This window comes from Muscardinus avellanarius (assembly GCF_963383645.1).
Source record: "Muscardinus avellanarius genome assembly, chromosome: 4".
In the NCBI taxonomy this organism is placed as follows: domain Eukaryota; kingdom Metazoa; phylum Chordata; class Mammalia; order Rodentia; family Gliridae; genus Muscardinus; species Muscardinus avellanarius.
In genome coordinates, this window is record NC_137789.1 from 125770504 (window position 1) to 125842592 (window position 72089).

The 72089-nt window shown below is 40.9% G+C and overlaps 1 protein-coding gene across 2 annotated transcripts; it reads left to right on the forward strand.

Moving 5' to 3' along the window:
• Positions 1-7792: 7792 nt before the first annotated feature.
• MARCHF5 (membrane associated ring-CH-type finger 5) lies at positions 7793-51741 on the forward strand (the record flags this gene model as incomplete). Of its 2 annotated transcripts, none has more annotated exons than XM_080694947.1 (6): positions 7793-7827; positions 25818-26020; positions 43948-44123; positions 50449-50632; positions 50780-50946; positions 51625-51741. In XM_080694947.1, 6 exons carry the CDS (start codon positions 7793-7795, stop codon positions 51739-51741), a joined length of 882 nt encoding a protein of 293 aa, XP_080551073.1. The 2 variants fall into 2 exon arrangements, with proteins under 2 accessions (XP_080551073.1, XP_080551074.1); XM_080694948.1 differs by having other exon boundaries at positions 43948-44078.
• Between the last annotated feature and the right edge of the window lie 20348 nt (positions 51742-72089).

Sequence of the window (72089 nt, forward strand, 5' to 3'; positions counted from 1 at the left end):
TTATTTGGAAACAGGGTCTAAGTTGCCGAGAGCCTCACTACATAGCTGAGGCTGGCTTCGAACCTGTGCGATCCTCCTGTCTTAGCCTCCCAAGCTCTGGGATTACAAATGTGCACCACCATGCCCGGCTCCCAAACTGTAAACTTTACAAAAGTAGACTATACTTGGTTTTGCTCATCGCTGTATCCCCAGTGCCTAAATATTTAATGAGTTAACAGATTCAAGGCTTTTTAAGTACTCGCTACCTAATTGACTATGTTTTCCACTTACAGTTGCAGAGGTTAGCTCTCTCTACATCTTTGCATCCTTACTCAGACCCATCTACCTCTTCACCCACGTGATTCCTTCTCTTATTACAAGGTAGAGCCCCGACTTGGTGTTTCTCGAAGTTCTTTTATCATTCTAGCACACCGCAGCCTCCTCTCACTTTACGTCACTTTGTGTTTCTCTGCCATTCATTTAACATTTTCTCACATGCTGTCATGGTTTCATATAATAGTTCATATGCAAGTACATGGATTTTTTAGGGTAGTTAGAGTTTAGCCTGCTACTAGAGTACCCAGGCCCACATAAATTCTTTGCTGAAGGAATGAAGACCTTTCTGTAGCCTACAGTTTATTACCCAATTTGGCAATTGACAGTTCTCCTTGGAGGGCATCTTAATGAGTTATACAATTCTCTATGGGATACCTTCAGGGCCTGTTTTGGTAGAAAGTTCAAAACAAGTACCTGAAAGAATATTAAAGTAACATGTTATTTTAAATTTTCTGACATATTTAGAACAGTTCATAATCTAGTATTTCTAAATCAATTACAGAATACTAAAATATTTCAAAACTTTTAGGATAAATCTATATTCTCAATATTCATTCCTATTCTCTGAAGCTGAAAAAATATTTAAATATTTTGAGTTCATTAATATATATTCAAAATATATCTCTGAGGATATTTTTTAACTATAGTTATGTTGGTTACTCTCTTGGCTGAATACCATTTTCCATAAACTTTTAACCCTATATAAACATAGGAGTGCATTTCTTTTCCTCCTCATTCCCTTAGATACTAAAGATTGAACCCAGGGGTACTCCACCTTTTTTATGTGTGTGTGTGTGTGTGTGTGCTAGAGATTGAACCCAGGGGCATTCTACCTCCAAGCTACACCCCAGCCTCAATATATATATATATATATATATATATATATATATATATATATATACATATATATATGTTTATATATATATGTTTATATATATATGTTTATATATTTATATATATATTTATATTTCCAGGAACCCCAGTACCATATATATATATATATATATATATATATATATTCTTTGGAAATTATATATATATATATAATATATATAGAGAGAGAGAGTGAGAGAGAGAGAGAGAGAGAGCGCTAGCCATATATATTCTTTGGAATATATATATATATATGGTACTGGGGTTCCTGGAAGCCCTTCTACCTCTGGGCTACACTCCCAGACCTATTTTATACTTTTTGGGGGGAAACAGGGTCTCCTAAGCCAGCGCGCGTGGCTGGCTTTGAACCTGCGCGATCCTCCTGTCTCCGCCTCCCAAGCACGGGGATTACAAGTGTGCACCACCACGCCCGACTTATTATTTATTTTGAAACAGGGTCTCACTAAGTTGTGGAGGGCCTCACTAAGTAAGAGCTGAGGCTGTCCAAGAACCCAGATCCTCCATTCTCAGCCTCCCAAATTCTGGGATTACAAAGCATGCGCCACCACACCCCTGCTTCCACCTTTTTATATTTTTTTATTTTTTATTTTATTATTATTATTATTATTATTATTATTATTATTATTATTATATCTTGAAAAGGGGTCTTGCTAAGTTACTCAAGGATGATACTCCTGCCTCAGCTTCCTAAGTAGCTGGGACCACAACATTAGACTCGTAGAAATACATTTCAACTTTTCCTTTTTGCTCAGACTAACAGAAGGGGTTTTTTTGTTTTGTTTTGTTTTTTGTTTTTTGTTTTTGAGGGGAGTACTGGATTGAACCCAGAGCCTTGGACATGAGTATTCTTCACTGAGTTACATTCCCAGCACTTTTTTTTTTTTTTTTTTCAGTGCTGAGGATGGATTCCAGGAGCATTCTAACTTCGAGCAGCCTCCACCATCCAGTCCTATTTTTCTTTATTTTTGAAACAGGGTCTCACTGAGTTGCAAAGGCCCTCATTAAGTAGCTAAGGCTGTCTTCAAACCACTATCCTCCTGTCTCAGCCCCCCAAATGCTGGATTACAAGTGTGTGTCACCATGACCAGCTTCCCAGCCCTTTTATTTTGAGATAGGATATCACTGTGTTGCCCAGGCTGGCCCCAAATTTGTGATCCTCCTGCCTCTACCTCATAAGTAGCTGGCATTACAGGCATGGCCCTTACACCTAGTTGCTCAAACAAAGTTTTAAGACTTTTCCTTCAAAATAAGAGAGTAAATTATAGTTCCAGTCATCCTCAGTTCTATAGGGAAATGCAAGAGCCATAGAAAACAAAGCTGACAAGCTGGGCGTGGTGGCATATGCTTGTAATCCCAGTACTTGGGAGGCTGAGACACACATGTTGGAAGCTAGCCTCAGCTACTTAGTGAGGCTCTTAGGAACTTAGGACCCTGTTTCAAAATAAAATATAAAATAGGTCGGGAGTGTAGCCCGCAAGTAAAAACCCCTTGATTCCTTGGACACAAACACACACACAAAGCTGACAAACAATATTGAAATTCAAGCTATATATGTAACCCATATCAAATGCAAATATTACTTTATTTCACAAATTTTATCAATTACTAATTTGTACATACTAATTTTAAAAAGTCTAGCCAGGTGAGGTGATTACAGGAATCCTCCTATAATCTCAGCAACTCAAAAGGATTGCAGGAAGATTACAAATTTGAGACCAGCCTCAGCAACTTTGCAAGACACTGTCTCAAAATAAAAAGGGCTAGGGTGTAGTTCAGTGATAGAGCAATGGTCTAGCATGCATGAAGGTTCAATCCCCAGCACTACAAAATCAAAATAAAACAAGACAAAAAAAAATCCCCAGGTTTAATCATAGAGAATTATCAGTTATTTTATTGATTTCTCTTTATTTGACCTCATAAACAGTTTATGTATAATTACTCTAACAGCTTTAATGAAATTAATTTGTGTACCATCACATTTAACCATTTTATTTTCATTTACTTAGAGGCTATGGTTGTCTAGGTGGACTTAAAATAGCCTTGAGCAATCCTCCTGCCTCACCTCCTGAGTAACTGGGAACTACAGGGGCTGACCACTGAGCCTCACTAACCCATTTTAAATGTATAACTCAATTGGGTTCCGTGTGTGTGTGTGTGTGTGTGTGTGTGTGTGTGTGTGTGTGGTACTAAGGGTGGAACTCAGGGGCATTCTACCTTTAAGCTACACCTCCAGGACCCCCCTTCTTTTTTTTTTTTTAAATAAGTCTTGTGTCAGTTACAGTAGCACACTTCCATGTGCTTGGAAGGCTGAGACAGGAGGATCACAGGTTTAAGGCTAGCCCCAGCAGCTGAGCGGGGCCCTCAGCACCTGAGCAAGACTCATCTCCAACCATGGATCCTCTTGTCTCAGCCTACCAAGTACTTGGATTACAGGAGTGTACCACCACGTCCAGCTGTTTTGGGGGGTTATATTTATAGAACCAAAGTCATCATAATCTAATTTTGTTTAATCTTTGTAATATAATGTACACATTTTGTAAATATCACCACTATTTATTCTTTGTGTGGGGAACAGGTATTGGGGATTGAACCCCAGGGTACTGTAGCACTGAGCTCCATTCCTGGCCCTTTTTATTATTTATTTTGAAACAGGGGGCTTACTAAATTGCCCAGGAAAGCCTCAAAGATGGGATCCTCCTTTCTCAGCCTCCCAAGCACAGGGATTACAGGTGTAGGCCATTGGGCCTGGCTAAATATCACCGCTATCTAATTCTAGAACCTTTCTAAAAAGAGAATTTCCTAAAAAGGAAACTTATATTCACCAGCAGTCACTGCTAATTTCCCCCAATCCCTCCTTCCAACTATGCAACCACTATGGTTTTGCCTATTCTTGCGATTTCGTGTAAATGGAGTCATACAATTTGTGTTCCCTGTGACTGGCTCCTTTGTCTTGACAGTGTTTTTAAGTTTTCTACGGTTATCACATATATCAGAACTTCATTCCTTGTTATCGCCTAAATAATATTTTATTGTATGGATATATCATATATAGCTCAACCACTTGTCAGTTGGTCGACATTTGGGTTGTTTCCACTATTGGGCTGTTATAAATAATTATGCTAAGAACAATCACAAATAAATCCATATGTAAGCATATGTTTTCATTTTTCTTAGGAAATACCTAGACATGAAATTACTGTGTCAGAAGCTGATCATTTTTCTTTTTTCCCTGTAGTACTGGGATCCCTAGGATCTTGTGCATGTTGGTAAAGTGCTCGACCACTACTTGGCTACATCTTGAGCTCTTTTTAAGACAGGGTCTTGCTAAGTTGCCCAGGCTGGCAACTAGCTTGGGATCCTCCTGCCTCAGCTGGGATTACAGGTATGCGCCACCATGTCTAGCAGTAGTTGATCATTCATAAGTGAATAACATTTGGGTTTTTTTTCTCACCATTCTGGGGTTCAAATCTGGGGCCTTGTGCACACTAGCCACAAACTACCACTAAGCTATACATATGCCCCTGATAATGTTTTTTTGTTTTTTGTTGGTACTGGGGGTAGAACCCAGAGGCTTTTTGCCTCCAGGCTATACTCTCAGACCTATTTTTTTACATTTTATTTGGAAACAGGGTCTCACTAAGTTGCTGAGAATCTCACTAAGTAGCTGAGGCTGGATTTGAACCTGTATGATCCTTCTGTCTCAGTCTCCCAAGCATGGGGATTACAAGCGTGTGCCACCACGCCTGGCAATAATGTAATTTTATTTTTACTTCAAAGAATTTTTGAAACAGCTGGAAAACTGAATTTTCATAAAAATGCAAATATAAAACATTTCTTGGTATAAAGTTAATCTGCACAAGGCTTTGCTATCAACAGAAATGTATCACATTTTCCAAGTCAAGGTCAAATAGAAATTCTAACATGAGATCAGAGATCCCTTTAGTGTAAAGCATAAAGCTAAATGGACTCTGCACTAGTCTAATTAATATACTATGAAAAAAATTGTTTTTAAAAAAGCAGGATGGCTATACCCAACTACTTCTGCTTAACCATTGCTTAAAAGAAAAATATTGGGCAGAGGAAGACTTAACAAAAGAGAAGAATTTAAAATATTAGGAGGACACACTGTGTAATCCCAGTCTTTTGGGGTTTTTTTGGTTGTTTGTTTTTTGTTGTTGTTTGTTTGTTTGTTTTGCCGTACTGAGGATTGAACCCAGAGGCATTCTTCCTGAGAGCTACACGCCCAGCCTGATTTTTTATTATTTTTGAAATGGTGTCTCACTAAGTTGCCGAAGGCCTAATTAGCTGAGGTTGGCCGAGAACCTGCCATCCTCCTGTCTCACCCTCCCAAATAATGGGGTTACAAATGTGTTCCACCATGCCCAGCTAATCCGTTATTCTGAGGCTGAGGCAGGAGAATTGAAAAATCCAGACCAGCCTGAGCAACACAGTGAGATCCTGTCTCAAAAAGGGGAGGGGGCTTGTAATCCCAGCATTTGGGAGACTGAGACAGGAGGATCGCAATTCGTGGACAGTCTCAGCTACTTAGTGAGGCCTTTTGCAACTCAGTGAGACCCTGTTTCAAAATAAAGAATTAAAAAATAGGGCTGAGGGTGTAGCTCAGAGGTAGAATGTCCCTAGGTTCCATCCCCATTACTGCAAAGAAAAAGTGAGGGAAGAGGTAGTGGGAGGGGGGAGGGGTTGTGGTACCCCACGCCTATAGGTCCAGTACTTGGGAGGCTGAGACTGGAGGATCATAGGTTAAAGAACAGCTTCAGTAATGCAGCAGGACTCTCATTAACCTAGCAAAGCCCTGTTTCCAAACAAAAAATAAAAAGGGCTGGGAGAGCCTGGCGTGGAGGCGCATGCTTGTAATCCCAGCATTCGGGCTAAGGAGGATTGCAGTTCGCGGACAGTCTCAGCTACTTAGTGAGGCCCTCCACAACTAAGAGACCCTGTTTCAAAATAAAGAATAAAAAATAGGGCAGGGGGTGTAGCTTGGAGGCCGAATGGCCCTGGGTTCCATCCCCAGACCCGCAAAAAAAAAAAAAAAAAAAAAAAAAAAAAGGGCTGGGGGTGTAGCTGGGTTCAGTCCTCAATAGTAAAAAAAAGGTGGGGAGCCTTCTGGGGATGTAGATCAGTGGTAGTGTCCCCCTGGATTCAATCCCCAGTAACACACACACACACACACACACACACACACACTTTAAAATATTAGATACATTAAAAAACATTCCCCTTATTAATTAGAATATCCCACAGCCTTTCATAAAAGCATGTTTCAGAAAGTAGGTCAAATAAACTTCTGGTCATATGCTTTTTATTTATTTATTTTTCCTGGCAAGGTACACTCGAGTTCAAGTATATTCAGAGAACAAACTTTGAACAGATGATTAAGAGCTGACTGTCAAACTGCACATTAAATAAGAACTTGAAAAACACATTTCTATTTCCAGAAAAAAAAAAAAAAAAAAACTCCTGCAGCAGCAATTAGGCATAATCAAGGGAAAGCGACCCAAACGCCCTGCCAATCACAGCACCAAAGAACGCCACAGGTCGTCCCCAATCCGGCAACCCTGCGAGCGAGCGCACAGCCTCCCCCTCCCCACAGCCCTTCCCGGAGGGTCCGCGAGCAGCCCGGGCGGCGAGCGGCGTCGGCCTCTCGGGTCCCCACCCCGTCCACCTGCTCGGAGGAGCCCAGAAATGGTCAACAGTTGACCCGCCTCAGAAGGAGCAACACACGTCCCTGACGACCCACAGCTGAGCGAGCCAGAGCTGTCTGCCCACGGCCGCGCTCGCTCCGGGGGCCGGCGAGCCCTGGGACGCCGCGGGCGGGCGGACCCTCCTCGCCCCCTCCCCGGCGCCCGCGAGCTCGGGGCAACGGTCGGGGGGCGGCGGCCCCCGCCCGCCCGCGGCCTCGGCGACCCCCTCCCGCGCCCGCTCCGGCCCTCCTCGGGGGGTCGTGTACCTTCCCCCAGAAACACGGGCTCGGGCGCGGGGCAGCCGGGCGCCCTGCCCGCCGGCCCCCGCCCTCGCCCGGCTGCGTCCCCACCTGCGGGCTGGCGCGGAGGAGAACGGACGCGGGCCGCGAGGGCGGACCTGGTGGCTACTGACAGCGGCGCGCCGCATGCTGGCGCCCGGCGGGGAGCGGCCCGCGGGACATGTCCGCCGAGGCGGAGACGCGGCGGCGGCGGTGGTCGGGCGGCGCGGCGCGGCGGCGTCCGGCGGGGGCGGCCCGGGGACTACATCTCCCAGGCTGCTCCGGGCGCCGCGTCGTGACCCCGGCGCGCACGGAGGCGGCGACTCTTACCTCACAGAGGTGGCGCCTCCGCCGGCGGCGACTCGGCGCCCGCGGTCCATGGACCGGAACCCCGGGCCGACGGGCAGGAACCCGGGCCGCGCTCGCCGCCTCCCCGCCCCCGGCTCCTCCTCCTCGCCGCCCGCCGCCGCCGCCGCCCGCCCGCCCGCGCCGCCGCCGCCGCCGCGCCCAGCCGCCCCGGGAGGCCGGGTGGCGGGGCCGCCGCGGGACTGAGGCCTACCCGCCGCCTCTGCGTGCCATTGTGCCCGGCCCGACCCGCCGACGATGCCGGACCAAGCCCTACAGCAGATGCTGGACAGGTACGGGCGCCTCGGGGAGCGCGGGGCCGCCGCCCGCGCCCGGCCTCGAGGCCCTCCGCCCCGAGTTCCACGGCCCGGGCCCGGCGGAGGGGCCCAAACTTTGGCGTCTGCGCTCGGGGTGGGGGGCAGGACCGAGCCAGGGGCCTGGGGGGGGAGGGGGGAGAGACTTAGAAACCTAGCGCAGGAGTGGCGTCTGGTTGTGTTGCTACGCTGTGGGGGAATGAAAGGTGCTCGTGGGCAGCCATAGAATTGGTTTCTTTTTCTCAGCCGTACCCTCCCCCCACCCAACCGTGTTGTAAAGTGTCAGCGATGTCACTGGGAGAAGAAGAGCTAGATGATCTTTGAGGGGGGGGGTGGAGACTTCTTTGCAATTTTTAGCCTCTTTTCAAAAACCAAGGATAAGCATTCTTTGGGAAACCTGATTAGGCTGGTTTCATTCTTCCTCTACCCCCCCCCCCATCTCCATCCCCACCCCCAAACTAAGGTCAGAGTATCCGCAAGGGAGGCTTAACGGTCATAGTAGAGTAGAGGTTATGGAAATCAGCCACAAGAGTCCAACACTGGGCGCTTAGCACACTTGACAATCGTTAAGTTCACTGAGAAAGTTTCAATTCATACTGGGGCCAGTAGCCCATTCCTGGGGGACTCCAGTCAGTAAAACTCTTCTGAAGTCGGCTGCACCGCCCCCTGCCGTCCAGATTCTAGTCAATGGGCTGTACCCTGAATTTTTGGAGACTTTATTTTACGTAATTTTTGGTGATGGAGCTCCACCCCAGGGACATCCTACCTCTGAGCGACACCTCCAGTCATATAGATAGATAGATAGATGGATGTAGATAGAGATCTACATCTAACTATATTTATTTTGAAACAGGGTCTCCTTAAGTTGCTGAGGCTGGCCTTGAACCTGTAATTCTCCTACCTTAGTCTCAAGTACTAGGATTTCAAAAGTACACCACCACACCCTGCTGTTGGAGACTTTAAATACACTCTCTCCCTTAGCCAAGTCTTAACTTCCTGTCGTAGCCAATTGTACGGGCTAATTCATAATGTTTGTGGCTGCTTACAATGCCCAGTATACTGCTCTTGCCACCCGTTCAGCAGGTGGTACCGCTTTTTGTTCTGAGTAAAGGTCCAACTGTAAGGTATTAAATGAAGGGCCTCCCTTCATTTGAGATTATACCCACTTACATGCCATTTTCTGCTACATCCAGAACATAAACCACCAAGAGTACCACACCACCCAAAGGGGGTCTTAGAATTTTGAGACATTTAAGATAGAAATTATGTCGTTGACTTTTTTTCATTTGGGATGACTCTTGATTCATCTAGTCCTTGTTTCAGGTCAATATTCTGACAGTTGTTTTGTGTAACCCTTTTAAAATATGTATATTTGTGGTTTTTAAGCTCTTAAAAAGTGAAAACTTACTCATTGTTTACCTTAAATCCTAGGACAGAGCTTGGTACTAAGCAGGTAATCAGGAAGTATTTGTTGTATGAACTTGTCAGCTTCTCCAGTTATCTGGGGATTTGATTGTTTACCAAGTTTCCCTTCATTATAATTTAGCATACTGGCAAATTGTGGCATACTAAAATATGCCCAGAGACCACCTTCTGTCACTACCAATTCCAATCAAATGAGACTCTGTTCTGGTGCAGGATATTTTATAAAAATTAATTTTAATTTTTTCCTTTGAGGGAAAAAATGGCTTTTACAAGGTGAATTTTAGAAAATTCTTATGTTTAAAAACTGTCCTGATTTTTCACACAGTCATTAAAGATTTCCATAAAAGTAAAAGCCAAGGGGTACTAATGAGACATTTTACTCTTCTTAACATTAATTTGGAAATTCTGGCTATCATTTACTGAAACAGGTAACTATAACACTAGCTTACTTGCACAATCGTACCTTTTTGACATACATAAAGGCAGTTTTTGTTTTACAAGCTGCTAGGGATTTAACCTAGGGACTAGTGCATGCTAGGCAAATGCTGTACTACAGAGCAGACAGTCATCAAGGTAGTTTTTAAAAAGCATGGCTTTCAAAAACCTTTATTGCTTAAGTCAGTAGTTTGTAACCTAATTCCATGTTAGAATCACTCAAGGAGCATTTTAAAATAGGATCGATGCTTGGACCCTGCCCAAAACTAATGACATCACAAGTTTCTAATTTTTCCACTTGGTAGCTGTGTGATATAGATTTTATTTATATTTTGAGTTTTTGTATTCTAATTTATGAGATGGGAATATCCTACCCCACAGGGTTGTATTAAATGAGAGCAGGCATCTTTATAAAACATTGCTCATACAAGTTAGGTAGGCAGAAAGTATTTAAGGCTAGTCTAGCTGCTTTTCCCCCATCTCCTTCATATTTATTAACATCTTAGTCCAGGCTGGCGCTACAGGCAAATTGAGCACAAAGATGCTTAACATGGTTCATTTCAGGAATACTGACAGGCCCAGGAGGTGAAAATATGTCAGCCTATTAGGGACCACAGTTCTTTTTATGAATTTAGCTTCTCCCCATTTTTTTTTGAGGAACAGAACTTAGTTCAGATAACTTTCCATGTGTTTATTTCTTCAATAAAGGTTTTATCCTTGCAAAGACTAAGGGAATGTATAGAACATTGTCTTATTACTTCTAGGTTTAAAATTACATGTTTTAGAGTCGGGCGTGGTGGCGCATGCTTGTAATCCCAGCATTCGGGAGGCTGAGACCTGGAGGATCGCGGTTTGCCGACAGCCTCAGCTACTTAGTGAGGCCCTCTGCAACTCAGTGAGACCCGGTTCCAAAATAAAGAATAAAAAATAGGGCAGGGGGTGTAGCTCAGAGGTCAAATGCCCCTGGGTTCCATCCCCAGACCCACAAAAAAAACCCACAAAATTATATGTTTTATAGTGAGTCGGTTATTAGACCTTTGTATAATACATGCAAAGCCCCAGTACTTGGGAGGCTGTGATAGCATTGCAGGTTCGAGGCCAGCCTCAGCAACTCATTGAAGTTCAAGACCAGCCTTGGCAACTTAGTGATACCCTGCTTCAAAATGAAAAGGCCTGGGCAATGGAGTACAATCCTCACTCAGTACTCTGGGTTCACTCCCTAGTATTACACACACACACACACACACACACACACACACACACTACTAAGTGCCTACATATGCCTAGCACAATTCTGGGATCTTAGTATATAATAAAAGCATAATGAAAATGTCCATGGAACTTAAAATTCAGTGATGTTTGTGTTCCAGAAACTGCCAGTGAAGGTAATTTTTATTGTAACATAAGTGGTATGTTCAGTTTATACCACTTACTCTTTGGGGGGCTTTTAAACTACTGTCAACCTATTTGTTTTCCCAATACTGGGTATGGAACCCAGGGGTATTCTACCTCCGAGCTATACCTCCAGTCCCATTTTTTTATTCTTTATTTTGAAACAGGGTCTCAGTAAGTAGCTGAGGCTGGCTTCAAACCTGAGATCCTGCTATCTCAGCCTCCCAAGCACTGGTTTTATAGCCTGTGCCACCATGCCCAGCTTTAATGTCAACAGATCAATTACTTTGTCCTTTGCAAACAACTAACTTTAATTCAGCTGTAATTTATCTTGATAATCTGATTATTGCAATATTTCAATATTTGTATATGGAAAGAGTATATATTCATGTGCATGTAGTGTGTGTGTGTGTGTGTGTGTGTGTGTGTGTGTGGTACTAGGGATGGAACCCAGGGACATTCTACCTTCAAGCTCCACCCCCAGCCCTATTTTTTATTCTTTATTTGGAAAAAGGGTCTCATTGAGACCCTTTTTTTTTTCCAAATAAAGAATAAAATTACTTACTGCGAACCTCAGTAAGTAGCCAAGGCTGGCTTTGAACCTATGCAATCCTCCTGTCTCAGCCTCCCAAGTACTGGGATTACAAGCATGAGCCACCACGCCCGCCTTGCCTTATTATTTTTAAAAGTAAGACAATCAAAATGCATGCACACGAGAGAGCTGGGCATGGTGGTGCATGCTTGTAATCCCAGCTGAGGAGGCTGAGACAGGAGGATTACACAGGTTTGAAGCCAGCCTCAGCTACTTAGTGAGGCTCTTAGCAACTTCGTGAAACCCTGTTTCCAAATAAATTGTAAAAATAGGTCTGGGAGTATATACCGGAGGTAGAAAAGCCCCTCGGTTCCATCCCCAGTACCACACACACACACACACACACACACACACACACAAATAGTAATAATAGTAAGTTACTGTTTTAGCTAAATTATTTTACATATATATATATATATATATATATATATATATATATATTTTTTTTTTTTTTTTTTTTTTTGGTGGTACTGGGGTTCCTGGAAGCCCTTCTACCTCCGGGCTACACTCCCAGACCTATTTTTACATTTTTATTTGGAAACAGGGTCTCCTAAGCCAGTGCACGCGGCTGGCTTCGAACCTGCGCGATCCTCCTGTCTCTGCCTTCCAAGCGCGGGGATTACAAGCGTGCGCCACCACGCCCGGCCATTTTACCTATATTTTAATGGAAGCATTTCCATTCATGTATATACAGTATTCTACAATATTATCAATTTATCTAGAAGTGAACTAACATTTTCCCAAAGGGGTGTGTGTGTGTGTGTGTGTGTGTGTGTGTGTGTGTGTGTACACGCACACATGGTACTGGGGATTGAACCCCGAGGCATTCGACCTGTGAGCTACACCCCCAACCCTATTTTTATTTTTATTTTGAAACAAGGTCTTGCTATGTTGATGAGAGTCCTGCTAGATTGTTGAGTCTGTCCTTAAACCTGCTTCCCAAGTACTGGGGTTGCAAGCATGAGCCACCACACCTGTCTCCCCAACTTTTACTTGACTTTTCAGTTTTTGATTTGGGAGGTTTTTGTTGTTGTTTTTGTTGTTTTGTTTTTGTTTTTACATATTGGGGATTGAACTTAGAGGCACTCTACCACTGAGCTATATCCCCAGCCTGTTTTCAGAAATTTTTATTATTTATTTATTTATGTATTTATTGCAGGTCTGGGGATGTAACCCAGGGGCATTTGACCTCCGAGCTACGGCCCTATAATAGGCCTCTGAGCCATATTTTTTATTCTTTATTTTGAAACCCGGTCTCACTGAGTTGCAGAGGGCCTCACTAAGTAGCTGAGGCTGTCCGCAAACCGTGATCCTCCTGTCTCAGCCTCCCAAATGCTGGGATTACAAGCGTGTGTCACCATGCCCGGCTAATCAGAAATATTTAGCCAGTCTTAACTAAGTTACCTGAGCTAGCATTGAACTTGAAAATTCTCCTGCCTCAGCCTCCTGAGTAATTTTTAATCTTTGATAGGCTATTCTTATAGTCCACCATCTGTAAAGTCCTGTTTTCTTTCTTTCCAGATTTCGCTTATCAATATTGTAAATTACTGTGAGTATACAACTGTGTGAGAGTGATGGGAAGGGAAATGATTTTTCTAGTGTCATGAGTGATTTGGGGTCACAAATATCATTGCCTTGAAATTTTAACCACTCATAAGCCAGGCTGGGTGGTGCACTCTTGTAATCCCAGTACTTGGGAGGCTGAGACAGGAGGATCCAGGTTCTTGGTCAGCCTCAGCTAGTTAGGCTCATTTTCAAAATAAAGAATAAAAAAAAAAAAAAATCAGGCTGGGGTTGTAGCTCGGAGGTAGAATGCCCTAGGATTTAATCCTCAGCACCACACACACAAAAAAAAGATTAACAATATAGAGATAAATACAAGGAATATTGTAACAAATCACAGGAATAGACATCAGATTTGAAGATTGTGTCTGGTAAGAGATACTTCTGGAAACGACTTTTGCTTCTCCCATCACACAGTAAACACTCAGGAATTTGTTGAGGTTCTTTTTAATCACTTGTATTTTAGTAAGTACGCAAGGACTATAGCCATAATGTCCCTAGAACAGTCAGATAGGAGAAAGAACAAGGAGAATGATCTGCTTCCTTTTCCCTCCCACATTGACAAAGCAAATTAGAATCCTCATTCTGTGAAGATTTTACCTTTCATAGATATATATGTCCCTGAGGAGACCAGGGAAGTTATACTGTGATAGAAAAATGCTATCTTTTTCTGCTTTATGTAACCATTGAAGCGATTTCTCTTTTATCAGTGGACATCTTTTTCTTAATCATATCACTTTCTCATTTTTGACAATTACAGACCAATACTTGGAATTGAAGACCACTAATAGTTATATTTGCTTCCATATAGTGTAAAAAGTGGAAATGTTACAGATAAAATCCCCACTGACCACTTCCTCAGTCCCATATGTTCCTTTCATCTCTGCTTCAATATCATGAAGTGGCCTTCTATTCTCAGCCTTCTTTGTTTGTTTTTATATATAAAAATGTATTTATATGCCACTTTTTTCCTTAAATCATTTCTTTATTCTTCCTTTTTATTATCCTTATTTGTGTGTGTGTGTGTGTGTGGTACTGGGAGTGGAACCCAGGGGCTCTCTACCTCCAGGATATACTCCCAGACCTATTTTATATTTTATTTGGAAACAGGGTCCCACTAAGTTGCTGAGAGCCTCACTAAGTAACTGAGGCTGGCTTCGAACCTGTGCAATCCTCCTGTCTCAGCCTCCCAAGTGCGGGGATTACAAGCGTGTGCCGCCACGCCCGGCTCCAATAATTTCTTAATCGGTAATGGTAATGATTTTTTTCTTAATCCTCATCTCCTTGACATATATATAATAGAGATGAGACTGATGATATCTCCACCCCTACTATTACTGCTGCTGTTTTTCTCCTCCTTTGTACTAGAAATCAAACTCCAGTTCTCTACCTCTGAGCTAATATCCAGCCCTTTTTATATTTAAAGGCAGAAGACTAGTTATATTGTGTTCAGAACTTATTGATTGCAAAAGAATAAATACAGATCAACTTCCCTGGTTTAAATTTAATTACTTGTTTTAAAACAGATTATTTTGTAAATTTGACCATCTATGTTAAATGCCTTGAAAATTCAAAGCAGAAAGTAAAATCACAGAAAACCAGAAGTTTTCTCAATACATCTGGACAGACCTTTTTTTTTTTTTTTTTTTTTTTTTTTGAGGGTCTAGGGATGGAACCCCCGGGGGCATTCGACCTCTGAGCTACATCCCCTGCCCTATTTTTTTTTATTCTTTATTTTGAAACAGGGTCTCACTAAGTTGCTGAGTACATCACTAAGTAGCTGAGGCTGTCCGCGAACCACAATCCTATGGTCTCCACCTCCCAAGTGCTAGGATTACAAGGAGGCGTCACCACACCCTGCTAGATAGGCATTTGCTTGTAGTTTTGGGATTCAAAATCTTTTTTCCAAGTCAGGTGTGATGGCACACGCTTGTAATTCCAGCATTCAGGAGGCTTGAGACAGCAGGATCACAGTTCGCAGACATCCTCAGCTACTTAGGCCCTTAGCAACATAATACAAAAATAGGACTAGGGGTGTTGTTTGGAGGTAGAATGCCAGCTACAGCACTGCAAAAAAAAAAAAAAATCTTTTTTCCATACATCACATAGATGCCCTCTTTGTAGGCACAGCCTTACAGTAATGAGAACCTGGTTGGTGCACATAACTTTTACAAATTCAAGTGGAAAACTTACTCTTTCTTTATGGATTAAATCTTGCTCTTTTTTTTCTTAAGTCAAAGCTTTATTTTCATTCAGCTTTTCTTCTACCGCTTTCGGAGGTATTCCTTCTTACACCATCTTTCCATGTATCTGGAGTGGTCACAGTACCAAGTTTCTTTTCATATTTTTCACACACCATCCCCAGAAACAGCAGCAGTTTGAAAACATCAATGCTACTGTCAGTAAAGGATTCCCCTTTGACTGCATCAGCCCTCTTCCAGCCTGAATGCCCTCGGTTTCCATCTACCACTTATTTTTTAATTTGAGAAACAGTTTTTTTTTGTTATTTATTTATTTATTTATTTATTTATTTATTTATTTATTTATTTATTTATTTTGGTGGTACTAGGGATGGAACCCTTATACATCCAGGCTACACTCTCAGACCTATTTTATATTTTTATTTGGAAACAGGGTCTCTTAAGCCAGCAAGGCTGGCTTCGAACCTGTGCAATCCTCCTATCTCTGCCTTCCAAGCACAGGGATTACAAGCTTGTGCCACCATGCCCAGCTATTTTTATTTTACTTATTTATTTTTTGGTAGTAGTACTGGGGGGGGGCAGGGGCTTTTCGACAACCAGGCTACACTCCCAGACCTATTTTATATTTTATTTGGAAACAGGGTCTCACTAAGTTGCTGAGAGTCTAAGTAGCTGAGGCTGGCTTCGAACCTGTGCAATCATCCTGTCTCAGCCTCCCAAGCATGGGGATTACAAGCATGAGCAACCACACCCGGTGAGAAACCGACCTCCAAGCTATACCCTCTGCCCTATTTTTTATTTTTTATTTTTTATTTTGAAACTGGGTCTCACTGAGTTGCAGAGGGCCTAAGTAGCTGAGGCTGTCCTTGAACTAGGGTCCTCCTCTCTCAGCCTCCCAAATGCTGGGTTTACACATGTGTATCACCACACCCTGCTTCTTTTATTTTTAATGCTGTCTCAGCCTCCCAAATGTTGGGATTACTAGCAGGTACCACCACACCCAGCTCCCTTTGTGTTTTATTTTGATACAGTCTCACTAAATTTCCCAGGCTGACCTCATACTTGAAACCTTCTCACCTCAGCCTCTAGAATCACTTGGATTACACCACCATGCCTAGCTCTTTTCATTCTTTATGACATTCAGTGCCTAGAATAATATTCTAAAAACACCACTTTTAGAGCAGGGCATAGTGGCGCACGCTTGTAATCCCAGCACTTGGGAGGCTGAGACAGGAGGATCGCACAGGTTCGAAGCCAGCCTCAGCTACTTAGTGAGGCTCTCAGCAACTTAGTGAGACCCTGTTTCCAAATAAAGTATAAAATGGGTCTGGAAGTATATCCCAGAGGTAGAAAAAAACCCTAGGTTCCACCCCCAGTACTACAAAAAAAACCCCACCATTAAAAAAAAAAATGACCTTATTACTCAAAACTTATATTGTGTTTGTTTGTGTGTGTGTGTTTTGCTAGGGATTGAACCCGGGCCTTCAACCTCTGATCTACACCCCCAGCCATATTTTGTTTTTCATTTGGAAACAGGGTCTCACTTAAGTTACTGAGAGTGGCTTTGAACCTGTAATCCTCCTATCTCAGCTTCTCCAGTACTGGGACTTACAGGCATGTGTCACCACATCCAGCTTCTTAGTAAATTTAAATTCTTTAGCCTGTCCTTTCTTTCTAATCTCATCATTATTCACATTTTCTGTTCTCTTTATTATGTTAAAGGTACTAAGTATATGACTGGCACTAACTACTTTTTATGAATAAGTATGCAAGACTTCTGTCCAGGGCAAACTGGTTTGCTCTCTTTCCTCCAAACACATGGTGTTCTTTTTGGCATCTAAATTCAAGGTCCTAACCATTCTTCAAGACCTAAAGGTTCTTTCTCATTTATGTAGTTTTTCTGACCATTTTAGCCAGAAATATTTTTCCCTTTTCTCCTGACTTATGTAGCAATTTCTCTCTAGTACCTCCTAACTCTTGAAATGCCACAGTTCATGTAGAAGGTGATAATATTTATATGGCACATTGGAGTAACTGGAAGGGATTTGGATCTCTGGAGGAGGCTCCATATGGCTGCTTAAAAGTTCCCTAACAAAAATAAAACACATGGTATTGTGTTCTGGTTGAAATAGTCTTTTAAAAAAGGAAAATGGTTGGCTGATCGTGGTGGTACGTGCTTGTAATCCAGCATTCAGGAGATGGAGACCAGAGGATTGTGGTTTGCGAACGGCCTCAGCTACTTAGCAGCGAGGCCCTTCGCAACTTTGTGAGACCCTGTTTCAAAAACTAAAACGACTAAAACTAGGACAGGGGTGTAGCTTAGAGGTACAATGCCCCTGGGTTCCGTCCCCAGTACTAAAAAAAAAAAAAAAAGAAAGAAAGAAAGAAAGCTGGTGTTGCATCCATGCCTCTTTGCTTACTGTGTGGCCTTAGACTGGTCACTTTACCTTTCTAGATTTTTGCTTCCTTGTTTAAGATATAACTAATTGTGCTTTCTGAGATCAGAGATAGGGGGAAAGAATATACACCCATAAATGGTTCCTTTCATTATGATATATTTCCCTTCTGCTTTACATTTTGGTAATGTGTCATGACTTTGGTTCTGTCTCTTTGTTGGATCCTGATTTTTTAACTTACATTCCAGATGGATGAACAACATACAGACTTTGTCTCCTGATCAAAGTTCCAGAATACATGGGATGTTGAACTTTGAATCTTGAGGCCAGTTGTCTAGACTGACCTTAAACTTGTCCTTCTGCCTTAACCTCCAACTAGCTGGGACTACAGATATATGCCACCGTACCTAGCGAAATAATGGCTTTAGATTTGTCTCTTTGGGTTCTCTTTTCTTGTCTTCACATAATAGTGATTTATTCTTCGCTATCTGAACCAATCATGATACTTCCCTGTATTGTGTAAACTACTGTGTCCCAACCTGGTGGATGGTATATATAGAAGTATATAGTTTATATTGTCAGCAAGCACGAGCACGAGGCTTTTTTTTTTTTTTTTTTTGGGTCGGGTCTGGGGATGCAACCAAGGGGCATTTGACCTCCAAGCTACACCCCTGCCCTATTTTTTATTCTTTATTTTGAAACAGGGTCTCACTAAGTTGAAGAGGGCCACACTAAGTAGCTAAGGCTGTCTGCAAACTGCCATCCTCCTGTCTCGGCCTCCTGAATGCTGGGATTATAAGTGTGCGCCACCATGCCCGGCTTAGCAGGAGGCATTTTAAAAGCTTTAGAAGGAAAAGAAGCTAGTGGAAGAAAGTGCATTGAGAGACTTTGGATGAATGTTGTAAGTATGGTATGGCTTGTTGAAAAATTGGGAAATGACTGGGAATCTAGAACCTTTCTTACCAAATGCCAAATTGCTAGGTAGAATTGCTTTATGTGCTAATGGTAAGAAAATTGCATCCATAAATTCTAGCTATAGATGTAAAGTTGACAACATCAGTATAATCATAATCAATGTTATTGCTAATGTATTTAGAGATTATATATGTGTCAGATAATTTTTTTGATACAGGGGTGGAACCCAGGGGCATTCTATCTCTGAGCTATACCCTCAACTCTATTTTTAATTCTTTATTTTGAAACAGGATCTCACTGAGTTGCAAAGGGCCTCAGTAAGTAGCTGAAGCTGTCCTCAAACTGTGATCCTCCTGTCTCAGCCTCCCAAATGCTGGGATTACAAGCATGTGCCACCATGCCTGGCTTCAGATAATTCTTAAGCAGTTTGTCGATCATATATTTAACCCTTTATAGTAGGGGACCTTAAAACCATTTATTTTGTTGTTGTTGTTGTTGTTTGATTTTTTTTTTTTTTGCATTCTACCTCCAAGCTATATATCAACCCCTATTTTTATTCTTTATTTATTTACTTATTTTTTTTTTTTTATTTTGGTACTGGGAATGGAACCCAGAGGCATTTCAGCTCTAAGCTACACCCCCAGCTCTATTTTTTATTCTTTATTTTGAAACAGGGTCTCAGCTGCAAAGGGTCTCACTAAGTAGCTGAGGCTGTCTGTGAACCACAATCCCCCTGTCTCAGCCTCCCAAATGCTGGGATTACAAGCATGTACCACCACACCTGGCTTTTATTCTTTATTTTGAAACAGGATGTCACTAAGTTGTGGAGGCCCTCACTAGCTGAGGCTAGCCGCAAACCTGTGATCCTCCTGTCTCAGCCACCCAAGTACTGGGATTACAAATGATGTGCCCCACCACACCTGGCTCTTAAAACTTTTTGTTGTTGTTGTTTGCGGTACTGGAATAGAACCCAGAAGCATTCTACCCTTGAGCTACACCCCCAGCCCTATTTTTTAGTCTTTATTTTGAAACAGGGTTTCACTGAGTTGCAAAGGGCCTCACTAAATAGTAGCTGAGGCTGCTGGCAAACCCCGATCCTTGTGTCTCAGCCTCCCAAATGCTGGGATTACAAGCATGTGCCACCACGTCTAGCTTCAAAATGTTTTTGAAATAATTTAACAATATACAGGATTAGAAATGAAGCTAATTGTAGGGAAATACAGCTATCAAAATATTTAAGATCTGATATAGTAATATAAACTGTGTATGTATGTGTGTGGTACTGGGAATTGAACCTAGGAGTATTTTACCTCTGAGCTATACCCCCAGCCCTTTTTAATTTTTATTTTGAAACAAAATCCCAGTAAGTTGTGGAGGTCTGTCCACCAACCTGCGATCCTCCTGTCTCGGCCTTCCCAAATACTGGGATTACAAGCATGTGCCACCACACCTGGCTTAAAATACAAGATTTATCAGTTGGTCTAATAACTAACTTCAAATTATAGAGATAGACCAAGTGTTATTTCAGGATCTATGTGTCTATAAAATATGAAAATTTATAGTTGCTACATGTACTAATTTATAATTAGCATACTGCTAATATTACTGCGGTTTGCTTGTATTTCTCATTGAAGAAAAAGCTCAATTTTAGCTAGACTCAGTGGCATACACGTATAATACTAGTTTCAAAATAAAAATTAAAAAGAGTTAGGGGTGTAACTCAGAGGTAAAATGCTCCTGGATTAAATCCTCAGTAACACACACACAAAAAAGCCAAGTTTTATTTAGAGTTTAGTGAAAATAAACAGTAATTTCTTTTTTTTTTTTTGGTAGTACTGGGGTTCCTGGAAGCCCTTCTTCCTCTGGGCTACACTCCCAGACCTATTTTATATTTTTGAAACAGGGTCTCTTACACCAGCGCGGCTGGCTTCGAACCTGCTCGATCCTCCTGTCTCCGCCTCCCAAGCGTGGGATTACAAGCGTGCGCCACCACGCCCGGCAACAGTAATTTCTTTACTACTGAATTTACCAGCCCCTTCTAAATTGTTCGTAGAACCCAGAATGGCCCTTTCTTGGGACTGGGAATGTAGCATAGTAGTAGAGCACTTTCCTAGCTTGCATCTGGCCCTGGGTTCAATTCCCAGCACTGCTAAAAACTAAAAGAATCTCTGCTTTACAACTTAAGATATGTTATCATTAAGCAGGGAGTGGTGGCACATGCAGCATTCTAATTCCAGCATTCAGGAGGCTGAGACCAGAGGAACACGGTTCGCGGACAGCCTCAGCTACTTAGTGAGGCCCTCTGCAACTTAGTGAGACCCTGTTTCAAAATAAAGAATAAAAAATAGAGCAGGGGGTATAGCTCGGAGGTAGAATACCCCTGGGTTCCATCCCCAGACCCTCAAAAAAGAAACAAACAAGATATGCTATCGTTAAACATGTACACGTGGTGAGCTAAAATTTGAATATGGATAATGTGACTCAAAATCCCAGGGGTTTTTGTTTTTGTTTTTTGTACTGGGGGCTAAACTCAGGGACATTCTACCTCTGAGCTATACCTCTAGCTTTGTTTTAGTTTTTATTCTGAAACAGGGTCTTACTAAGTTGTTAAGACTGGACTCAAACCTGCAATCCTCCTCTCTCAGCCTCCCAAGTACTAGGATTACAGATGTGCACCACTGTGCCTGACTAAAGCCCAGGTTCTTTAATCAGATAGAATATGCTTCAATAATCTTTTCCCAAAAATAATTTAGATTTTTTTCCTTAGGAATGTTTTAAGCATTTAATTAATTAATTTTGTGTTGCTGGAGATTTGTGGGCATTCTATTTACAAGTACACCCCTGCCCCTATTTAATTTTTTTATTTGGATATATGGTATTGCTAGGTGATTGAGAGGCTTGCTAAGTAGCTGAGACTTGTCTGCAACCACGATCCTTTGGTCTCAGCCTCCCAAGTACCAGAATTACAGATGTGCACCACTACACCCTGCTACTGTTAAATTTAAAAGCCAAATGGCTTAAGATTTTGTTCATAGTGAGTTTAGAGTGGAATTTTGTTCCTAAAATATGATGAATTAAGCAGACTTATATAAAGGGAAGAAATAAAGAGGAAAGGCTAGAGCAAGGGCTCGCAAACTTTATATATAAGAGTATACACGATTACCTGTGGGGCTATTAAAAGTTTTAGGCATGCCAGGCGTGGTGGCACACGCTTGTTATTTATCCCAGCATTTGGGAGGCTGAGACCGGAGGATCGCGGCTCACAGACAGCCTCAGCTACTTAGGCCCTCCACAACTTAGTGAGACCCTGTTTCAAATTAAAAAGAATAAAAAATAGGGCAGGAAGCTATTTTTTATTAGCTCGGAGGTCGAATGACCCTGGGTTCCATTCCCAAACCCTAAAATAAAATAAGAAGTTTCAGGCATCCACAGTTTCTGATTCTGTAGGTCTGAGATCAGGTTTGAGATTTTGCATTTCTGCCAAGTTCTAAGTGATGCTTATGAATCACTTTATTCTAAGAGAGATTGGAGAGAAGGGTGAAAATAGACTCTTAGAGTTTGCTCAGAATGATAATTTCTCTTTTTTCCCCCTTGGATTTGGGTAAACTTTGGAAAAATTGTTAGTTTTGTCTTAAAATGGTGCTGGGGATTACAGGGCCTTCCATAGCATATAATTCTCACCTTTGTAGAGTTTTTAAATTGCCATTCCATAAATTATAACCCCCCAAAAAGCGATAATTTGTGGGGCATAGTGGCACATACCTGTAATCCTACTACTTAGGAGACTGAGACAGGAGCATCGCAGGTTTGAGGCAATCTCAGCAATTTAGAGAAGCCCTTAGCAATTTAGTGAGACCCTGTTTCAAAATAAAACTAAAATAAGGTTGGCATGTGGCTTTAATGTATAATGCCTCTGGGTTTATTCCCCAGTACCAAAAGGAAAAAAATGTGATAACTTGAATCAAAGTAAAATTATAAGCTGGGAATGGTGGTACACACTAATAATCCTAGTACTTGGGAGGCTGAGACAGGAGGATCCAGGTTTGAGGCCAGCCTCAGCTATTTAGTGAGGCCCTCCGCAACTTAGACCCTATTTCAAAATAAAGAATAAAAAATCAGGCTGGGAGTATAGCTTGGAGGTAGAATGCCCCTGGGTTCAATCCCTGGTACCACACACACACACACACACACACACACACACACACACACAGAGTAAAATTGTATAATAGTTATGTTATATTATATTGACCCAGAAATGCAAATGTTGTGACACTATCAGTAAAAAGTCTGGATTTCAAAATATTTGAAGGAATAGCCAGGCATGGTGGTGCACACTTGTAATCCCTGCGCTTGGGAGGCTGAGACAGGAGGATTGGACAGTTTCGAAGCCAGCCTCAGCTACTTTAGTGAGGCCCTCAGTAACTTAGTGAGACCCTGTTTCCAAATAAAATAGAAAATAGGTCTGGGAGTATAGCCCAGAGGTAAAAAGCCTCTGGGTTCCACCCCCAGTACCACCAAAAATATATATATATATAATTTTTTTTGAAGGAATTACCTGATCTACTAGCAGAATGAAGAACATATTTTGCCCAGTAGTATGAGAAAGAGGGTCTTGCAAAATGTGAAGTTATTTGTATTGGGAATTCAGTTTTCTGCTCAAGTTATTTTATGATTGTGCTGAGGCCTTCTTTTAGTACCAGGCCCTCTGTATAGTGTTTTGATTGTATATGATGTGACCCAAATTGGTTAAGCCCGAAAAAAGAAGAAAGATATATTGGTCTCTGCAAGTGAACAGTACGAGAGTATATTTAGCTTTAGCCACAGCATGATCCTGGTTTCAGTGCTACCAGTTTCCATCATTCACCTTTGCTTCCTTTAGATTCTGCAGGCTCCACATGATGGCTCTGCTGGCTGCAGTTACCTCACGTTCTCTTACCTCCAAGCTCAGCAGAATGAGAAAATCTGTGTAGCAACTCTCCCAAGTTCTGAGGTTCACTGTGATAAGACTAGCTTTATGGACCCTGCCTCTCAATCACTGTAATCTGGGGCTAAGGTCCACTCTTCTCAGATCTGGGGATGAGGCTGATATAACTGCCTAAATCACAGTACATTCCTGATGTTGGAGGAACAGTGATTTTTCCATACACAGCATGGGATACTATTTGTTTCTGGGAAAAAGAAATTTCAGCCAGGTGTTGTGGTACACGTGGTAACTTCCCTGGACCCTGTTTCAAAATAAAAACAAGATAAAATAGTGCTGGGGGTATAGCTAAGAGTTAGAATGCTCTTGGGTTCAATTCCTAGTACCACCAAAAAAAAAAAAAAAAAAAGGAAAGAGGAGGAATTTGGTCATACATTAAACCACAGATTCCTACTCTCCTTCATTTCAAGGTCTTGAGAATTTGGGGGTGGGGGTGGAGGTTATTAGGAATTGAACACAGGGATGCTCTACTATTGAATTATATTCCAAGCCCTTTTTATTTTAATTTTGAGATAGGGTCTGGCTAAATTGCACAGGCTGTCCTTGATTTTATAATCCTCCTAGGTAGCTGGAATTACAGGACTGCACCAGCAAGAAATTTCTTTTTTAATTTTTTTGCATTCTCGCATATGCAGCCTAGTGCTTTATGTACGTTGGGCAAAGGCTCAACCATGGAGCTATATCTCCAGCCCTCTGGTAAGAAATTTTTTCTTTTTTAATTTTAATTTTTTTCTTTGAGGTTTTTTTCTTTTTCTTTTGTGGTACTGGGGATTGAACCCAGGGGCATTCTACCTCCAAGCTACACCTCCAGCCCTATTTTTTATTCTTATTTGGAAACAGGGTCTCACTAAGTTGCAGAGGGCCTCACTAAGTAGCTGAGGCTGTCCAAGAACCTGTGATCCTCCTATCTCAGCCTCCTGTGCGCCACTACACCTAGCTAGCAAGAAATTTTAAACCCATTATTTTCAAACATTTCTGCTTGTCTTTTAAAAAAAAGTGAGGATGGGAATTGGAAAGTAAATGGTTGAAATATAGATTATGCAGAGTTGAGGGTCCAAAGAAGTGAAGAGGGAAAGTATCATTATAAGACATTCCCAGGTGGTGTTTCTGTCTGGTTAGTCTATCAGAGGTTAGGAAAATAAGAGCCAGGCATGGCAGCACACACCTGTAATCCCAGTACTTGAGAGGCTAAGACATGAGCGTCACAGGTTTGAGGCCAGCATATGGTGATTTAACAAGACTTTGTTTCAAAGTTAAAAAGGTTGGGGGTGTAGTTCAGTGGTGCAATGCCCCTGTATTCAATCCCCAATTCTGGAAAAAAAAATCAAAAGATGTTGATATTGAAATAGCACATATTCTTGTGCTTACCACTCAAAAAATTATCAGGTCTTATAAAACAAAAGCAAGCTGAGTGTGCTGATGTATGCTTGTAATCCCAGTATTTGGGAGGCAGAGACAGGAGGATCAAAGGTCCACAGCCAGGCTTAGAAACTTAGTGAGGTTCTTCACAACTTAGATGCTATTTCAAAATAAAAAATAAAAGCCAGGTGTAATGGCATACATACACTTGTAATCTCAGTACTTGGGAGGCTGACCCAGGACGATGGCAGGTTCCAGAACAGCCTCAGCAAGTAGTGAGACTCTTGTCAACCTAGTGAGACTGTTTCAAAATAAAAATAAAATAGGGTAGGGGGTATAGCCCAAAGGTACAATTCCCCTGGGTTCAATCCCCAGAACCATAAATAAGTAAATAAATAAATAAATAAATAAATAAATAGGTAAATAATGAGCAGTTTGAGTATTACCTCTTTGAACTCTGGTTCTTAGTGTGAAGAATTAAAAAAGATGGAAAAAATATTTTTTTAAAGCTTAGAAAACACAAGATTCCATAGAGGAAGTTAAAAAAAAAAAAACCCTACTGGGAATATATTAGTAGTTCTGCATTCCTAGTCTTTTAGTAGCACAGAGATTCTATCATATAACATAGTAGGTTTATCCTATTAAATAAGAGCTTCCGTGTAGAGGAGGCTGGGATCCTAAAGATAAACATTTTTTCTCTTAATTTACAGAAGTTGCTGGGTTTGTTTTGCCACTGATGAAGATGATAGAACAGCTGAATGGGTGAGGCCATGCAGGTGCAGAGGATCTACCAAATGGGTTCATCAGGCTTGCCTACAGCGCTGGGTGGATGAAAAACAAAGAGGAAACAGTACAGCCAGAGTGGCATGTCCTCAGTGCAACGCTGAATACTTAATAGTTTTTCCAAAGTTGGGTAAGGATATCTTTAAAAACCACACGGATATATCTGGTGTTATTATACATAACTCTTTGATCCTCATTTATTTTACAATGACCCATGTCTGCTTTTTTTGTTGTTGTTTTCTAACAGTTTACAGTATTCTTAATATGGCCCCAACTCCATCCATTTGTCTCTGTATTAACTCTTTTCATGTGGTTGAGAGGAGAAGGAACTTGTATATCTAATTGTGTAGATATAATCAAATAACTAAACTAATAAAAAGCTGACTTAAAGAGCCTCATTCTCTGGAGACAGTTGGTATAGGAGAAACAAAGCAGATGTGTCTAATACTTCTCATTAATTCTTCTGTTAAGGAGTAACAGTAGGGAAATTAAAGATTTAATAAACAGTTGAATTAATGTTTGGCGTTCAATTCATATGGTTGTCTTTCTTGACAATTACTATCCCTTTTTTCTGGGAATTGGCAGGCAAAGAATAAGCCAAGATCTTTGAGAATGAGGCTAGTGTGGATTGATTAAAGGAAGCTGTAAGTAAGGATAGTATTTAGTGAGCCTGTTCCATTACAGCCATACATTTATGGGCTGGTATCATTCTCTGCTATTGGTATTTATGCCATGCTAGTTGTTAAACATTTTTAATATCACCTCTGGCTATAACCAACAGGTGTTAGAAGGCAGTTTGAATTTTGGGAAGGTCAAAAGGAAAGAATTACTTGTGGGGAAGAACAGGGTTTATGGAAAAAATAGAAATTATTAGATAATGTATTTTTTTGCAGGTGCTATGCATATTTAAATCAGACCCATGTTTTTTAAAAAAGAAGTGATATAAATGAAAATAATGAAGTGCTTTTCTAATATGAGATTATTAATAAAAGCAAGCAAAATTTCCATGATCTATATTTTTTAACATGACACATAAGAAAAAAAATGATAGCTTCGTATGAAAGGAAAGGAATGAAGTGGAGAAAGTAGTGTTCTCAAGACATTTGGAAGTTTTGGACTACATAATGGGTTTTCATGCACACCACTGATTTTAGATGAATACAAAAGAATGGCCAAAATGTTTTTTTCATTATAAGATCAAAACAATATTTTAAACACCAGGAAAGGCAATTATTTTGATTCTTTACCACATTGATATCTTGGCTCACAAAGTCAAAGTTAAGGTTTCATACTTAGATGAGTGTTTTTCCTTACTCCTTAATTTTATTAAATTAGATAAGCTCACACGTTAGTTATAGATTATTAGAAAAGCAATTCTTGTAGATGTTTTAGATATTCAAATAGGTAAATAAAAACTTATTACAAGAACTGGGAGCAGTAGCACAAACCTGTAATCCCAGTACTTGGAAGACTGAAAAAGAAGTCAAGGCTGATGCAGGTTCAAGGCCAAGTGCACAGTAACTTAGTCAGACCCTGCTTCAAAATGAAAATTAAAAAGGGTAGTGGTGGCCGGGCGTGGTGGCGCACGCTTGTAATCCCCGCGCTTGGGAGGCGGAGACAGGAGGATCGCGCAGGTTCAAAGCCAGCCGCGCTGGCGTAAGAGACCCTGTTTCAAAAATATAAAATAGGTCTGGGAGTGTAGCCCGGAGGTAGAAGGGCTTCCAGGAACCCCAGTACCACCAAAAAAAAAAAAAAAAAAAAAGGGTAGTGGTGTAGTAGCTCAGTGGTAGAATGCCCCTGGGTTCAATCTCTAGTAACACTACTACCTAAAAATATTACTTCAAGAATCCTTACTGAAAACTACATATAGTGTTGATCAGGCACTGAATTGACAGATATATGGCATTCAACAGGAAAGCTTAATATTTCAATTTGGAAGATGGCAGTAGGTAGGTAATCTGTTCTTTAGTTGAATTCAGTTCTAGGAGATATGTTTTCTGGTAGTAATTGAATGTGGTTTTCAGTATACCTAATAATTAGACATGGATTTCTTTTTTTTCTTTTTTTTTTTTTTTTTTTGGTACTGGGGTTCCTGGAAGCCCTTCTACCTCCGGGCTACACTCCCACGGGTTACACTCCCAGACCTATTTTTTAACATTTTTATGTGGAAACAGAGTCTCTTAAGCCAGCAAGGCTGGCTCCGAACCAGCGCGATCCTCCTGTCTCCGCCTCCCAAGCACGGGGATTACAAGCGTGTGCCACCACACCTGGCTAGACATGTATTTCTTTGATAATGAAACTTTAATCCATTTATGCCATGATTTGATCTTGGTTATTTTATCCTATTAATAATTTTATTATTTCATACTCAAGAGATTCAAGCTCTTCACTATAGTTTGTATCATGGAGATAAAGCACTTAATATAAGGCATTTAAAATCATAGAAATGTTTTATTGACATTGTTATAATGAAATTTTTATCTCTCACTTGAAGACAAAAGAAACAGAATCTGATTTCTTTCCTTTTTTTGACATAATATGCTAAAGATACCTACCTAAGGATTGCAGTATGAATTATATTTACATTCTCCCATGTGATTTTTACACAAACTCAAGAAGATGTATTGTCAAATACCATCTGTTGTCTGTAAATGAGGCCATGTGTAAATTTGTTTTTAGATAGTAGGCTCTTTCTTGCTGCGCATTCTTTGGCCATACTGATCCTGGTACACCTTTTTAAAGTCGATGTTTGAAAGTAGTTGTTGGTTCAAAGAAAATCTCTTCTCAGTCATGTCTTAATCAGAATTAAAAGTTGCCTATGGCCGGGCATGGTGACACACGCTTGTAATCCCCGTGCTTGGGAGGCAGAGACAGGAGGATTGCGCAGGTTTGAAGCCAGCAGCTGGCTTAGGAGACCCTGTTTCCAAATTTAAAAAATATAAAAAATAGGTCTGGGAGTGTAACCCGGAGGTAGAAGGGTTTCCAGGAACCCCAGTACCACCAAAAAAAAAAAAAAAGTTGCCTATAGCCAGGTATGATGGCACATGCTTTTAATCCCAGTACTTGGGAGGCTGAAACAGGAGGATCACAGGTTCACAACAAGCCTCAGCTACTTAGTAAGGTCTTCTGCAACTTAGACCGTGTTTCAAAATAAAGAATAAAAATAGAGCTGGGGGTATAGCTGGGAGGTAGAATTCCCCTGGGGTCAATCCCCAATACAAAAAAAAAAAAAAAATGCCTATAGACCAAGTGTGGTGGCACACAGTTGTAATCCAAGCACAGGGAAGGCTGAGACAGGGATCACAGGTTTGCCACCGGCCTTGACAATTTAATCCCTCTACAACTTAGTAAGACCCTATTACTAAATAAAAATAAGCTGGGCGTAGTGGCACACATCAGCAATCCCAGTACTTGAGAGGCTGAGACAGCAGGTTCAAGGACAGCCTCAGCAAGTAGTGGGACTCTCATTAATCTACCAAGACCAAATAAAAATAAAGCAAGGCTGGTGGTGTGGCTCAGAGGTAGAATGCCTCTAGGTTTAATCCCCAGTTTCTCCCTCCCCCAAAAAACAGTAAAATAGGGCTGGGAGCATAGCTCAGTAGTAGAATGCCCCTGTTCAATCTCCAATACCACACACAAAATGTCACCTGTATGCTTGGCACGGTAGCACATGCTTGTAATCCCAGTACTTGGGAGGCTAAAACAAAAGGATCATAGGTTTAAGGGCAGCCTCAGCAATTTAGCAGGGGCCTCTACATGGTGACAGGCATCCTGTTTTAAAATTAATAAAATAGGGCTGGGGGTATAGCTCAGAGGTAGAATTCTACTGGGTATAAACAAAAAAATTTGGCCAGGTGTGGTGGCGCACACTTGTAATCCCCGCACTTGGGAGGCTGAGACAGGAGGATCGCACGGGTTCGAAGCAGCCTCAGCTACTGAGTGAGACTTTCAGCAACTTAGTGAGACCCTGTTTCCAAATAAAATATATAAAAGGAAAGGTCTGGGACTATAGCCCGGAGGTAGAAAGCCTCTACGTTCCATCCCCAGTACCACCCCCAAAAAAAATTTGTCTCTATTTCTTAATTTACATTTTGCACATGGATATGCTAAGGGTTGATCATATTCTTTATACTAGTGATTTTGTACAACCATAAAACAAATGTATTTGTGGTAATTATTCTTTCTCAGTATATAACACATATTACATAATGTCCAGTTATCGTCCGAATTTTTGCCAGTAGGTTGTTTCTCTCTCAGCATTTTTTTTTTTTTTTTTTTTTTTTGTGGTGGTGCTGGGGAACCCAGGGGCTTTTCTACCTCTGGGCTATACTCCCAGGCCTATTTTATACTTTTATTTGGAAACAGGATCTCACTAAGTTGCTGAGAGTCTCACTAAGTAGCTGAGGCTGGCTTCGAACCTGTGCAGTCTCCCTGTCTCAGCCTCCCAAGCACAGGAATCACAAGTGTGCGCCACCACGCCCGGCTCTCTGAGCATATTTATAATTAATTTTGCAGCTGACAAGTAACACCTGTTTTGTAAAAAGAAGTTGAAGTACGTTTGACTGTAGTTGTGTGTTTTTAGTGACAAAATTCATAATAGAGACGTTGATATACTGACTAGAAAAATGATATGAATAGTTTTGTGTTCTCTTGTCCCTATGTATGTGTAATATAATTATTGTAACACAGTGGGAATAGTAGTGTGTCCTGGTATAGGCTATAATCACTCCTAATTCACTTGTCACAGTCCGTTCTAAGATCACACAATCATCTTTGTGTGTGTGTGTGTGTGTGTGTGTGTGTGTGTGTGTGTATCAGAAATGGAACCCAGGGGCATTCTACATCCAAGCTACATTCCCAGCCCTATTTTTTATCCTTTATTTTGATATAGGTTCTCTCTCACTAAGTTTTAGAGGGCCTCACTATGTAGCTGAGGCTAGCCATGAACCTGCAATCCTCTGTCTCAGCCTCCCAAGTACTGGGATTACAAGCATGCACCACCACACCTGGCTCAACCACACAATCTTCTGAGATCATACTGTTAATATTTAAGACGTGGTGAGTTAAATTTTCTTTCTTTCTTTCTTTCTTTCTTTCTTTCTTTCTTTCTTTCTTTCTTTCTTTCTTTCTTATACTTGGGATTGAACCCAGGGGCATTATACCTCTGAGCTACACCCCCCCAGCCCTGTTTTTTATTTTGAAACAAGATCTCACTAAGCTTCAGAGGGCCTCACTAAGTAACTGAGGCTGGCCAAAAACCTGTGGTCCTACAGGCTCCGCTTCCCAAGTACTGGGATTCCAAGCATACACCACCATGCCTGGCTCTTTCTTACTTTTTTTTTTTAATTAATTTATATTTTATTGGTGTACTGTATTCATACATCATAATGGGATAAAAAAAACTTGTGTAGACATACATGCACACATCTCCCACTTAGCCCCTACCCCACACCATTCCCTTCCCCTCCCTCCTTCCCATGCTTGGCTTAGTGGTTGACATCTAATATTATAGCAATTTATCCTAAATTAACAATGATAATCTCACATAACAGATTCATTTGTCTGATATCAAACTTTTGATCACTTAGAAATAACATTTCAATATTTCTTTTTGCTTTCTTTCTTACCAGAGGATACTTTTTTCTTTTTTTTTTTAAGGTGAAACTATCATACATTTTTTTTTCCAGAAAAAAATCTATCCTAACATGAAATATGAACTCTAAATACCCAAAACAATCTCAAAAAAGAACAAAGCTAGAAGATGTACATTTTCTGATTTCAAACCTTATAAAGCTACATTAATTGAAACAGTATAGTACTCCTATAAAGGCTGATATATAAACCAGTGGAGTAAAATAAAAAGCCTAGAAATAAATTCTTCCATATATGGTCAAGTTATTTTTGACAAGGTGTCCAAGAACATTTGGTGAAGGAAAATAATGATCCTTTCACTAAATATTGTTGAAAAATAATAATTACATGAAAAAGAATAAATTTGGACCCTTACCTAACACCATATACAAATATTAACTCAAAATAGATAAAAGACCTAAATGTAAATCTTAAGACTATAAACTTTTAGAAGAAAACCTGGGTCATAACACTTCACAGTATTGAAATTGGCAGTGATTTCTTGGATATGATTTCAAAGGCACAGGCAACAACAGAATAAACAAACAAACTTCCTAAAAAATAAAAAATACTATACATCCAAAGACAGTGTAAACAGAGTTAAAAGTTACTGATAGAATGGGATAAAATATTTCCAAATGCTATATCTGAAGGTATATTAATATTCCAAATAGAAATCCTAAAAATTAGCAACAATAAAAGCAAACAATACAATTTAGAAATAGGTAAAAGACTAAAATAAATAATGAATCTCCAAAGATTTTAACCAATAAACACATGAATAAATTCTTCTTTGCTTAGTTGTCTGCTGGATGGAAAATCTTGTTTCTCTGGTTTTGGTGTGTATTACCTATTTCTTCTTTGTAGTTAATCTCTTTGAGTATTTTCTCTAGCGCTGGTTTTGATGACATAAATTCCTTGTTTTTCTGTTTGTCGTGGAAGCTTCTTATTTCCCCATCTAATTTGATAGAAAATTTTGCTGGGTAGGAAATTTTGGCTGGAAGTTGTTTTCTTTCAGAGTTTGGAATATGTTACTCCCCACCCTTCTGGCTTTCATGACTTGGTTTGGGAAGTCTGGAGTGATTCTAATTCATTTGCCTCTGAATGTCACTTGTCCTTTTGTTTTTGTTTCCTTTAAGATTCTTTGCTTGGCTTCCACATTGGTCATTTTGACAATTATGTGGTGTGGGGAATCTCTTGCTCTATGTTTGGAAAATTTTCTGCTATTATTTCTTTGAAGATGTTATTGATCCCTTTGGTTTCACCTTTTCACTCCTCTATTCCAATTATTCTTAGGTTAGCTCTCTTAAAATGGGCCCATATTTCTTCAGTGTCAAATTCCTGCTGTCTGAGTTTTTTTTCTAAGTTAGAAATTATGCGTTCGTTTTTGGAGTGATCATCTCCTAGGAGCGAGATTCTGTTCTCCATGTCGTCTAATCGATTGTTTATACTTTGAATTGAGGCCTTTACTTTAATGATTGCATCCTTTATTTCTTTTAGACTCTCTAAATTCTTTTAGAAGGTCCTGTATTATTTCTACAGTTATATTCCTGATTTGATCTTCTGGAGATCTCTGAATTTCTGTGTTATCAGGTTCTGATAATAGGGAGTTGTGAGCATTCATTGCTCTATTGTTGTTCCTCTTTCCCATGATTTCAGAAGTTTGTGCCTTCCCTGAATCACTACGACTTCACTTAGGGTGCTCTGTATCTCGAGTCTGTGGTAATCTCAGCCACCACTACTCCTTTACTGGGTTGTATCTCAAAGTCTCAGACCGAGGAAGTTAATCAAGGCTGCGTGAGACTGGGGGAGGGGAGGTGCCGGGCTGGGCGTTTTCCCACGGGGAGCTGCGACTAAGGTGTGGTATCTCTGCCACCGCTACTCCTTCACTGGGTTGGACTGCAAAATCTCAGACCCAGGGAGATTATCAAAGTCCCTGGAAGTGCAGTACAGGGATTTCTCCTTTAGGGGCCTCAATTTCACTGACGGTTATTGTGTGTGTTGACCAGGAGCTGTTGAGGGCGTGGTGAACTTGCTGTCGCTGCTGGCAATATGGCGCTGCTGCCACGCCCTCGGCCGTGAGGCTGTCGCTGCTGGCAATATGGCACCACTGCTACGCCCTTGGCCGTGAGGCTGGCGTATTTCTTTTCTGGTTTTGAGCTCCATTCTGAGTCCCTGGAAGTCATGATGAGCTTGACCACTGGGAGTTTTAGACAGTCTTTGCACTGAAAGAACTGCTGAATCACACCCAAATGATCCGCAGCAGCTCACTTCAGCTCCTTGTTTGCCTTTCCTCTCTGGATCCTGGTGCTGTGAGGGAAGATGGTGCTGGCGTGGCTCCGCTGCTGCATTGTGGGCTTGATTTCTGGTCTCTGGTTGTTCTTCTAGTCTTTTTTTTCCTCTGTCCCTGTGTTTACATTTTTTATTTCTCTGCTGATGGCATTTTCTGGCTATGAAAAGTGCTGATTTTGTGGCAATAGAGATTGAGTTTTAGCTCCTTTTCTCGGTCGCCATCTTCCCAGAAGTCTCTTTCTTACTTTTTAATGAACATTCTTGAACTCTTGATTCATTTTGTGAAAGTTGTAAGTTTGGATGTCCCTTGAAATGTAACAGCAATTAACCTAAATAATTTTTTGAAAGTCCTGATTAGTCTTTTCAAATTTTTGAAAAGTTAATGATTAAAATTTTTATCAGTTTTTTCCCCTCAAATTCTTTATAGATCAATAGCCAGGGACTGGCAGTGGTCCCCAAACAACAGTTGAGAAATACTAGCTAGAAAAAAGAATAGGACATGTAAGAAAAGATGCAAAGAGGAAAAAGTAATGGTTAATTCTGTGGGGTGATACCTGTAGCAGGGGTTTTGTTTTTATTTTGGTTTTTAAGTTATATTGATTTGGCCTCAGCCTGGCCAGTTCTGCTTTTCTGGGACATAGTGGTGGCAGGAATGAAAGGATGATATAAGTGTATGTTCCTCATTGTTGATAGGAAACTTGCCATGCTCACTTATGAACAATTTGGAGAACTACCCAGATTTTCATCCTTCTCACTCTTTGCTACTCCATCTTTTTTTTTTTTTTTTTTTTTTTTTTGGTGGGTTTGGGGATGGAACCCAGGGGCATTTGACCTCTGAGCTACACCTCCTGCCCTATTTTTCTTTTTTTGTGTGTGTGGGTCTGGAGATGGAACCCAGGGGCATTTGACCTCTGAGCTAAACCCCCTGCCCTATTTTTTATTCTTTATTTTAAAACCAGGTCTCACTGAGTTGCAGAGGGCCTCACTAAGTAGCTGAGGCTGTCTGTGAACCGCGATCCTCTTGTCTCAGCCTCCCGAAAGCTGGGATTACAAGCGTGCACCACCACACCCGGCTTTTATTTTTTTTGTAACAGGGTCTCACTAGGTTGCAGAGGGCCTCACTAAATAGCTGAGGCTGTCTGCGAACTGCGAATCTCCGGTCTCAGACTCACGAATGCTGGGATTACAAGCGTGCGCCACCACACCCGGCTCCCCATCTCCATCTTAAGATTTACTTTTTTCTAATGAGTCAGGCCAGTTGTATGTATGTACTTACTTAATATCCTTACACTTCAGAGGATGATCTAAGCATTATCAACATTGTGTTGTCTTCTGGAATGCAAAACACCACCTGTTCACTTCCCTGCCATGTTTGACTGAACTACAGTCTGTATTTGAGTGAGATCATCAGGTGGTTTCTGTGTACATTGAATTTAGAAGAAGCATATTTTAGCTGGGATTGGTGGTACACCCCTGTAGTCCCAGTTGCTCAGGAGGCTGAGGCAGGAGGATCACTTGAGTCTAGGAGTTTGAGGTATTGCTTTAAAACAGGACAGGAATACCAGCTTATCTTCCTCTAAAAACGGTGTATTAATTAAAAGATAACTGATGGTGATTCTAATACCTTAAAAACATCTACCTCCTGTTAAAGAGTCTTATTTACCCTGTTTGGTTTGTTTTTTTACTTGATTTACTTGTAATTTTATTCTTTGTTAGAACTGGTCTCCTTTTTCACATCAGAGATTTTAAGTCCAGGTTAAAAGTCAGGCCAGATATGGTGGCACATGCCTGTAATCCCAATATTTGGGAGGCTGAGACAGGAGGATTGCAGGTTCAAGGCCAGTCTCAACAACCTAGCCAGACCCTGTTTCAAAATTTACAAAAGGGCTGGGGGTGTAGCTCAGTGGTAGAATACCCCTGGGTTTAATCCCCACTCAGGGGAAAAAAAAAAAAAAAAACAGAAATTAAAAACTATTTTTATCCCTCCTATAATTTTTACCTAAAATTTTCTTATCATCTATATAGTTCAAACCATACTACTATACATTTCTTAATTTTGCAGTAAAGGTTTTCACTTCACTTAAAATTTATATATATATATATATATTTAGTAGGCTGCAAAATTAGTTTATACCATGCTATCATACATTTTTAAATTTTGCCATAAAGTTTTTTACCTAATGTAAATTATTGCTTGTCCTTAACTAGATTATAGGCTCCTTGGAGGCAGCAACTAACATGCTAAATATTACTTAGTACTTTTTTTTTTTTTTTTTTTTTTTGTGGTAGTGTTGTTCTGGGGATTGGGAGGCTGAGACCAGAGGATCGCGGTTTATGGACAGCCTCAGCTACTTAGTGAGGCCCTCTGCAACTCAGTGAGACCCGGTTTCAAAATAAAGAATAAAAAAATAGGGCAAGGGGTATAGCTCGGAGGTACAATGCCCCTGGCTTCTATCCCCAGACCTGTAAAAAAAAAAAAAAAAAAATCTCACTAAGTTGCTGAGAATGGCAAAGAGCTTTCATTCCTCCCAAGTATTGGGATTACAGGTATGCACCACCAAGCCTAACTACTTACAGTTACTTTAATGCATAGGAAATTGTTATATGTACTATAGGTACCTTATAAGTACTTAGTACTTGACCTGCTAGCCTACAGGTATTCTATGGGCTATTTTATTGTGAGAGGAAAAAAATGTAAGCTTACCCTTACCCAAGAACTAGTTATTGATTTTTAATTATAATCATGATAATGTGAAATAAAGATACACAGATATAGTATATATAGTGCATCAAAATAGATCAGTACCATACCCTAGACCCTTTATTCTTCATTTTTTAATGAACTAATCGTTTTTTAATAAATTAATGGTTTTTTACTATTAGTTTGATTATCTAAAAATGAATATATTCCTACTTCTCTTTTTACAATCTAATGACTAACTTCTTATTAACCTGTAGCTCAAATTTGCAGGGTTTTTTTCCTTACATGAAGATGATAAAAATCTCCATCTACAAGTAAATCAAATATGAAACTTATATAAGCTGTCTTGGACCTAGCATCCAAAGTCTAGTGTTCAAGACAATGATGAATGCTAAAGAATTAAAACTTCACTATTTCATCAAGATTTCCACATACTTTTAATTCTTAATTGAGTTGGTTGCTTTGGTATAATTTCATATTTTCAGGAAAATCCATAGTTGTTGGATTAGGATCATATAATTAATATTCATTCTTTGTATGATACTGGGGGTGTAATCCAGGGGCATTCTACCTCTGAACTACACCCGCAGCCCTGTTTTTTCTTTTTTTCTTTTTTTCTTTTTTTTTTGTATCTGGGATGGAACCCACGGGCTTTCTACCCCCGGGCTATACTCCCAGACCTATTCATTATTTTATTTGGAAACAGGGTCTCACTAAGTTGCTGAGACCCTCACTAAGTAGCTGAGGCTGGCTTTGAACCTTCACAGTCCTCCTGTCTCAGCCTCCCAAGGGCAGAGATTACAAGTGTGCGCCACCACTTCTGGATTTTATTTCTTATTTTGAAACAGGGTCTCACTGGGTTGCAAATGACCTCACTAAGTAGCTGAGGCTATCCGAGAGCCACAATCCTCCTGTCTCAGCCTCCTGAATGCTGGGATTACAAGCATCTGCTACCATACTCGGCCATTAATATTCTTTAAAGTTTCTGTGTTTAATAACAGATTGAGTTAAATACTTGCCATAGGGTGCTACTGCTAGGTCCTTTGTCATTATATTTCATGGACCTGTGGAGCTGACCATAGTGCCCTACATACAAACACCATGTGCTGATACAACTGTGGCCTTAGAAGTTCCTTGAGAGTGATTGCAATCATCATCAAAAATCATTTTTAAGCACCTATCTATCTGTACATGGTTCTGTCCTAGGCACTGTACAAAATGAGTTAAACAGACATGGCCCTTGCCCCTTGGGAATTTTCAGTCTAAGATGATGCTGACATGGACAGATATAAAGAATATTGAGACAACTGAACAAACATTGAACAAGACCATAAAGTACTAACATTATGCACAAGCAAAGGGGTAAGTTCATTTTGTGGGGTAGTATATAAAGGAAGCTTCATGGGATATGAATAGGGTGGGGTCGAGAAACTAGTGAGCCTCTATCAAGTTAGGTTAGTTTTCACTGGAAATGGGTTTTCATACAGACTTGATCAAAGTAGGGACAGGATAGTCCAAGCACAGAGTAACAACAATTAAAAAAAAAAAAAAAAAGACTTGAAGCAAGGAGAAAGTTTAGAACTATAGTATTATTGGACACTGAGTGGCTTCAGAATCTGATTTCTGAATGACACTGAAAGTGGGATTCGTGTTTTAATTTAGCAGGTTGGCCTTTGAGTTGGTCTAGGTACAAGACCAGTTCAGTGTAAAGCAAACAGAAAAATACTAGGAGTTTGAGTAGTTTCTGTGAGAAGTCTATATTGCTTGTTAAATCTGTCTGATAAACGATTATGAAAACCTTAGAGTTTGTGGGAGCTATTATCTTCTCAGGAACTTTACATGACATTGTCTTGTGAAGCATCTTTATCTGCTTATTAAATCATGTTTCATATTAAAGACATTAACACTCTGATGAGGCATAGAAATAATTGAAAATGGAAGCTGGGCATGGTGGTGCACACGTGTAATCCCAGCATTCGGGAGGCTGAGATTGTGCAGGTTCAAAGCCAGCCTCAGCTACTTAGTGAGGCCCTTTGCAATTCACTGAGGCCCTGTTTCAAAATAAAGAATAAAAAGCTGGGCATGGTGGTGCACGCTTGTAATCCCAGCTCTTGGGAGGCTGAGACAGGAGGATCGCACAGGTTTGAAGCCAGCCTCGGCTACTTAGTGAGGCTCTGTTTCCAAATAAAAATAAAATAGGTCTGGTAGTATAGCCTGGAGGTAGAAAGCCTCTGGGTTCCACCCCCAGTATCACCATCACCAAAAAAAAAGAAGAAGAAGAATAAAAAATAGGACTGGCAGTGTCACTCAAAGGTAGAATGCCCCTGACTTCCATCCCCAGTACAAAAAAGAAAAAGAAAAAAACCAAAAGAATTGATCATGGGTGTATTTGAGGATCTTTGGATCCCAGAAATAGATCCTGGGAGTTAAGAGTATTATTAGAATCAGAAAATAGATGTTGGACACTGTTACCTTTTTACCCTTTGGTCGCTGATTACTTAAATTCTAAGGTATACCTTTTTGCTTATTTTTGACTTGGGGTTGGCTTGTTTGAGATGGGGTCTCATGTGTTGCTCAGGCTGTCTTCTTAACTCCTGTGTTTGAGTGATCCTGCCTCCTCAGCCTCCCAAGTACCTGATTCTACAGGGTGGCACTGCTGCACCCGGCCCCAAATGTACCTTTAACAAGCCATGAATTGTAATTACAGGCCTGAATCATAGCAGTAGTAAATCTACTTTTGCAGTGTCTACTAGACAAAAGAGATTACTAATATTGAGGTATAGTTGTCTTTACAAAAGCTTTTTATTGTTCAAAAGAATTCACAATAGACTTCCTTTATTAGTTGCAAGCTTCTTTAGTGCTCTTTAAATTATTGGATTTTCAAAACTTATACAAAGCTTCTTCAGTGGCCATCCAGTGTATAAATATAGTAGTGTTGAAAGCATAAAGGGGTAAAACTCTATGAGGCTTTAAAGTTTTATAATGCTTTTTTTTTTTTTAATTTTTTTTCAGTACTGAGGATGGAACCCAAGGGCATTCTGCCTCCAAATGACACCCTCAGACCCTATTTTTTATTCTTTAATTTGAAACAGGGTCTCACTGAGTTGCAAAGGGCCTCACTAAATAACCGAGACTGTCCACAAACCTCTATCCTCCTGTCTCAGCCTCTGAAATGCTGGGATTACAAGTGTGCACCACCACACCCAGCTTTTCAATAATGCCTTCTTAAAGTATTAAAACATTTATGCCCTTAGATACTTAACTTGTATGGTACATTATTCATGTTCCTTCCTTTTTACTAAAATGGAGTTTTTTCAGGTTAGGGTCTTGTCTTTCCCCATTTCCTGTTACTCTTTGTGACATAATCTGAAAAAAGAAAGACTAGTTACTCTTGGTATTTACACAAAATTATGATCCTAAACCACGGCATCAGTAGTACATAAGCTTTCCCATAGAAAGAGCATGAGTTAGGGACTCAGCCAGAGTATTCCAGTGAGTGTTCTTACAAATTACCTGCCTAAGTCATCTTTAGCTCTCAGAAATGCCTCTCCTTGGTGATAGTTTTTATTCTAATGGCATGTCTAACACTAAGTTATTGATTCTTCCTTCTAAACATTAAACTAGAGCCAGGCATGGTGGCACATGCTCCTCATACTAGTATTTGGGAGGCTGAGACAGGAGGATCGAAGGTTCAAGGACAGCCCCTGCAATTGTGAAGTTATCAGCAACCTAGTAAGACTCAGTTTCCAAATAAGAAATAAAATTGTTCTAGGGGTGTAGCTTAGAAGTAGAATGCCTCTGGATTTAATTCCTAGTTACACACACACACACACACACACACACACACACACACACACACACTAAACTAATCTTGGAATAGCATGTCTGGAATTGTCTCAGTATTTATGAGAAGTAAACTTAAGACAAAAGCTAAAACAGAATTTTGTCAGGAAAACTTATTAGGTGCTATAAAATGCAGCCTGCATCTTAATTTTACTTGGCACGTCTTTTGCTTATAGCCCAAGGGGTTGAATAGAAAATTTCTAAAAGTATGAGTTTTTTTATAATCTTTTTTTTTTTTTTAATAGTACTGGGGATTGAACCCAGAGGCATTCTACCTATGAGCTACAGCCTCAGCCTTATTTTTATTTTGAAACCAAGTCTTGCTAGGTTGATGAGAGTCTCACTACATGCTTAGGCTAGTCTCAAACCTGTAATTCTTCTGTCTCAGCCTCCCAAATACTGGGGTTACAAGTGTACCACCACATCTGGTTAAAATCTTTTGAAGAAAAACAATTCATGCATCTAGATTGTCATTGTTTATGATAGAGAAAAGTAGTAATGGGTTGTTTTTTAGGAATTATATTTTCATCCACATATTTGTCTTTTGTTTGCAATTATATCACTTCACATCATTAGTAGATATCTCAACTATTTTACATAACAGAGAATTCAATAAATATTTGAGAGTCATAGTAACTTGAGATACATCAATAAATAAAGCCAGAAAGGTTATTTTCACTTTGGAGGATTATGTTCTAATGCAGGAGTCAGCAAACCTTTTCTGTAAAGAACCAGATGGTAAACATTTTAGACTTGGCATGTGGATATGGTCCTATAAAGCTCTGTTTACAGAATAGTCAGCTGACTGGATTTGCCCCACAGGCCATGGTTTCCCATGTTCTAATAAGTACAACCAGATTTAATAAGTCAAAGTATGTTAAGTGACAAGTGACTTAAGAAAAAGAGAACCTAGAGCAAAATAATCCAGTAGGGAGTAGAATGAGGTAGGAGTTGGAGTGGGCCACAGTGTGGTCAAAGAGAAGAGGAACCAGTTAAGAAGACCAAAAATGAGTGGCAAGACAGAAGAAAAAGCAAGAAATGGTGATGCAGTGAAGAGCCATACAGTGACAGAAAAGGTGCCAGAGAAAGAAAGGAAAGGTGCAAATAGAGAAAGACTATTGACAATTAAAAAGTTATCTATAGTCAAGCAAAGTGGTGCACACTTGTAGTCCCAGTACTTGGGAGGCTGAGACAGAAGAATTGTAGGTTCGAGGCCAGGCTCATCTTGCAAGATCCTGCTTCAAAACTTTAAAAAATAATAATAAAATAGGACTAGGAGTGTTTCTCAGAGGTAGAATATCCCCTGGGTTCAATTCCCAGTACCACACACACACACATACAAAAAAACAAAAACAAAAAAACCCTTTTTTTTTAAATTGAAGAATATGAAAGTTAATGGGCGTGATGGCACTCTTGTAATAATCTCAGTACTTGGGAGGCTGAGACAGGAGGGTCACGGTTCTCAGCCAGCCTCAGCTACTTAGTGAAGCCCTTTGCAACTCAGTGAGACCCTGTTTCAAAATAAAGAATATTGCTGGGCATGGTGGCACAGGCTTGTAATCCCAGCTTTTTTTTTTTTTTTTTTTTGGTGGTGCTGGGGTTCCTGGAAGCCCTTCTACCTCCGGGCTACACTCCCAGATCTATTTTTATATTTTTATTTGGAAACAGGGGCTCTTAAGCCATCGTGGCTGGCTTCAAACCAGCACAATCCTCCTGTCTCCGCCTCCCAAGCGCGGGGATTACAAGCTTGCGCCACCACGCCTGGCGTAATCCCAGCATTTGAGAGGCTGAGACAGGAGGATTGTGGTTCTCAGATGGCCTCAGTTACTTAGTGAGGCTCTTTGCAACTCAGTGAAACCATTTCAAAATAAAGAATAAAAAAATAGGGCTGGGTGTGTAGCTCAGAGGTGGAATGCCCCTGGGTTCCATCCCTAGTACCCCAAAAATAAAGAATAAAAAATAGGGCTGGAGGTATAACTCCGGAGATAGTCTGCCCCTGGTTTCCCTCCCCAGTACCACAAAAAAGAAAAGAAAAAATTGCCATACACAGAGGTGTCTATAATGCCAGTGACTCCAGAGGTGAAGGCAGAAGTATCACAAGTTTGAGGCCAGCCTTGACAATGTAGTAAGACTTTGTCTCAAAATAAAAAATGAAAAGGGCTGGGAATATAGCTCAGCAGTAAGAGTGCCCTTGGATTCAAACCCCAATACTGCAAAAATACACACACACACACACACACACACACACACACACCATTATGGTCCTTAACTTCTAGTACCAGCATTCACGAGATTTTTGGTGGCTCACTATAAATTGAACCCAGGAAAATTGTGTATTTTGAGATTTAAACCCTGTGAGATTAACTAATGATGCATATAATGCCAAGGTTTTGTTAAGTTACTGGACACTGGTCTGAAACCTGCAATCAGTAGCTGAGGCTGGCCACGAACCGCAGTCCTCCAATCTCAGCCTCCCAAATGCTAGGATTACAAGCATGCTCCACCACGCCCAGTGTCCTTATGTGTCTTTATGCTTTAATGCCCTATTCCTCTTTATACAGTGACATGTGAGATCACTGCCTTTAGCAACCAGTGCGAAATCTTGATAGAGGACTCCATCCGATGCTTTGTTCTTAATTATTTTAGCAGTAGATTGCTGTGTTAGTTTGTTTGTACAATGAAGATAACTGCTTTTGTGTATTGCATCCTTTAGATTGTAACCCCCTCCCCAGGAAGTAGGTAATAACTCTTACACAATTCTAAGAAAATGTCTACATTAATAGTTTGTATGTACTGGAGGTGTTAAGCAGATATAACAGTTACTAAATCAAAAGGCATAAAAAGCCTTTGGGTACACTTAGATTTCCAGTTCTTTGGACTTGCTTTGAACAGGCCTGAGACCCTTCTACTCTTCTCAAAAATTGTGGAGCTAAATTATATTGAGCTTAATGGCATTTGGTAGAGTATCTCCAATAGTAAGCACACAAGTAGTATTATAATTATCATGTATTGCCTCTCAAATGCCATAAAAACTAGTATCATAAAAAGAAGCTTGTGAAAGAATAATATTCAACTACATATAACATATTGAAAATCAAACTAAATTGATTTTGTGTAACTACAGGAAAGTAACCTTGTTTACCTTTATATACTGTACCAAGATGCCCAATGTATCAAGTCAGAGAAGTGGTATTCTTACCAAGTACTAAGAATTTAATGGTTGCCAGGAACCTTTGAAAGAGCAAGCTAAAATGGCCTTTCAATAGCCAGCATGATAAGGAAGTGGAAGTGAGAGGACTCTCCTTCACAAGAAGCAGCTATATTTGAACTCTAATTTATAGGTTCAGCAACAGAGATAAAAGTGTGAACAGGCAAATTCTTAAAATTTAGGAAGTAATATTATCTATTTGTGCAAATGACTAGGAAATTCCAAACTATTCAAATCTGAGTTTCCATCAAATTATAAGTTATTTTAAAGCATCAGGATATCCAACTTCATTAAAGTATTTTAGATCAATAAAAATATTGAAGGAATAATTTTTAAAGTCCACCTTTTAATTGAAACTTTCCTCACTTTCTTTATATCACAGGTCCAGTCGTTTACGTCTTGGATCTGGCAGATAGACTGATCTCTAAAGCTTGTCCGTTCGCTGCAGCAGGAATAATGGTTGGCTCTATCTATTGGACAGCTGTGACTTACGGAGCAGTGACAGTGATGCAGGTTCGCTACTTTACTCTGTTCAGTGATACTACTTTTTTTGTGTGTGTGTGGTACTAGGGGTGGAACCCAGGGGCTTTTTTACCTCCGGGCTACACTCCCGGACCTATTTTTATACTTTATTTGGAAACAGGGTCTCACTAAGTTACTGAGAGCCTCACTAAGTAGCTGAGGTTGGCTTCGAACCTGTGAGATCCTCCTGTCTCAGCCTCCCAAGCGCGGGGATTTCAAGTGTGCACCACCTGGCCCGGCTGTATTACTACTTTTGATTTGAGGGTTACTAAATAAATTTTAGGAGTTTTTAAATTACTTTGAATAAGTTAATAATAACATAGCTTAAAAATAAAAGCTATGTAATGAAGTCTTTCTACTCATGTCCTTCACTTCCCCAGGTAGCCAGTACTGTTTGATATATATTCCTGACTTTCCTCCACTTTCTTACCCCCACCAAGAGGCATATTATAGTTGCAGCCCTCTTTGTTGTGTTGTTGCTGCTGCTGTGTGGATGTATTTGGTACTAGGGATTAGACCCAGGGGCATTCTACCTCTGAGCCCAGCCCTTTTTTATTTTTATTTTTTTAATTTATTTATTTTTGGTGGTACTGGGGGTGGAACCCAGAGGCTTTCTACCTCCGGGGTATACTCCCAGACCTTTTTTATATTTTATTTGGAAACAGGGTCTCACTAAGTTGCTGGAAGCCTCACTGAGTAGCTGAGGCTGTCTTTGAACCTGTGCGATCCTCCTGTTTCAGCCTCCCAAGCGTGGGGATTACAAGTGTGCGCCACCACGCCTGGCAACCCTTTATTTTGAAACAGGTCTCCCTACAGTGCTAAAGCTGGCCTCAAACCTGCAATCCTCTTGCTTCAGTCTCCCGAGTAGTAGGATTACAGATGGGGGCCACGATGCCTGGCTTGCAGCCCCTTTTTTTTTTTTTTCCATAGTGAATCATGGAGGCCTTTTCACATGAATACACAGAAATTTACATAGCAAATATAATAGTTTATTAACTAATCTCTTGTTGATGAGTAGTTACTTCCAGTCTTTTGCTATTGTAAACAATGCTGCAGTCGGTAACAGTTGAAGATTAAAGAGACTTAAATTTTAAACCTCTTAAGAATTTTCAACTGTCATCTTCTTTGTGTGTGTGTTTGGTTCTGTCACCCTGTTCTTTCCTTGAATCCAGTCCTGCAGTTGCAACTTGGCTTTTTTTTTTTTTTTTTTTTTCTTTTTTTCTTTGTAGTAGTAGGGATGGAATCTAGGAGTCTTCTATCTCTGGGCTAATACCCCAGACCTGTTTAATTCCTTGTTTGGAAACAGAATAACAGGGTCTTGCTAAGTTTCTGAGAGCCTCACAAAGTTGCTGAGGTTGGCTTCAAACTTGTGATCCTCCTGTTTCAGCTTCCCAACTACTGAGATTACAGGTATGCGCTACCACACCCAACTGCAGCTTGGCGATTCTTGAATGACCTATTGTGACTTCACACTCAACACTGAAATCAAACTTGTCTTTTCTTCAGTTTGAAACCAAGTTTATTCCCCAAGATAATTTTTTTGTATCTTTAATTCCCACTATTTTCCCATCTATAGAGTTAACATCTTATAATCTTGGGATTGCCTTTGTTCTTTTCATAGCCCTCTTCAGTCTACTAAACAAGTTCGGGTAGTTTTTCCATGTTGATAGGTCTTGCATTTGTGGCTTCCATTCTATCTTAACCACCTGATTTCTTGTCACTCCACCATTATACCTGGTTGGCTGAAGGAGCCTCCTAATTAATCTCTCTGACATCATACTGTCTATTCTTCCAAATGAATCTTCCTAAGATATCCTCCAACATCTTATAACCTCGCTTAAAATCTCTACTACCTTAAGTAGTGGTTTGCAGGAGCAGCATCTAGACTGGTTTGGTGTTCATTAAGTAACTCAGTAGTAGTTGACAGTTTATAGGTGCTATATTTTGCTTTTCTGTAATGTAGAGTATATATGGAAAAAAAGAGGATAGAGTATATCTAATATTCTAGAAGTTGCATGAACCTATCTATAGTGAGCAGTCTATGATTGTTCCTTTAATAGTCATGGTCCAACAAAGTATTATAAGGCTTCTTCAGAAAATGTTGATTGTTGATGACAATCAAAAATCTGGATATAGTTACTGCAATGAATTACAAATAGTAAAATATCATTTGTGATGACTGTAATCAGTAAAGATTGAGAATCACTAGACTTGAAAAGGACTGCAGGGTCTTCCACAGTCAGACTTCATTCCACTTTGAGGCCTATTGGGATGTCTCCTCCAACCCATTCATGTGTTGTTTAGTTTACCGGGTCCCTCGGCCGGCCTACTTTCACCCTCCCTGCCTACTTTCTGCTCTTACAGTCTTTTCTCTACATATCCAAATCTAAACTCTCTTTCCAGGTTTAGCTGATTTTCCTCCATGAAACTTAGCAGGCAACTCAGCCTACTGTGATTTCTTCTGCATTCATGCCATTTTTATTCTTTAAATGGCAGCTAATCTTGTGCTGACCAAAAGCTACACCCTGTTTTTTATTCCTTATTTTGAAACGGTCTCACTGAGTTGAAAGAGCCTCACTAAGTAGCTGAGGCTGTCTCCAAACTGTGATCCTCCTGTCTCCGCCTTCCAGATGCTGGGATTACAAGCATATCTCACCATGCCCAGCTTACCAAGTGACATTTCTTATAACTATTTTTTTCTATTTAATTTTTCCTGGGCTGGGCGTGGTGGCGCATGCTTGTAATCCCAGCATTTGGGAGGCTGAGACAGGATCACAGTTTGCGGACAGTCTCAGCTACATAGTAAGGCCCTCTGCAACTTAGTGAAACCCTGTTTCAAAATAAAGAATAAAAAAATAGGGCAAGGGCTGTAGCTTGGAGGTCAAGTGCCCCTGGGTTCCATCCCTAAACCCACAAAAACAAAAAACTTTTCCTGTATTTAGGCCTTACTTTTCCTATAAGAAGGTAATTTTCAGCTGGTCATGGTGGTATGAACCTATAATCCCAGCTACTTAGAAATCTGAGGCAGTTTGTTCAAAGGTTCAGCGTGGGTAATTTAGCAAGACTCAGAATAAAATAACAGGGGCTGGAGATATAGCTCAGTGGTAGAACATATCTGGGTTCAATCCCCAGTACTGCAATAAATAAATATATATGTGTGTGTACACACACACACACACATGCATGTGAAAGACAACGTTTATCTCTGAGCATATTTCATAGGGAATGTGTCCCACTAATACCATCAAAAGTATTTAGAGCCAGGTGTGGGGGCACACGCTTGTAATCCCAGTACTTGGGAGCATGAGACAGGAGGATCCAGGTTTGCAGCCAGCTTCAGCTACTTACTGAAGTCTTCCGCAACTTAGTGAAACCCTGTTTCAAAAATAAATAATAAAAAAAATTGGGCTGGGATTGCAGCTCGGAGGTATAATGTCCCTGGGGTTCAAGCCCCAGCACCACAAAAAATATAAAAATAAAAAATATTTAGAGCTGGGTATGGTATGGTGGTGCACACTTGTAATCCCAGTACTTGGGAGGCTGAGACAGAAGGATCACAAATTTTAAAGCAGCCTCAGCAAGTAGGGAGACTTAGCAACCTAGCAAGACCCTGTTTCAAAATAAAACAAACTGGGCGTGGTGGCGCACGCTTATAATCCTAGCATTCGGGAGGCTGAGACTGGAGGATCGCAGTTCGTGGACAGCCTCAGTTACTAGTGAGGCCCTCCACAACTTAGTGAAACCCTGTTTCAAAATAAAGAATAAGCCGGGCTTTGTGGCACACGCTTGTAATCCCCGCACTTGGGAGGCGGAGACAGGAGGATCGCACAGGTTCAAAGCCAGCCTTGCTGGCTTAAGAGACTGTTTCCAAATTAAAAAAAAAAAAAAAATATATATATATATATATATATATATATATATATATATATATATATATATAAAGTCTGGGAGTGTAGCCGGGAGGTAGAAGGGTTCCATCCCCAGTACTACCAAAAAAGAAAGAAAGAAAGAAAGAAAGAAAGAAAGAAAGAAAGAAAGAAAGGAAGGAAGGAAGGAAGGAAAAGAAAAGAAAAGAAAAGAAAAGAATAAAATATAGGATAGGGGTGTAGTTCGGAGCTTGATGCCCCGGGCTCCATCCTCAGATCCACACAAAAAAATAAATAAATAAAAAATAAACAAAACATATAAAGGGCTGGGAGTATATCTTAGAGGTAGAATGCCACCGAGTTCAAGCCCAGTATCACCAAAAAGAAAAAAATATTTAGAATTTGCTCTGTGTGTGCATGCGCGTGCGTGCGTGCGTGCGTGCGTGCGTGTGTGTGTGTGTGTGTGTGTGTGTGTGTGTGTGTGTTTACTGGGGGTTGTGTCCAGGGGCATTCTATCTCTGAGCTACAACCCCAGCCCTTTTTAATTTTTTGTCTTGAAGCTGCGTGGGTCTTGCTCAGTTGATAAGGTTAGTCTTGAAACTGCAGTCCTCCTGTCTCAGCCTCCCGTATAAATACTGGGATTACAAGAGTCCTACATTTTAGGATTTTTAGCTGGTTGTTTGTTTGTTTGTTTGTTTGTTTGTTTGTTTTGTGAGCCTGGAGATGGAATCCAAGGGCATTCAACCTCTGAACTACACCCCCTGCCCTATTTTTTATTCTTGAGTCTCACTAAGTTTCCCGGGGGGGGGGGGGGGGTCCTCACTAAGTAGGTAAGGCTGTCAGCGAACCATGATCCCTGGGGGGATTTGCTTTTAAATATTTGTTTCTTTTACTCTTAAGAGCTTTGGAATTCCAAGTACATCAGAATAAGTAGTCAGCTCAGTGTTCTTGTCCCTTTAATTCCTTTCCTTCTTTACAAAATAGTCTTTGTGGAGAATTTGGTTGTGGGGAATTTGATTGTTGCCCTCCACTTTTTTTTTTTAACATTTGTGTTCTGTTCTTTGACTTTTCTTTCTAAGATTTTTATTTTTTATTTTCTTTGAGATGGGGTTTCACCATGTTACTCAGGCTGGTCTCCAACTTGAATACTCGGGCCATCCTCCTTCAACCTGCTGAGTACCTGGGACGATAGTTGTATACCAAGTTCCACTTGGCTTTTTTTATTGAGAAGACAACATGAGCCAGGCATGGTGGCACAAACCTGTAATCCCAGTACTTATAATGCTGAGACAGGAGGATCTTAGGTTCAAAGCCAGCCTTGGCAACGTAGCAAGGCTCTCACCAACCTGGTGAGATCCTGTTCTCAAGTAAAGAAATAAAATCAGGCTGGGAGTGTAGCCAAGGGGTAGAAAACTCTGCATTCAATCCCCAGTACCAAAAATAAATAAATAGAAAAGACAACGTGATAGTTCATTGTTCCCCCTCCAGCACTGGACTCAACTTTTAAGCACTCACTGATAACATTTAATCCTTGCTTCAGTTTTGTTTAGTAGTTTACTAGTTTAAAGAGTTTACATGTCTGGTGCCACATAGCAAGGAAGAAGCCTTAAGGACTCTTATCTGTTCTAGAACAAAGGCAGCTGACACAGTTTATCCAGGAACAATGGAACCTTAACATCCAGCCTAGTTCACATTTTGCCTCTAGTGTGAAGACAATCCCCATAAGCTCTCCTGTGTTGCCCAGGCTGGTCTTGAACTCCTAAATAGCGGGGGCCTATAGGTGCATGCCACTTATGCCCAGGGCCTTGCACATGCACAGCACATGTTCTACCACCGGGCTGTGCCACAAGAAGTGAGTTTTTAGGGCATCTCCAGAATATTGGTCCCACCTCTTAACTGGCTGTGCTCAACTCCAGTAAAAAAATAACAGCAGTACGGCCGGGCGTGGTGGCACACGCTTGTAATCCCTGCGTGTGGGAGGCGGAGACAGGAGGATCGCGCAGGTTCGAAGCCAGCCTCTCTGGCTTAAGAGACGCTGTTTCCAAATAAAATATAAAATAGGTCTGGGAGTGTAGCCCAGAAGTAGAAGAGTTTCCAGGAACCCCAGTACCACACAATAAAATAATAGCAATACAAATGTTCTTCTGGAAGACGAATAGGACCTAGAACTACATGCCAGCCCTGCAACGTGCTCAAAGCAAATCAAGCAAGAAGAATGGAAGCAAAAACCAGTGGTCCCTTCCCCTTCATTGAAATGTCATCAGTATGGTTAGCCATTTCTGGAGCTTTTTATTCCAATGTAATATGAAATAGCTTGGAAACTTTTTTTCCTTGAGTAGAGATTTTTCTCGTAAGTCAGGACCAGTAGCTTTACAGCTTATTTTTAAAATGTTTTATTTCTAGTTCTTTTGAAATTAAGCATTTCCTATAAATCTTAAACATATGCCACTTTATTAAATAAGAAAATGATTAGCAAATGTTTTTTGGTTTTGCAGGTTGTAGGCCATAAAGAAGGGCTGGATGTTATGGAGAGAGCTGATCCTTTATTTCTTCTAATTGGACTTCCTACTATCCCTGTCATGCTGATATTAGGCAAGATGATTCGTTGGGAGGATTATGTACTTAGACTGTGGCGCAAATACTCAAATAAACTACAAATTTTGAACAGTATATTTCCAGGTAAGGCCCTGAATTGTGGATATAAAGTGTATGTCAGATTTACCTTGAAGAAGAACCATAACATGATTTTTAGAAATGTTTAAAGATATTTAATAGCTGTCTATTTTAGGATGTGTTTTCACCAGTACGTTGCATTTTTTTCACTAGGGATTGGTTGTCCTGTTCCTCGAATTCCAGCAGAAGCCAATCCTTTAGCAGATCATGTCTCTGCTACCCGAATTTTGTGTGGAGCCCTTGTCTTTCCTACTATTGCGACGATAGTTGGCAAACTGATGTTCAGTAGTGTTAACTCTAATTTACAAAGGACAATCTTGGTAAGATGGCTTTAATATTACTTTTTTTCAAATAGCGTACAAAAGAGAATCAACTTTGTTTTAAAAGGGGAGGGGCTATACAAACACTCAGTGAGTGCCTGCAGCTCTGTTTGACCCCTGTCATCCACGGCTTGAGTAGAAACACAGAGGGGAGGAGCTGTTGCCACAGCACTGGCCCTCCAGAACTTTCTGTAAGGAATTCCTCTCTGGAGCATGCACAGATCACATCCAATCCTCATGCCAGCTGGGCTATTGGCAAAGGGCCCCTGCTGATAGGTCAGACTGCCTGCTTCAAATGCTAACACAAAAATAGCCTTGCTGTGAAATGGATATGAGTTTTTTACTTTTTGTGCCTATAGAATGAAAATGAGAGCTACATCAGAATAATTAAGATTAATGAAATACTGGCACTTGCCCCCTCTGGTGGTGGTCTGCACATAGTGCTCTGGCATTCTCTTTTCTGTAGCCAAATGGATGTAGAGCTGAGTGGAAGGCAGATTGCTCAGACAGAAAAATGGGAGGGCATCTCTGTCCTCTGCTATGCCCTAGTAGAAAAGAGAGTGTTTCACTTGTAGTAATCTGAACTAGTTCAGCATCAGAGCCTGTCTTTTGTAATCTAAATTTTTATAGTTTCTCTAAACCTGCATTATAAAAAGCTAAATTTTCTTTTTATTTTAGGGTGGAATTGCTTTTGTTGCCATAAAAGGAGCATTTAAGGTTTACTTCAAACAGCAGCAATACTTACGTCAGGCACACCGCAAAATTCTTAATTACCCAGAGCAAGAAGAAGCATAAAACTGACTTCCGGTTGTTCTGCAGTCCTCTCATCCTTACGAATCTGTTGTGTTGTTTTGATTCCATCATTAATGCACTAGTGGAAACTTGTTATAAGCTGCTGCTCCTATATTTTTAAAAAATATGATAAAGCACCTAAGGCAGGGGAAATCCTCTCAGTAATCACGGAATCTGAGGATGTGATTCACTCATTGTTTTGTATGTACTTCTTTCATGGTGGTCATCCAAACCATTGTCTTAGCATGATAAACCTGAGTTTGTTCATATTTTCTTCAAACAGAAATGTAAAGATCAAACTGTACAAATATTAAAAATGCATATGCTGTTTTATTCTAATGACTCTTTTGTACATGTTCATGTTCAGTGTTTTCTTATAGAATCAGCAACTTAATGAAGGTACTATGAGGATTTTTCTCACTGGCATAATTTGATTAAATGCAAAACAGGAGTCTGATAACAGGAAATGTAAATTGGTTATGAATAAATAACAAACCAAAAATGTATATAAACATTCAAATGATTATCTGAACAAGTTAGATTTTTGTCATGTTTTTCTTACCTCATGTGATGTCCTCCAAAATGTGTATGGTAAAAAGTTTACAGGGCTTCCAAATCACTTTTTCACTATTAAATTTTTATTTATAAAAAGTTGACATCTCATAGCTCATAATATAATTTTAACTTGTGTAGTCTTGATTACTGGTTGTGTGTATGCGTGTCATCAGGTCCTTTGATCTCTGGATTAAGGTTTTTAAATCCATTATTTCTAGATATTAGAGCTGCCAGGTTATAGTAGCTTGAGCAGAGAACAACTTTCAAAATAAACTTATTTTATGTTCTTCTTTCATTGATTCAGTTATCCAGATTTGTTAATCATCCCGTTTACCCCGGCACTGGACAGAGTGCTACACAATACAGTGGTGAATAGGACAGATTTGGTCCCAGCTCTTATAGAGCTGATGATTTAATTTCAGCAAACAGAAAACCAGCAGTGAGTAAACCAACATGAGGCCTTGCACTCTTGCTTTTCTGTCAGTCAGTGAGGAGATCAAAGTCTTGAATGAATACTGAGGCTATTGTTTTTGGCTAAGTCAGCTTATTTTAGAAACTAATACTAGTGTTTTTAGATTTTAATTGTCATATTGATGAGGCTATAGTACCTTAATAATCATTGTTTAGTTTTGTATGCGTTTTTCAAAAGCATTACTTTAAGCCATTCTCAAATAGAATGGGCATCTTAGTGTTTAACAGTCTTTGTTATTTTCATTAGTTAATACTAAATTTCTTAAAGATAATTCCAAAAACCTTATTTTTGTTCACAGTATCTAATGCATGACAACAGTAAATGTTTCCCCTTGCTGATAAGTGGCCACTTCTCTTTAGGAGTGTACAAATGTAGATTGCGCTATGTTAGATTGCAATAATGTATGTTAATTTTAGTAATTAAAAGCTGATACCTTTATATTGTGTGAACATCTTAATTTTGAGTTATATGACATTTATGTGAATGGCTGTTGAACATTCAAAATTATAATTATTTGGGGAGGAAGAGAGGATTTGACTGAATGAGCCTTATTAAGAACACTGCTAGCCAGGTGCAGTGGTGCACACATGTAATCCTAGGACTTGGGAGGCTGAGACAGGAGGACCACAGGTTCAAGGCCAGCCTCAGCAATTTAGCGAGACCCTATTTCAAAATAAAGGGCTGGGGTTCTGGCTCAGAGATAGACTGTTCCTGGGTTCAATCCCCAGTACCAAAAAACCAAAACCAAAACACTACTACCATTCTGAAGGAGATCTATGCTTATATGTAAAAATAACTTAGATTATATAGCTATAATATAAAATACATTGGCTTTTCTTTAATTTTTAATATGAAAAAATTAAAAAGTAATTTTCTGCATAATTTTGTTACATAAAACAGTTTCTGGGCAGCCTTTCCTAAAATTACGCAAGCACACAGTTTTATTGTTTTGTTTTGTTTTGTTTTATTTATTTATTGTTTAACTACTTTACTGTCCAAGACGTGGAGGAGCTGCTTGGGTTTGTTGTCAACGAGGCCTGAGCCAGGGAAGCAACAGTAAGGGTTCCTAGGGCTGTGGGGAGGGGACTACAAGTGCCTGGGGACCAGAGCGACCTCTAGCCTTGGACCTGAACACTTTTAAAGATCCTTAGCTCAAGAAATACCATGTGTGGGTTGTTTCAGAAGGCGCCTGCCCCACCACGAAGCAGCAGAAGAGCATGGCAGACTGGATGTTGGACCTGCATTCACATCCTAATTCATCTTAAATAGCTATGACCTTGGCCAAGTGACTTGACTTTTCTCAGCCACAGTTTGTTTCTGAGATGCCAGTAACACTTAAAGACTGTTTCTGGAATTAACTGAGAAATTAAAGGGACAGACATTTTATGTCCAAAATAGCCCTTAGAGTAGTAGCTGCTTCTGAATTGCTACATAGTCTGTTTGCACTCTAGGAAAAGGGAATGGAGGGGTGAAAGAGAGGCAGTAGAGGACAAAATGATGTAGAGTTTGAAATGGATGGGTATATTTTATGTTTCCAGTATATTTTCATGTTGCTTTTTTGTGTTATTTTTAGAAACTTTAATGTTTTGAACCTCTTTTATAAGATTGAATGACAACTAGTAGAATTCTATTACTTGCAGGAGTTAACTTATCTCTAAGTAGCTGAAAATATTGTTCATGATTACATGATTATCAAATGACTGTGAAGAATATAAAATAAAACTTAGTGACTTAGTCACTGCCTTGCTAATTCTGCTGTAATTTTTTTAAGTCTTGTTTTTAATATAGCAGACTATCTCAATACTGGCTGGATTAGGTCAAATAAAGAATTTTTATGTTCTCTAATTGTATTTTGTCTGTTGAACAAATTCCAAAAACATTTATTCTGTACCTACATAACTTTTAAAATCAGTTACCAAGACTCTAGTGAGATATATGTTAAAAATTTGAATTAAAATAGTATAGAGGAATTTGTGTTAATCATCTAATCAGGCTAGCTTAAATTCCAGATATGTTCTAATTATTGAAATTCATCCAGTACTTGGGAGGCAAAGACCGGAGGATCCAGGTTTGTGGCCAGCCTAAGCAACTTAGCAAGGTCTTTTGCAACTTAGACCCTATTACAAAATAAAAAGTAAGCCAGGCATGGTAGCGCATGCTGGAAATCCCAGTACTTGGGAGGCTGAGACAGTAGGATCTAGGCCTCAGCTACTTAGGCCCTTTGCAACTCAGTGAGACCCTGCTTCAAAATAAAGAATAAAAGCCGGGCATGGGTCAAAATAAAGAATAAAAGGCGGGCGTGGTGGCACACCTTGTAATCCCGGTGCTTGGGAGGCGGAGACAGATTATACAGGTTCGAAGCCAGCCTTGCTGGCTTAAGAGACCCTGTTTCCAAATTTAAAAAATATATAAAATAGGTCTGAGAGTGTAGCCCAGAGGTAGAAGGGTTTCCAGGGACCCCAGTACCACCAAAAGAAGAGGAAGAAGGAGGGGGAGGGGGAGAGGAAGAAATAGAGCTGGGGCTGTAGGTTGGAGGTAGAGTGCCCCTGGGTTCCATCCCCAGTACTGCAAAAAAAATTAAAATAGACTGAGGGTGTAGCTCAGGGATAGAATACCCTGGGTTCAATTCCCAGCACAAAAACAGAAAGCAATATATTCTCCCTTGCCCATCCTCAAAGCCCCTTGGACTGAGTGCAACTACTTAAGCAACTAGACAAAAGCTGTGGGTGGGCTCATGCCATGGATCTCAAGTGATTGGAAACGCAAATTGCTTCCCTCGGATACTAAGAATTAGCACATGCTTATAATCCCAGTACTTAGGAGACAGGAGGATCAAAGGTTTGTGGCCATCCTCAGCTACGCAGCCTTACTTAGGCCCTCAACAACTTAGTGAGACCCTGTATCAAGATGAAGAATAAAAAATAGGGCTAGGGTTATAGCTTGGAGGGCCTGGGTTCCATCCCCAGTACCACAAAAATAGATAGATGATAGATAGATGATATATGCTAAGAATTTAAATTTCTGACAAAATCTTCTAGAATGAGTAAATTTAAAAAGGCCCATGTATCCATGGGGATTGATTGTGTTCTAAGGCATTTCTTTACCCCCTCCTGAGAAGAACAGGAGAAACGCCTGGAGTTAGGTGTCCTGGATGCTTGTTCTAGCTGATACTTGGCTGTAGGGAAAGTTACTTTACCTCTCAAGCCCTCCATTCCCTCATCAGTAAAACGAAGATTATAAAACCTAACCCCAGGGTCATTGGGAGGATTAAATGAGGTAACATTCTGAGAAAGTTGATAAACGGAAAAGTAAATACCAACTTAAGTACATAGTACCAGTTTGTCCAGGAGCTTTCTTTGGTCCATTGGAATCAAAGTTGCTGCTCCTCTGCCACCTACTGCTCCTCCCTGTGCACATTAGAAATGGCAGGAATGGAGCTGGGCGTGGTGGCGTCTGTAATCCCAGTACTTGGGAGGCTGAGACAGGAGGATCGCCATCGCAAGTTTGAGTCCTGCCTCAGCAACTTTGTGAGATCCGCAGCAACTTGGTGAGGCCCTGTTTCAAAATAAAATAGGGCTAGAGGTGTTGCTCGGGTAGAATGCCCCTGGGTTCAAGCCCCAGTACCACAAGGAGAAAGGAAAAGAAAAGTGTTAAGAATGGTTGAATGGTCTTGTTTAATTCATTGCTTTCTTAAGGAAGGGAGGAGGGAATTACAGCTCAGTACTCTTGTAGAAGCCCTGTGTATAAGCAACAAACTCGACCATCATCATTCTGACCAGCCAGATGTCGGTTTTTTGTTTTTGTTTTTTTCCTTTGTGGTGCTGGGGCTTGAAGCCAGGGACATTCTATCTCTAAGCTACACCCCAAAACCCATTTTTATTTTTTATTTTGAAACAGTCTTGCTAAGTTGCTGAGGGTTTCACTATGTTACCAAGGCTCACTTTGAACCTGTGATCCTCCTGTCTCCGCCTCCAGGTACTAAGCCCATGTAGCCTTAATGCTTTACTGGTAACGCTGCCCAGGTTGCCATGTGCGCTGCTCTAATGTTGAACCGCCTGTCTGCCCTTGGGTACTGTGCTAAGTTCTGGAGTAAGATGGTGAACAAGCCTGCTTTGGTAGACTAGAAGTTGTAAAACGACAAATCCAACTTTGTCACCACATGAGTGTAAAATCAATCAGAGTTAGGGTTTAATTTTTAAGCTTTCGTTACTACCTCAACATTAGAATGACACCCACATCTAATAGGATCAGGGTAAACATTTTATGAACCTGGGGGAGGAGTATTTTTAAGATCAAGATACTTATCTTAATCTTTAGTTCTTTTTGTCTCTTAAAGAGTTTCTACAAAAGTAAAGACATTAACCTCTTCTTCCGCCGTTTGTGTTGGGGACGTAACCCAGGGCCTCATGCACGTTAGGCAAGTGCTCTGCCATTGAGCTACACCCCCATCCCTAAAGCAACTTTTTTTTTTTTTTTTTTTTTGGCGGTACTGGGATTACAAACATGCACCACCACATCCAGCTCTTAAAGCAACTTTTAAAGGGTATAAAACCACTCTAAATCAAGTAATTGGTTGTGAAGTGGACAAGATTAACCAGCAAGCCTAAGAAGGAAGAGCTTTACACTGACCTGGCCCCTTTGAAATGCTGACGCGCACGCTTCTAATCCCCGCGCTTGGGAGGCAGAGAGGATCACGCTGGTTCGAAGCCAGCCACGCTGGTTTAAGAGACCCTATTTCCAAATAAAAAATATAAAATAGGTCTGCGAGTGTAGCCCGGAGGTAGAAGGGCTTCCAGGAACCCCAGTACCACCACACCAAAAAAAAAAAAAAAAGAAAGCTGAAGCGCCTCTCTCTCTCTCTCTCTCTCTCTCTCTCTCTCTCTCTCTCTCTCTCTCTCTCTCTCTCTCTCTCTCTCTCTCTCTCTCTCTCTCCTCTTCTCTCTCTCTCTCTCTCTCTCTCTCTCTCTCTCTCCTCTCTCTCTCTCTCTCCTCTCCTTCTCTTCCCTCTCCTCTCCTCTCTCTTTTATTTTCTTTGCAGTGCTGGATGACCTCAGCAAATAATGAGGCATTTATCAACCTAGAGAGACTCTGTTTCCATGAATGCTTAAAAAAAAAGAAAAGAAAACTGCAAATGAAGGGCAGATGTGGCAGGTGCACACTTGTAATCCCAGTACTTGGGAGGCTGAGACAGGAGGATCGCAGGTTTGCAGGCACCCTCAGCTACTTAGGCCATCTGCAACTTAGTGAGACCCTGTTTCAAAATAGAGAATAAAAAATAGGGGTAGAGGTGTAGAATTCAGAAGCCGATGGTGCTCCCCTGTAATTCCAGGTATTCTGGAGGATGAGACAGGAGAATCACAGTTCAGGGTCAGCCTGGACAATAGACCTGTCTCAAAATAAAGCACTGTGGGTATAGCTCAGTGGTATAGCATTTGCCTGGCTTCTGATTCCCTGGGTTCTTTTCCCCAGCATTTATTTCCTGATATCTGCTTGGTACCTCTCACGACGAGTGCATGTTGGGAGTCCTGGCACATTGGGGCTCACTGGTTCAGTGTTTTGACAGCCGCAGGCTCCCAGTAAAGACTGCACCCTAGGATAGAAACCTTTCTGCACTGTCGTCTACACTTAAGTAAACTTCACACCCAGTAAGAATTTATTGCACTAGAGTAACGCGGTACTGAGGATTGAATCCAAGGGCATTTCTACCTCTGAGCTACATCCCCAGCACCCCCCCTTATTTTTTCTTTATTTGAAACAGGGTCTCACTAAATCGGGGAGGGCCTCACCAAGTAGCTGAGGCTGTCTGCAGACCGTGAACTTTAAATATCACAGTAATAATGCCTACAAAAGTCAAATAAGAAAACAAATGCATTTTTTTCCTCAACCAAACTCAAAAGAACTGTTACTGTCTTATTTAAAAAAAAAAAACTCAAATTGAATGGGCGTTTTATTATCTCTATCATTAAGAAAATCCTGGTCACTTTACATTCAATTTGTATAATCAACATGTCCGCAAAATGGTATAAGTAACTACTTTTTTTTTTTTTTTTTTGGCAGTGCTGGGGATTGAACCCAGGGGCATTCTACCTTTAAGACATATCCCCAGCCCTTTATAATTTTTTTAAAATTTTTTGTTTTGTTTTGAAACAGGATCTCACTAAGTTGCTGAAAGCCTCACTAAGTCACGGAGGCTGGCTGCAAACCTGTGGTGGGACTGCCCTCCTGACTGTGAACATGTCACCTTCCTGCCTTAGCTTCCCAAGAACTGGGATTACAGGCATAGTCCACCACATCTGGCTCCCTAGCCCTTTTTTAAATTGTTTTTGTTTTGCAAAGGGGTCTCCCTAGTTGCTGAGAGTCTCACTAAAACTACTGAGACTGTCTTCGAACCTTTGATCCTCCTGTCTCAGCCTCCACAGGATTACAGGCGTATGCCATCACACCAGGCTATAAGCCTGTTATTTTTTAAAGAAAATCATATTGTACAGACAGAAGTTGAGAATATAAATTGTTCATTTAAGCTGGGCATGGTGGCACACGCCTATAATCCCCGTGCTTGGGAGGCTGAGACAGGAGGATCTCGTAGGTTCGAAGCCAGCCTTGGCTGGTTTAAGAGACCCTGTTTCCAAATGAAATATAAAATAGGTTTGGGAGTGTAGCCGGGAGGTAGAAGGCCCCTGGGTTCCATCCCTTGTACCACCCCCCCAAAAAAAATAATTGTTCCTTTATGGGTGGTGTCTTGAGTTAGAACAGGCATTCCAAAACATGCCAGGTATGTATGACAGGTGGAGGCACTTGAACATTATTCTATGTTTTATTTTATAAATAATAAAAAGCAATATTTTATTTTTGCATTTTTCTTTAAAATATTATTAAAAGTTGGTTTTTACTGGATTTATGCTGATTAACAACACTTGTGGACTATTGTAATAGACTTTGAATTTTTGAAAATGTGCCCTGCTTGCTAGGCGTGGTGGTGCGTGCTTGTAATCCCAGCATTTGGGAGGCTGAAACAGGAGGATCGCAGTTCACAGACAGCCTCAGCTACTTAGTGAGGCCTTCTGCAGCTCAGTGAGACCCTGTTTCAAAATAAAGAATAAAAAAATAAGTCTAGTGGTGTAGCTTGGAGATAGAATGTCCCTGGGTTCCATCCCTAGTACCACAAAAAAAAAAAGAAAAGAAAAGAAAAAAATGTGCCCTGCTCAGATATGAACTTATTCTAGCTTAAAATTCATAAGCAAAAATCTAACAGAAACTGAAGGCAACAGGGTCAAGATTTTAATTTGTTGTCATGCCGGGGATGGAAGCCAGGGCTTTATACATGCCAGGTAAGTGCTCTTTCGCAGAGCCATATCTTTAAGCCCTTTTTATTTTATTTTGAGGCAAGATATTGCTATGAAATCCAGTTTGGCCTCAAACATGGTTTTGTTTTGGCTTGTTTTCCAAACTGAGGACTGAACTTAAGGACGCTTCACCACTGAGCTACATCCCAAGCCTATTTAATTCTTATTTGAGACGTAGTCTTGCTAAATTGCCCGGGCTAATCTCAAATTTGTAATCCTCCTGCCTCAACCTACTGAGTAGGTGGGATCACACCCAGCACCAAAACCACTTTCATGAAGATCATGAATTACCTCTTTGCCAAATCCAATATAAACTTGAGAACTGCACCCTTCATCTTGTTCTGGTACCATGTCCACCAGATGTCTCTCAGGTCTTCAGAGACCAGCCCGGAGGAGACACAGCTTGCTTCTTGGATGTCTCATCATGACCTTGCTGGCAGCCATGGGGAATTAGTAAATTAAATGATCTCGCCGCCTTCCCTGCAGCCTGGTCCCCAGGAGAGAACCTGCTGATTCTGAGACCACCAGCATGCTGGTCTGTTCTGCCTGCAAAAGCACTGCAGCTACTTATGCCTGGAACTTAGTAAAGGGGCATTCTGAAACCTGCTTACTTCTCTCTCGAGGGGGCTCTTCTCTTGGCTGCTCTTCGAGGGCTGAGGAGAGCATACATTTGAGTGTTCAGAGCAGAGAACGAACAGTTTTGAGCACTTTGTGCGCAGAGAACTCATCTATGAACCTATGCAGGACGCACTTGCCTCCTGTCGTGTCTACACTCTTGTTATCCTGGCGTCTGCCACTGAGAACAGGGCCTAGGAGTGCCATGAGTTCCTGCAATCCTTTCTGCCTATTTTATTTATTCATTCCTTAAGGCTGTAACATCCACTGTGTGTCTCTGATTTTAAATGATGCCATTGTGTGTGTGTGTGTCTGGGTCTGGGAATGGAACCTAGGGGCTTTCTACCTCCGGGCTACACTCCCAGACCTATTTTATATTTTTATTTTGAAACAAGGTCTCACTAAGCTGCTGAGAGCCTTACTAAGTAGCTGAGATTAACTTCGAATCTGCGTGATCCTCCCTTCTCAGCCTCCCAAGTACTGGGATTACAAGCGTGCGCCACCACGCCCAGCTTGATGTCATTCTTTTTTATTAAGTTATTATCATCTACAGTAATGCAAATTGTAAAAGGTAACAACTTAGTGAATTTGGAGACATGCATCGTGTGTGTGAATACCATCTACTCCAGGTGAAACATTTCCATCTGCCTAAAAAGTGCCCGCTTTCACACATCACCGAGAGGCAACCCTCTCATGACAACTGTTTTGTTTTTTTTTTTCTTTATTTTGTACTGGGGATTGAACCCAGGGACATTTTTACCTCCAAGCTACACCACCATCCCTTTTTTATATTTATTTATTTATTTATTTATTTATTTATTTATTGGTGGTACTGGGGGTAGAACCCAGAGGCTTTCTACCTCCGGGCTATACTCCCAGACCTATTTTATATTTTATTTGGAAACAGGGTCTCACTAATTTGCTGAGAGCCTCACTAAGTAGCAGAGGCTGGCTTCGAACCTGTGCGATCCTCCTGTCTCAGCCTCCCAAGCGCGGGGATTACAAGTGTATGCCACGCCAACTTCCCTTTTTTATTTTGAAACAGTGTCTCTAAATTGCTCGGGCTGGGCTTAAACCTGCAATCCTCCTGTCTCCGGCTCCTGGGTACTGGGATTACGGGTGTGCGCCACCATGCCCAGTTATCTCCAGACTTTAGCTGTTCTGCTGGGAGTAGAGTAGCTTCGCTTTATGGTGATGTAATTCTTAACAAAGGTTGTTGAGGTTACAGCCAATGTATTGCCTCAGCCCTCAAACTGCTGAAAGGAGGGTCAGAAAGTGCAAGGGTTTCATGATACTGGCTGAATAAATCAAGGAACTGCAATTTTGTATTATTTGGACAGTGATAATTCAAATAAATACTCTAATTTCATACTTGTGACTACAAAGGAATCTACTGATGCACATAAAATTAAAATCCTGAGGTTATATTACTTAATCAGAAAAGATTCGCATTTAGAGCAAATACTCTATTTTGTTTTTATTCATAGATAATTCTTGTGTGACTACCGTGTATGCTGCAGCCACGGAGGGGACAGATGCGGCTCCCACCTTTGTGGACTTTGCAGTCCTCTTTTATGAGCAACCTCTTACTGACCTGTCAGTGCAATCATTAATTTACCTATTTGACCCAGATGTGTGTGTGTGTGTGTGTGTGTGTGTGTGTGTGTGTGTGTGTGTTACTGGGGTGGAACCTAGGGGCTTTTCTACCTCTAGGCTATACTCCCAGACTTTTCTTTTTAAATACTTTATTTGGAAACAGAGTCTCACTAAGTTGCTGAGACCTTCATTAAGTAGCTGAGGCTGGCTTCGAACCTGTGGGATCCTCCTGTCTTAGCCTCCCAAGCACGGGGATTACAAGCATGTGCCACAACACTTGCTGTGAGACACTGTTTCAAAAAATAAAAACTAAGCCAGGTGTGGTGGTGCAGGCTTGTAATCCCAGAATTTGGGAAGCTGAGACAAGAGGATCAGGTGTTCAAAGTCAGCCTCAGCAACTTAACAAGACCCAATTTCCAAATTAATACAAGAAATAAGCCCAGAGATAGAAGGCCCCTGATTTCTACCTCCAGCAACACACACATACACTAATTAATTAATTAATTAAAATAAATAAAATTGAGCTGGGAGTATGGTTTGGAGGTATGCCTCTAGGTCAATCACCAGTACCACACACGCGCGCGCACACACACACACACAAAACAAACTTTTTTCTTGTTTCATACATTACTTAATAATGCTAGACTGACTTCCGGGAAGATGGCGACCAAGAAAAGTGGGGCTTAAGAGCCCTGCTAACAACCAATCTCCATTACCACAAAATCAGCGCCTTTCATAGTTAGAAAACACCATCACCAGAGAAACAAAAAAATCACCAGGCTCCAGAGAGAAAGCGGACTGAGAACAGAGCTCAGAGCCACAGAGGAGATAACCGGCCTCACGCCCGAGGCCGCAGCAGCAGCGCCATACTGCCGGCGGAGGCGGCGACTTCACCAGAAGGCTACAGCAAGCCGAGGTGAGACGCTGCAGAACAGCCAGGCGGGATTTCTCGCCGCAGGTAAAATCTAAAGCTCCCAGTGGCTGAGCTCAGCACACGCCGCAGGGATTCAGAGTGGAAATCAAAACCAAGAAGAAATACGCCAGCCTCACGGCCGAGGGCGTAGCAGCAGCGCCATATTGCCACCGGCGGCAGCAGCAGAGAATTCACCGAATCCAGTACAGCTACATCTGCGTACTCAAGAACAGTGAGTCAAATTGCAGGCCACAGAGGAGAAATCCCAGTACTGTACTCCCTGGGACTTGACCCAGTGGGGGAGGGGCGGTGGCAGAGATATCACACCATAGGAGAACGTGCAACCTGGCACCCCCCACAGTCTAAAGCAGCCTCTATCGACTCTCTGGGTCGGAGACTCTGTGATACAACCCAGTAAAGGAGTAGTGGGGTCTGAGATACTACTGACCCGAGATCCAGAATACCTTAAGTGAAGTCATAGTGACCCAAGGGAAGAACCCAGAGAAGGCACAAACATCCGAAATCATGGGAAAGAGGAATAATACTGGAGCAATGAATGCCCACAACCCCACAACATCAGAACTCAATAAAACAGAAAATCAGAGATTTCTAGAAGATCAAATCAGGAAAATAACTGTAGAAATAATAGAGGTGCTTCGAAAAGAACTCAGAGAGAGCCAAAAAGAGATAAAGGATGCAATTAATGAAGTAAAGGCCTCAATTCAAAGCACAAACATCCGATTAGACCACATGGAGAACAGAATCTCGCTCTTAGAAGATGATCATTCCAAAAATGAACGCATAGTTTCTAATCTAGGAAAAAATATCTGACAGCAGGAATCTGATATTGAAGAAATATGGCCCATTTTAAGAGAGCTAACCTAAGAATAATTGGAATAGAGGAGGGAAAAGAAAGTGAAACCAAAGGGATCAACAATCTCTTCAAGGAAGTAATAGCAGAAAATTTTCCAAACATAGAGCAGGAGGTTGATACACAGGTCCAGGAAACTTATAGAACTCCCTTTAGACAGGATCGGAGAAGAGGATCCCCATGCCACATAATTGTCAAAATGACCAATGTGGAAGCCAAGCAGAGATTCTTAAAGGCAACAAAACAAAGGGCCAAGTGACATTCAGAGGCAAGCCAATCAGAATCACTCCAGACTTCCCAAACCAAGTCATGAGAGCCAGAAGGGCTTGGAGTAACATATTCCAAACTCTGAAAGAAAATAACTTCCAGCCAAAAATTTCCTACCCAGCAAAACTTTCTATCAAATTAGATGGAGAAATAAGAAGCTTCCATGACAAACAGAAACTGAAGGAATTTTTGTCTTCATAACCAGCACTAGAGAAAATACTCAAAGAGATTAACTACAAAGAAGAAATAGGTAACACTCACCAGAACCAGAGAAACAAGAGTTTCCATCCAACAGTCAACTAAGATTGGTTATCTGTAGAGATTCATTATTTATGTTAGTCTTTTACCTATCTCTAAATGGTATTGTTTGCCTTTATTGTTGTTAATTTTTAGGATTTCTAGTTGGAATATTAATATACCTTCAGATATAGCATCTGGAAATATTTTATCCCATTCTATTAGTAACTGTTAACTCTGTTTACATTGTCTTTGGATATACAATATATATATATATATATATTTTTTAGGGAGTTTGTATACTCTTCTGTTGCCTGTGCCATTGAAATCATATCCAAGAAATCACTGCCAATTTCAGTGTTGTGAGGTTTTATGACCCAGATTTTCTCCTAAAAGTTTATAGTCTTAAGATTTATATTTAGGTCTTTTATCTATTTTGAGTTAATATTTGTATATGGGATTAGGTAAGCGTCCAACTTTATTCTTTTCCATGTAATTATTATGTTTCAACAATATTTAGTTAAAATATTATTATTTATACCACCAAATGTTCGTGGAAACCTTGTCAAAAATAACTTGACAATATAGGGAAGAATTTAGCTCTAGGCTTTTATTTAACTCCAATGGTTTATATATCTGCCTTTAGAATAGTACTACACTGTTTCAATTATTGTAGCTTTATATGGTTTGAAATCAGAAAATATATATCTTCTAGCTTTGTTCTTTTTCAAGATCGTTTTGGGTATCTAGAGTCCATATTCCATATTAGGATAGATTTTTTTTTCTGAAAAATAAATATATAAATATATGATAGTTTCACCTAAAAAAATAGAAAAAAATATTCTCTGGTAAGAAAGAAAGTAAAAAGAAATATTGAAATGTTATCTTTAAGTCATCAAAAGCTTGGTATCAGACAAATGAAACTGTTATGTGAGATTATCATTTTTAATTTTGGATAAATTGCTATAATGCTAGATGTCAACCACTAAGCCAAGCATGGGAGGGAGGGATGGGGAGAGAATGGGGTGGGGATCGGGTGGGGGCTGACTGGGCGATGTGTGCATGTATGTCTACAAAAGTTTGTATCCCACTATGATGTATGAATACAGTGCACCAATAAAAAAAAAATAATGCTAGACTTATCATTTTGAGCAAATACAGTATAGCAACTGGTGCCTCTGCAGAATTTCTAGGAAAATTTTTCCTCCTTTTGGTACCCCCAGCCCTTTTTTACTTACCTACCTATCTATTTATTTATTTACTTAAATACAGGGTCTCATGGCTGGGCATGGTGGCGCAGGCCTATAGTTCCCATACTTGGGAGGCTGAGACAAGAGAAACACAAGTTCAAGGATAGTCTCAGAAACTTAGACTCTCAGCAACCTAGCAAGACCCTCTTTCAAAACAAAAAATAAAATTCGGGCATGGTGGTACACACTTGTAATCCCAATGCTTGGAAGGCTGAGGCAAGCATATCACAGATGCAAGACTAGCCTTGGCGATTTAGTGAGAGCCTGTTCCAACATAAAAAAAAAATTGGACTAGGGGTGTAGCTCAGATGTAAGATGCTCCTAGGTTCAATCCCCAGCACCACAAGATAAATAAATAAAATAGAATAAAATAAAAATAAAGGGCTGTGAATATAGTTCAGAGGTAAAATGCCCCTAGGTTCAATCCCCAGTACCAAAAACCTAAAAAAACTAAAAAAAAAAAAAAAAAAAAAAAAAAAGAAGTGAAGGAGGGAGGAGGGAAGGAGGAAAGAAGGAAAGAAAGAAAATAATTATTCTCAACAGGCATGGTGGCCCACACTTGTAATTCCAGTACCTGGGAGGCTGAAAAGGATCCAGGTTCTCTGCCAGCCTCAGCTACTTAGTGAGCGGAGGTCTCATCCCCATCTTAGTGAGACCCTGTTTCAAAATAAGGAATAAAAAATAGGGCTGATAGTGTAGCTCAGAGATAGAATGCCCCTGGGTTCAATCCCCAGTACCACAGAAAGAAAGAAGAAAGAAAGAAAGAAAAAAAGAAAGAAAGAAAGAAAGAAAGAAAGAAAGAAAGAAAGAAAGAAAAGAAAGGAAGAAAGAAATCTCATTAAATTTGTTGAAGTTGGCCTCAATCCTGTGATCTTCATGTCTTGGTCTCCCAAGTACTGGGTATGCACCACCTTGCTCAGTTTTTTCTAAGATGATTTTTATTTTTATTTTTATGTGTGTGTGTGTGTGTGTGTGTGTGTGTTACTGGGAATTGAACTCAGAGGTATTCTACCTCTCAGTTATATACCAGACACATATGCATGCACACACACGCACACGTGCACATACACACGCACACACACCTCCAGCTCATATGGAAGCACCCCCTCCTTCCCATTTCCCACTGACCAGCCTCTACTACTATTTCCTTTTCCGTGTGTGTGTGTGTGTGCTTTTTTAAAATTTTATTTACTGGGGGTTGAACCCATGTGCATTCTACCTCCAAGCTACATCCCCAGCCCTTTTCTTAGTTTTTATTTTGAAGCAGGGTCTCACTGGATTGCTGGGAGTCTCACTACTTGCAGAGGCTGTCCCGAAAACTGTGACGTTCCTATCCCAGCCTCTCAAGTGCTGGGATTACAGGTGTGCGCCACCACACTTGGTGTCCATTACCTCTTTTTAACATGACACACAGGAGTCCTGGGGAATAGTAACTGCATGTGGTCGAGCCTCCTGAGCTAGGAAGGGCAGAGTTTCTCTTCAGTCTCGAGGGACTTTTGAGCAGTGCCCTGGAGTCCAGGCCCCAGGGAAGGATTCCAGTTGAAGAAATGCTGGGTCCCTGCAACAGCAACACAGCCCGTCTATTGGTAGATAGTTTGGGGCAATGAAAGACCACCTCATTTGAATAACAGCGACTTGGGGGATAAGAGAAAAGGATTGCAGGGAAAAGCGAATTTAGGATTCGCAAGTCAAGATTCTATGGATTTTCTAGCAAGTCTCTTAACCAAGGAAAAATGCCTTTAGTAAAGTGTATAGATACTGTAACTTTTTCCTTATATTTCTCATAAAATTTCAACATGCCAGGCGTGGTGGCGCACACTTGTAATCCCAGTACTTGGGAGGCTGAGACAGGAGGATCGCAGGTTGCTGGCTAGCCTCAGCTACTTAGTGAGGCCCTACGCAATTTAGTGAGACCATTTCAAAATAAAGAGTAACAAATAGGCCTGGGGGTGTACAATGTCCGTGGGTTTAATCGCCAGTACCCCAAAAAAAGAAAAGAAAGAAAAAGAAAAGAAAGAAACAAACAAATAAAGAAAGAAAGAAGGAAAGATATTGGACTGGGGGTATGGCTCAGAAATAGAATGTTCCTGGGTTCAATCTCCAGTATCAGAAAAACAAAACAAAACAAAAACCCTTCAATTCTTTATCAGCCTCCAACACTGGCTTTACAGGTGTGCACCACTACACCCAGCTCCAACTCCACCATTTTTTAATGTGTGTGTGTGTGTGTGTGTGTGTGTGTGTGTGTGTGGTACTGGGGATGGAAACCAGGGGCATCCTACCTCTGAGCTACACTTCCAGCCCTATTTTACTATTTTATTTTGAAACAGGGTCTCACTAGGTTGCAGATGGCCTCATTTAGGCTGAGGCTGGCCACAAACCTGTGATCCTCCTGTCTCAGCCTCCCAAGTACTGGGATTACAAGCATGCACCACCATGCCCAGCCAACTCCACCATTTTATAGCATGGAGCAAGTTACCAAACTCTTTTGTTCCTCAATTTCTCCATCCATAAAATGAAAATCCTGACAGGTCTTACATCGTAGGATATGTTATAAGAATTAAATGACATAGAAAATATAAAATGCTTAGCTTGTTGCCTGGCACACTTAAGTACTTAGTAAGTATTGGCTCTTAATTTTATAGTATCAATAAAATTAGTTAGTAAATTGTCCTTATTATAATTATCACTTCTCAAGAAAGCAAAACCAAGACCAATAGAGAAGAGAGAATTAATTAAAAGAAATTACAGCATTATCATTGAAAGCCAATGACTTTATTAGACAGGTCAATTAATAAAAATGTATTTTGGTGAAGAATTTTATATTTAGCTAGTTACAGGAGAAAATTAAAATAATTTGCATTTTAAATAGCAATGAACAGGCCTTCTGAGGCCCAGAGGGGAAGACATTAACTGGTAATTAGAAAAATCAATCTCTCAGCTGGAAAGTTTTATTTGTGTGCACATGTGGGGGTTGTTTTTTCTTTCTCAGAGCTGGGGATTGGTCCAAGGTGTCATGCATGTTGGTGCTCTACCACTGAGCTGCGCCCCCAACCCTTAGCTGAAGGCTTTAATAGTCTCTCTCTCTCTCTCTCTCTCTCTCTCTCTCTCTCTCTCTCTCTCTCTCTCTCTCTCACTCACTTTGCGGGTACTGGGGATGGAACCCAGGGGGGCATTCAATCTCTAAGATACACCTCCAGCTCTATTTTTTTTAATTCTTTATTTTGAAACAGGGTCTCACTGAGTTGCAAAGGGCCTCACAAAGTAGTAACTGAGGGTGGCCGTGAAATGTGATCCTCCTGTCCTCCTGTGTCAGCCTCCCACATGCTGGGATTACAAGCGTGCGTCACCACGCCCGGCTTCATAGCTTCTTGGTTGTTGGGTCCTCACATTTACCTGGCCTGAAGCAGAGGCTGGAGGCAGGACAGAGCCACCAGGGTTCCTGTCAGAGCCTCTGCGTAGGACCTTGTAAGGACTGGCAGCACATTAAGAAAGGGTCTGTGTCCTGGACTTTTTTTGTGTATGTGTGTGTGGTATAGGGATGGAACATTCTACCTTGGCCCTATTTAAGTTTTTATTTGTAAACAAAGTCTCAGAGAGTTGCTGAGAACCTAAGTTGCCAAGGCTGGCTTCAAATTTGCAATCCTCCTATCTCAGTCTCCCAAATACTGGGAGTACAGGCGTGTGCCACATGCCCAGCCTTCCTGGTCACTTACTATCAGGAATATCTTGCCAGAAGAGACTACCATCCCTCTTTTATAGACTGGAAAACTGAGGCTCTAAGACTATGTCATTTAGTCTTTCTAGTTTACATTTTCACAAATCAAGACAGGCTATTTAAAATGAAGGGAAGCTGAGTATTGGTGGTGCATACTTATAATCCCAGTATTTGAGAGGCTGAGACAGGAGGATTACAGGTTCATGGCCAGCCTCAGCAACTTAGTGAGGCACTGTTTCAAAATAAAAGAAAAAGCTTGGTTTCATGGTGCACACCTGTAATCCCAATACTTGGGAGGCTGAGACAGGATGATCACAGGTTTGAGGACAGCCTCAGCAAGTAGTGAGACTCTCATCAACCTAGTGAGACCCTGCTTCAAAATAAAAATAAAATAGGGGTAAGCTTGTAGAATGCCCCTGGGTTCAATCCCCAGTGTCAATAAATAAATAAATAGATAAATAAATAAATAATAGTGCTGGGGTGTAACTCAGAGGTAGAATGCTTCTGGGTTCAACTCCCAGTATCACACACAAAATAAATAGATAATAAACGAAGGAGAGAATTCAGGCAGCGATGTTGGGAGTTGGCAGGGCAGGAGAGCTGCCGGGGAGTCTGGATCAGAAATAGGCAGGGCCCTGCAGGTCCATGTGCCAATGGCCAGAGCCCAGTCTAGGTGCAGGAAGGCCTGGCCTGGGCTTTGCCAGGTTTTCTAACACCACTGAGATATTCCATTCCAGGAAAAAAGCATTCAACTGCCCAGGCCGGCAGAGATGCAGAATCCCGGGCCCCTCCTGAATTTACTAAACCAGGATGTGCATTTTAACGGATCCTCCAGACCCGTGCATGTCGCAATGTGAGAAGCACTGGGCCGAGCCCTCAGGAACACCTAGTGCCAGATCATCTTCCCCCGGGGAAGAGCTGATACCTCTCAAGAGGAACTATGTGTGGCTGCTCACAAGGAAGACCCATGGCCTCCAGGAGAGCCCGTAAAGGCAGCCCTGGGAGGCCAGCCTCCACCAGACTGCCTCCCCTATCTGCTCTCAGGCCACATAGACCCAATTCCTGCTGGCGTCAGGATGGGTGTCTTTTTTTTTTTTAACTCTAGGTTGGATTTCTCAGGGGCGTATGACCTCTGGAAGATCTAAGAGGAACTTCTGCTGTCAAATCCTTGATCCTTTTAAACTCCTGAACACTAGACACCCTTTCCTCTCCTCTTACACAACTCTTTGGACAATGGTGGCTGTGGCGCCAGTGGCTGTCTTCCTGGTTCTTGGGGTGGGTCTCTCCTGGGGACCAACTATATTAAAGGGATGATAAAGATAAACGTTTTGTAAGGCCTTGAATCCAGGAGCCAGGGACAAAGCAAGAGCGTAGCTCTGCCAGCACAAACGCTCTGAACTGGAAAAAGAGTGACAGGAAAAGGATGGAATTGCTAAGAAGGCGGCCCCACCCGCCTCCATCTGGCCTTGCCCTCCAGAGCCCTGCTCCTCCCTCCTCATCCACAGACCAGAGGAGTGGGGCTGCTATCCTTGGTCCTGAACCATCATTAGAGGTTGTGGCTCCGGCTCACAACTTCACTGCACGCCAGTACCAACCAGTGGGGAAGGGTGATAAAAGTATTCATTGCAAAGTTTCAGAGAGTCTGCCTCGGTGGGTCCCTGCAATTTGTAGTTTTGTAGCACTAGGTGTTGAACTCAAGGGTGCCCTGCCGCAGAAGTACATCCCCAGGCCCCCGCCTGTGTGTGTGTGTGTGTGTGTGTGTGTGTGTGTGTGTGTGTGTGTGTATAGGGTCTCACTAAATTACCCAGGCTGACTCAAATGTATGATCCTCCTTCCTTAGCCTCCTGAATAGCTGGAATTACAAGCCAGCACCACCATAACCAACCCAGTCCCTGCATTTTTTAAATTTATAAGTGGAACGTATTGAAAATGGTGTACATTTAGATTGTGCTTCGTGCCCCCCCATTTCCCTTCCCCCTCCCAATAGAGAGCATCCAGGTTAACCATGCTATATTTATACTCTTACACATATTCGTATGTAGCTCCACCATTGAACAACCTCAGCTTTCTTCCTCTCCTATCCTTCCATTCAAGCTTTGCTGAGATTTTCCCTCCATCATCTGGAGTCCCTCTGGTATTACAGCTACTCCCTAGCTTGGGCATATTAGAGAAAACATATGTCCCTTCTCTTTCTGTGCTTGACCAATCTCACTTAACATAATGTTCTCCAGCTCCTTCCATCTTCTTGCAAATGCTATTATTTTATTCTTCTTTATAGCTGAATAGTATTCCATTGTGTGTATTTCCCATAATTTTGCAATCCATTCATCTGTTGATGGAGATCTAGGTTGGTTTCATATTTTGGCTATTACAAACTGTGCTGCTATGAACATGGGTATGCATGTGTTAATGTAGCTCTCTGATTTCAACCCCTTTGGAAAGATATCCAGGAGTGGTATAGCCGGATCAAATGGTGGATCTATTCCCAGTTTTCTAAGGAATCTCCACACTGAT